This window comes from Schistocerca serialis, chromosome 3 (genome assembly GCF_023864345.2).
Source record: "Schistocerca serialis cubense isolate TAMUIC-IGC-003099 chromosome 3, iqSchSeri2.2, whole genome shotgun sequence".
NCBI lineage: Eukaryota > Metazoa > Arthropoda > Insecta > Orthoptera > Acrididae > Schistocerca > Schistocerca serialis.
In genome coordinates, this window is record NC_064640.1 from 339482526 (window position 1) to 339554614 (window position 72089).

Consider the following 72089-nt stretch of genomic DNA (forward strand, 5'->3'; position numbering starts at 1 on the left):
GATCAAGCAGATCAGATAAAAATAACGCTTGATCAGATAGAAAAAGAACAGTCAGATCAGATTAATGAAAACGACTGGAATACGTTCCGAAACTGGAGGGTTAAGGGACTCTTACAAAGGTATACCGGCAAAAATAGAACGATTATATGAAGAATCAGGCTCATTAAAGACGGCACAGTCAGTTTCGAAACTTCTGTGTAGCAACTTACCAAACAGCTTCAAAATATGGTCATGAAGTCAGAATCAAGGACCGTTTTGACGGGTAGTGTCAAGAACTCAAAACTGTAGTTCCGTCTTGGCTGTGGACACAGGAAGCCCACATTAATGAATCGCTTAGTAGCTGGACAGGCTGTGCGCCAAGAAGTGTTATGTGAATTCAGCGCATCGAAAGATGTTGTAAAGAGTTATCTAATACAAATTAAAGAAGAATTAAAACACGAAATACACAATGGCGCGAGAAGTAAATGCCCGGGCCAGTCACATGCGGCAATAATTAGCCATGACCAAAGGGACCGTGCATGAGTGATCACCGCTAAGAACATATGCCGGAGGCGTTTTCGGTAATTCGCATCTGTATGACAGACAATACAGAGAAACAGCGAAACTGGTCAGTCCATGTACGAACACTTCATTCAAACAAGTAGGCAGAGGACCGCCTTTTCCAGCTATCCTGTTAGAAGAAAGCCTTCTGAAAAACTGTGAGGCTTCTGCCGGAGGAGAAATCTCCACACCCAGTCGTTTTCATGAGAGGATTCAGATGTGTATTGCTTCAATCCTGGAACGACCAACAAAAATCAGTAACAACATACATGTTACGGCCAAAGCCCGAAGACCCACCAGATCGCTAACTGGCCGGGCATTTCGCACTTTGGCTGAGAGGGTTGGCCAAAGTCCTGTTACTTGAAAGAATCGGCGTATATTCGACTTTGGCCAGCCATTTCACGAATTGGCCTGACACTGCTGGCCAAAACGCGATGTGATTGCACTTACGTCGGGAAATCCCTGGCTAAATCGTACTGCGTACTGTGATGAGGCAACAATGTGCGGTAGGCAGCACTTCTCTTACTTTCAGTGTTAACTGTGCTGTGCACGTGGTAGCTGATACTTTTCCGAGAAGGTCCTGCCTCTGCGTCTTGTTTTTCTTCTTGGTAGATTGGATTAATTGTGAGTACTGCTACGTTTTCTGGAATTTTTATTTGTGGTATTTGTGCATTTTTCAGATATGGTTAGGAAACGTCGGTTAATTAAGTGAGCTGCATTTTTGTTTGTCTGTTTTTTTTATTTATTTGCTCCCACTTCTTCCATTTGTGAAGTTTCGTGAAATGTGATATACCGACCTCCGCTCCACCCCCCTTCCCTCGTGTTCTACCATGGCCCTTTTAAATAAACAACATATTTACTAAACGTACTTAAAGCTTGTCTTTCATGTATTACTTTTTTCTGTGAAAGTGGACCAGTAAATGATAACTACATTATTGTGAAGTTCATTTTAACGAGTTTAATTAAATTATTTGTTTTGACAGCTGCCAAATGGCTGTCTATGATCAAAGTCTTTTTTTAAAATAATTTCTTCAAATAAGTTAATACAAATTAGGTGGCGATACTACCTCCCCCAATTCCTCACTCACTCTATCTGCATTCGTGTGCTTCCTCTACGGTAATAGGTATAAAACACTCTAGTAAAAAAATTAGAATATACACGTAAAGTGAAAAGCTTTTTATTCGTTTAAAAACTGATTTAAAACTTTAATAAATAATGTTTTTATTGGCAGGCTGCATTAAACACTTTTTTAACACTAGAAAACACCTTGCTTTAAGCGCAACAACCCTAAGTAAGCCCTAGTATTCATGTTTGTAACCGTCGGACAGACCGACAAAAAGGTTCTTGGAAGTAGTAGGCCTAACCGTTTTAACAGATCGCTAAAATGTTGACCTTTTACTGATGTAGACTAACGTCACTGAACCTTACTATTCATATGAAAGACAAAATTGTTTCTATCGTCTTCCGAGCCTTATCGTTACGTACCTTCTCAATTTCTAATGTTATATGATCATTAAGAGAATTCTTGTCAGTGAACTTGAGCTTTCGCAAAAGATTACCCTCTCTCTGTGACATTTGTTTCGACTTGTCACCAGGCCAACTAACACACACATTATAAAAGTTTTGGTACAAATTCATTTTAAACACAATAACACACATTTGTGAGTCGTAGATTTTCGTGACTTACATGTGCGAAATCGGCCGCTCTGGGAAGGAACTTCCCAAATGAAATCTGCCACTTGTGCGGCACGCCTTTCAGATCGGGGAATCCTGGGCATACGCACGTATAATGCATTCAGTTCAAATTACAGTCTCCATAAAGGCTGGTCTGTACTTCAATATTGTCTGTGCTCGTGATTAATTTTATAAACAAAATGTTGTCTTTTATAATAATTGGGTTTTTCTGAATTAAAAAGTTAAGTGAGATTTTAATTGCCCTCCACCTTTAAATGAGATTTGGTGGGGTTTTGCTGGACTAATTTCCTCCATTTTGAGCTCACGTAATTAATGGACGTGCGCTAAATCAGTACTCGATCATACCGGTACTAATTATTTTGTAGTAGGACCTAGGCTCATCACATGTAATACATTCGATTTCAATTTTTCGTACCATTCTTCCGTAGGCTGACCTATGGCTGCTTCACATGGGAACGACATTCACGATGAAGGTGGGATACATGCAAATGCAGAAACGACATTTGGATGAAAACCAGGTTCCTGGACACGGTGCTGAAAGGAAAAAGCAAATAATAGCGGAATAATCACAAGAGATAGATACTGTTCTTTTATAGAGGATGTTAAACAAGCCAAAGCAAAGCAGAGAAAAGAGTGTGTTGACTTTCGTCGACTAGGAAAATATGAAGTTATCGAAGTTGACGGAAAATAACTTATTACACAACAGCCTTATTTTGTATTAAGTCCATACATAGGAGCTGTTCGAAATATTGCTCGGTATTCACTTGAAAATAGGAAATGGACGTCTCACACGAATGGAGAAGAAACTGCAGTTTAAGCACAAAAACGGCACCAAAGAGATCATTACTTTGTATCCTCGCTTATGCAAGACTTCTCAGATTTAATTGTCTAATCCAAAGAAAGGTTTAGTATCCAAACCTCTAATATTTAAATAATTTAATTCAAAATGCCAGATAGATCTGATAGACATGCAAAGTAGCCCTGACGGGGAGTAAAAGTATATACTCAGTTACCAAGATCACTTAACCAAGTTTATATTACTGCGACCCCTGAAAAGCAAAAAAGCAGAAGAAGTTTCTTACCATTTGTTTAACATCTTTATCCCTATAGGTACCCCAAGTGTGCTGCAGTCAGATAATGGTAGAGAGTTTTCAAACCAATCTACAAATGAGCTAAATAACATGTGGCCTGAACTGAAACTGGTACAAAGAAACCCCAGACAGAGTCAAAACCAAGGTCCATCGAACGGGCCAACCAGGATGTACAAAATATAATAATGACATGGATGCAGAAAAATAGCTCAGAACATTGGGCTGCGAGTCTTCGATTCATGCTATTCATGAAAAACCATTCTTTACATCAAGAAATTCAGCAGTCGCCATACGAGGCAATGTTTGGCTATAGAGCAAAAGTGGGGCTGAGCACTTCAAATCTGCCTAAAGAAATTATTGATAACGCAGTGACAGAGGAAGTCCTTGAGAAAGTCGAACAAGAAATGGAAGATGCTATAAATGTAGGGACTACTCCCAACGATGAAACTGCCGTCGTGGATGGTAATAATGGTAGAGAGTCGAGACTAGTTACGTGACAATAACGAAGTGAAAATATTCTGTATGGTTTGTGAACAAGACTGTAGTGGAGCTCGTTGTTGTATATCCTGCGGCAAAGATGTGGATGCAATTTGTGGAAGAACTAATAAAGCACAGGAAGGATACGGAGGGAAAATTATTTGCAAACTATTTTATAATAAACAAGAAAGCTGGAAGAAAAGGGAAGAAGATCACGATAATTTGCAAGGATAAGGTGCAAAGATGCTTAAAAATTCACATGCAAAATTTCCACCTGCAAAACTTGAAAACAATGTTCGCATCCGTATACCAGATGTTGACAGAGATAGCGGACATGCCAGAAGCGTTTTTGCAGCTGTAATGAACGTCAGAGGCACTTTCTACATGCTGGGAACAGAACGAGGTGATCTCAAGTAACTATATTCCAGAAACGAGTTCTCTATTCTGCACGAGAAACTGCTTACTCTGGAATCCGTGGACAAACCATGTCGTCTTTACAGTCACTGACCAGTGGCAAAAGGTACAATCGATGCAACTGGTCTACTAAATGCGCCACAAACCGATGCAAATGTAGAAATAAGAAAATATTGTCTAATTTCAATTGTCATACAAGCATAACTTCTTGTAATAAGTGAATATCGGTTGTGTTAAAACAAAGGTTTGTAAAGTGGAAGGATTGCATAAAGTTTATATTTTTATAAGTGAGATTGATAAAATAAATAGATTGTCTATAGCATGAAATTATACGTTTCTATTCACTCTTTATTTATCTTCCGATTCTGGCCGATCTGCCTGCGCCGCTTCGCAAACTGGCTAGCCAGAACTGAAGAAAATATTGGACATTGTGCGATCAATTTCAAGCGATGTTGGCCGTCCCCTGACTCATGCAATTTGAAATTGTTCAATCATATCCGCTTTGCTTCTTTCTGCGGTGTTTGGCCGATAGCTCCTAGCCACTTCACGAATTGACCGGACGAATCCCGAAACCAGGAAAAGGTCGGACATTGGCTGGCCAATTTAAAGCGACATTGGCCACTTTGCGATGTGGCCGGCCAGTTATTTCGGGCTTTGGCCGTAACACACACACACACACACACACACACACACACACACACATATATATATATATATATATATATATATATATATATATATATATATATATATACGAGGAGATGCCGCTCTATGGGCTATAGAAACAGCAGAAATACGTCAAACGTATGAAAAGTTCGAGAAAGTCTTGTTGGAAATGTTTATGGAAATATGTTGAACTCTATTTGAATAAGACGAGATATTGGATGAGCTCATGTCACACTATGTCGTAATAAAATTACTAAAATCGAAATTACCTGCACATTTCAAAGAGAAATTAATGCGTGCACAGAAGGCGGATCTGGAACGGTTTATGTTGATTCTCGATTAGCTAGACCTCATACATGGGGATTTAAAGAGCAGTTCTGGCAAGTGATATATGAGCAGCGACACATGCAACTAGAACGAAAGTATAGTGAAGGGGTGCCTTGCCTCGTGTGATCTCGAACAGTTAAGAGGTGAAGTGTGGAGGAAATCCAATGGCAGATTCTGTAGCGGATGAAATCTTCAAGTAAAGTAAAGTAAAGCACTTCCCAGATAGGAGCTAGGTTACAACGCAGCGCGGCGGCAAGTGCTATCATGTTTTCCTAAATATGAGACTGTACAACATTTACTAAGGTCTTGCCGTGGTGGGTCGAACACAGGGTAAAAACGGGGAAACCTGTTGTTTCTTTTGTTCATGCATTATGGAGTCCACCAAGGCAGGACAGTGCCAGTCAACTGTCTCTTTCAAAATGTAAGCTCGTGAACAGTGCAGTTATGAACTAACAGGAAACTGAGATGAAAACCTACCATACGATGACACTTTAAGAAAAGCTTGTGTTGGTGACACTAATGAATGAAAAAAATACGTAACGTCTAGCGATAAAAAAAACTGTTGATGTGTAAATAAATATGAAAGAAAACTAATCATACTGATGTGAACTGAGACCCCAGTAACGAATACGGACCGAATAAATAAAAACACACACTCTCAAAACAACCATTGTAAACTATTGTGCAAAAACGGCGATGTATTAACACTATTTTTTGTGTACGGGAAGACAAACTGCGTACCGTAGAGAGCTGATACTGCTGTACAACTGTTGAAAGTAACCAACCCCAATAAGAGGTCGTCCTGGTAGTTTAGATCAACCGAGCGATCCTGTCGACGGCAGGACGCGACTCGGAGGTGCTGGGAAATGCGACCGTCCTACAGCCGTCTCGCCCGAGGCATACGGCACAGCACGTGACGCTACAGATCTTACGACTGCAAGCAGCTATCTTCGGCGGAGAGCGAGTAATTATTTCAGACGAGTTTAGTAATTCTTGACTGAGTGCTTAAATTCATGCAGATTCTTGACAGCACACGGTAGTATTGTGATCTTTAGTGGATACCTTTTCAATAACGTATTGATTTCTCGTCAGCTCTCCACGGAGCCAAGCGTTCGCGAAGTGTGGCGGACAAGCCGACTAGCGTGTCGTCATAAGTTCGTTGCAGGGCCCGTATATCTCGTTGGCCCCGGTCTCGCCATGCTGATGTCACTGCAATCTTCAACCAATGGCGCTCATCACACAGCAAACAATTTGAACTTTACATCGCCAGATCACTATAATAAACAATGGTTCTACAAAACAATAACTATGTGAACTAAATCTGAAAACAAGATTCCATAGTATAGTCAGACTGAAACACAAACTTGTAATAGACTTCGATTGCGAAAATTTCAAAGAAAACAGTACGAGAACTATTGTATTTATTAAAAATTGCAGACATGAACGCTGAAGCATGACAATGTGTGAAAATATACTGAAAAAACCTATATAAAATGTTTTGTATGATATTTCATGAACTGAATGCTAAAATCTTTTCTTATTTTTAACAAGTTGATAAGTTATTGTTTATTATTTGTAATTTTTATGTAATTGTGTTAATTATTCAAAATCCTTGAAATCAGAAATTATTCAGAACGAGGGAATCGGAAGGTTCAGATCGGGGTTTTATGGTCCATTTTGCCTGTCACACACCCGAATAGGCGAACAAAACAAAATATTTGTTTGAATGACACCTAGAACAATTCCAGCCATCCTGAGCGAGCCAATAAACGCTCGTACTTACTACACCTTAAGTCATTTCTGTTAATATGTAAAACAAGGTGCAGCTGGAATAAAAAATTTGTAAGTGAATAAAAAAGCTATACCCCATCGCTATTAATTAACTTTAGCTGAATTCTGGAAGTAAGGTGCTTGTGAACCATAACCTTCAGAATTCTGGAGGGCAATGAAGTGTATCTTATAATAAGTGTGTTAATTTTATACTTTTCTGTTTGTAAATTCATAAGCTGAACCTATGAGAAGAAAAATATTACATAAAACATGAAACATATTAAAAGCCATTATGAAATGTAGCGCATAGGCATCGCAGGTGAGAAGCTAAAAAGACATCTGTGACTCTTTCATATTTTTGGGATAAAATGTTGTGTAGAAGAGGACTTCCTCTCTCGTCTGGCACTTCAGCTTTTACAAACGACATGAGGTGTGTTTCCAAGTCTGTCTGTACTATTTATTGAATAATTACTATTATTTATTGAGTAATAAATTCAATTTTATTCAAATGGTGTCTGCATGTCATTTGCAGACTCCTGTAGTTGATTACATTAATTTGTTGTGTGAGTTTCTCGATGTTTCAGATGTATGCGTCACGGCTGTGCACTTATTGTCTGAGAGCAGAACGGCCAAATGCTATATCACATCTTGCCGTTTAAATATTACTGTCATACAAAGTCGAACCTGCATATCTTTTATTTTTATGTCCAATCTAATCCTTGTTAAAAGATTTTCGTCCAATCTGATACTTGTCAAAACATTTTCTACGTGGAAGTCAATACAATATTTTCGCGGTCAAGGAATACTTTCGAACAAAGAAGATGTAAAATAAAAAAATAAGAATAAAACAATAAACAAACGCATCTGGTGCGCTACATCGTCAAAATCCCTAGCTGGTTGGAGGGCCCTCAAACGCTCTCAGCTGGCGAGGGATCCAGCTACATTTCTGGCCAGGGTAGGTTTTGGCAAACACGGAATCAAGCAGTAGAAACTCTTGCCGTGTACAGGCTGGCATTCTTTCTTTATTTCTCTCTTTCTTTATCGTCGCCTTGTCCCACGTCACGTAGGGTCGGCGTTGCTCTTCTGGATCCTTCTCATCCATAGTACTCTATCCATTGCCTCTTCCTTCTTCCATCCTTTCTCCCTTAGGTCCCCGGATGTCTTATCCTTCCACCTCATCTCCGGTCATCCTCTCCTTCTCGCTCCTTCAATCTTTATATCTTCAACTCTGTTTCCGATACACTCTTCCCCTTTTCTCGGTAAGCGTCCGTACCACCTTAGTCTGCTCTCTTGTATCTTTTTCCCCATGGGTCCCAATTTCACAGCTCGACTAACAAATTCATTTCTAATCCTGTCCTTCCTTGTTACCCCACACACCCACCTTAGCATCCTCATTTCCGCCACTTCTATCTTCCTTTCCTGGGCTACTGTGATTAGCCATGTCTCTGCCCCGTATATCATAGCAGGCTTTACCACCGACTTGTACAATTTCCCTTTCAACCCAGTGCTCACCTTCTTGTCACACAACACTCCACTCATCTTCCTCCAGTTGTTCCAACCGCCATTTATTCTGTGTTGTATCTCGCTTTCCAGTCGTCCGTCCCTCTGTATGTACGACCCCTGGTATTTAAATTTGTAGACCGATTTCAGCTCATCATCCTGGATCTTGCAATACCTCACCTGCACATCCTTCAGTGCTAAATATTCTGACTTTGTCCTGCTAATTTTCATCCCTCTTTCTTCTAGAGCCTTCCTCCAATCCTCCAGCTTTTCCTCAAGTCTGTCGATGCTCTGCTCACAAAGAACCACATCATCCGCCAACATCATATTCCACGGCGCTTCCTTCTTCACATCTTTCACCAGCACATCCCTAATCAGGTCAAAGAGGTAGGGACTAAGCGCAGACCCTTGATGTAACCCTATTTTTACTGGAAACTCCTTTGTCATGCCCACACTACTGCTCACCTGCGTCATTGCTCCTCTGTACATTTCCTTCACTACCCTCACATACGTCTCTGGCACGCACTGCTCTCTCATGCTTCTCCATATTTCGTCCCTTGGGACTCTGTCATATGCTTTCTCCAAATCAGTGAAAGCCATATGTAGATCGGCTTGTAGCTCCCCGTGTCTCTCCAGTATCCACCTCAAAGCATGTATTGCATCAGTCGTTCCTCTTCCAGGCATGAACCCAAACTGTTCTTCACACATCACGGTCTCCTTGCGTAATCTTGCTTCAATAACTCTTTCACGAATTTTCATTGTGTGTGCCATCAGTTTAATACCTCTATAGTAACTGCAGTCCTGCACATCGCCTTTCCCCCTAAATATTGTCTTGCTGAAATGTAAGCCCAGGACGGCTTGCTATGAAGGACCACAAAACGGGGCCTAGAATATCAAAAATGGCTCTGAGCACTATGCGACTTAACTTCTGAGGTCATCAGTCGCCTAAAACTTAGAACTAATTAAACCTAACTAACCTAAGGACATCACACACATCCATGCCCGAGGCAGGATTCGAACCTGCGACCGGAACGGTCACGCGGTTCCAGACTGAAGCGCCTTTAACCGCACGGCCGCACCGGCCGGCTCGTAGAATATCGTCGACGTACCTGTACACTGTAAGGGTGCCGCGGATGACAACCAAAGGGGTTCTGCTAAGAAAAGAGATTGCATCCCAGACCATCACACTTTGTTGTCGGGACGTATGGCGGACGACAGTCAGGGTAGCGTTCCACCGCTGTCGAGAGCATGGCCAGACACGTCTTTGCTGGTCATCGGGGTTCAGTTCAAACCAGGCCTCATCACTGAAGACAATTCTACTCCAGTTAACGAGATTCTAGGCCGAAGACGTCTCTAGAGTCGCCCCGGACAGCGGTGGGATACCAACCAGTCACCCGCCATACGGCCCGACAAGCGGGAGTGACGGTAAGCGGTGCCACTTCCTCTCCATAGCAGGACCTCTATGTTGTCGTCCACGGCGAGAGGTCCGTCAGCGATGTTATACGACCCATTTTATTGCCCTTCATATCAAGCCATCCTGTGGTTACAGTTCAGGAAAATGATGTCCACCCTCACACGGCGAGAGTTTCTACTGTTTGTCATCGTGCTTACCATATCCTGCCTTGGCCAGCAAGATCGCCGGATCTCACCACAATTAAGAACGTTTCGAACGTTATGGGCAGAGCCCTCCAACACCTCGTGATTTTGACGATCTGACGTGCCAGTTGGACACGTGTTTGCACGATGTACTTCAGAAGGACATCAGTAACCCTATCAGTCAATGCCAAGCCGAATAACTGCTTGCATAGGTGGACCAACGTGTTATTAACTTGCTCAATTTATGAAGCTCTTTCTTTTGAATAAATCATCCAGTTTTTCGGAAACTGTAATCATTTATCCGTTTGGATAATTCTTTCGTAGTGCGTAGTTTATTTGTTTTACAGTGTACATCAAAAGCAGAAGGCAAATGCGATCGTATCTGTATGGTAAAGATGGAACCTGACGAGGTTATTCACGATGATTCATTTTTACTTGATGTATGGTAGACTGGAAACTGCATCGTGCCATCGCACTTATGATGCACCTTTCCCGATGAAAAAAATTTGTAAATGCATTGCGTACGTTTTTGTACCACATAAACACTTTTTTTTCAAATTTTACTCTGCCGGCAAGGAATTGTTAGTTGCAATGTCTACGCTCCCGCCACTTGCCGTGGTTGAGCAGGCTGCTTTCTCCCCTGGTTAGCAGCAGAGCAGGCCCAAACCGCCGTGTCAGCATCTAAAACAATCACCCTGTAATATAATGATAATGTCTCTCCAATTTATTTAAATATTTGAAGGCATGTGTCTTTTCCATGTTGCTCTGTTTATGACCTGAAGTCATGCAGATGCTGGGAATGCTTACAATGCTAGGTCTGCAGTCGACTCTACAGTATACTCGTACATTAGCTCCGTGGACTGTGTGATTGACATCCCTCACCCTGCACCTGCCTGACGTGGGCTCATGTCTGTTATCGGAGACTTCTGAAAAAAACGAAAAAAAAGAAGCTTCTACAGTCTTCGAGCAGCCCATGACTTGTCCTACCCACCTACCTCCTCCAAAAATCATCTGTACCCTTACATCACGGATGATGTGAGCAGTACTCTTCTACATAATCATCCTGTAATATAATGATAATGACTCTCCAATTTATTTGAACATTTCAAGGCGTGTCTCTTTTCCATTATGCTTTGTTTATAATCTGAAGTCATGCAGATGTTTTTATGGTCTAGTAAATGAAATTATGTATGTTAGGTTTGTCGACTAAAACCATCGATTAATAAGAGAAAGGCTGACAGTTTTACCCAATATAATTCTACAAAAGTACTTTCTTCTACAGATAGCCTAGACTGTCTGAAACTGTTTTGACCAAGAATAATCATTCCTGAACTTTGCGCAACTTAGTAGAAATGATTAAATTTCATCAAATAACGAAATCTCAAAAATGTCACATAGGTGTTGAAACATGTATGAGTATTTTTAAAAAATTACAAGAATTAAAAACACAGAAAATGTCAACAGCAGCGTTCAGTATTAGCAAGAATATTTAAATATCTTGCGGTGAAGGATTAAAGATTACTGGGAAGCTGGTAAAATATTTAGGAAAAAGACTGCAAGCTATAATGAGTATATTCGTGGACTTTTACCTTTATCTGTTATAAATTTTTTCAAGAGGCTTTAATGAAATTTTTGATATAATAAATAGAAACTTTTTGGAAATAAGGTAGTTAGTGTAAGATCAGAAATGGAATGAATGTTACGAGAAACAATGAGTTGATGAATCAGCAGAGAAACTGAGGTTGATAGAGAAGATTTTTTTCTTTTTTAAGTTGATGAGTGCCAGTGGCACACAGTAGGGTGAGTGGTGGTGGTAAGGGTCTGGTGGGGTCTAGTGGATATACTGACGAGCGAGAAACAATATTTCATTTGCTTCAGATACACATTACATTTTTATCAATGTGCGAAAGACACGCACGACTCCAGTGACCCAGGCCGGCGAAGGCTTACAGGTGGCGGCTTCCGCCCAGGTGAGAAGGCCAACGTCAGCGCCCCACGATGCTGGCGTCAGGCACAACTTCTGCTAATGGCCTGACAGTAGGCCGTAACCTTGATGTCAGCGGCGTTCCATTTTGTGCTATGACGGCGGCCTGCAGTGGCGGACGCCCGCACATAACCGGCTCGGGCCCGGCTATGACTGCTGCCAAAACGTGTGGAGACTGCAGCGCACAGGACATGACCCGCTGCCCCTTGGCAAGAGTCCGACAGAAGTTGCCATAGACAGATGGTCAGCGGTGCTGCGGAGACAAGTTCTGCAAGGAGACTCAGCACAGGAGGGGTCTGGTTATCCAAACCAGATGAGTGATTCAACCCTCCACTGAACACAAAGAAACCGATCTAGCTATTCTACAGCCCGCCTCCTTACATGAGTGGTCAGCGTGGCATACCGCCATGCACCGACCTGGGTTCGATTCCCGGCCGGTTCGAAGATTACATCCGCTCGGTGACTGAATGTTGTGTTCCCCTCATCGTCATTTCATCCTCATCGACATGCAAGTCGACCAATGTGGCTTCAACTGAAAATATTTTGGATTCGGTGGGCGAACTTCCCCAGGTAGCGAGTTCTGGCCATCAGTGCCATACTGTCACTTCATTTAAACTATTCCATAGGTATGGAGGGCCTAATTTTACACTTATCACTTATGAGACATTGCGGGATGACCCGCATTAAGTACCTCCAGTGTTACTAGACTGAATGTGCGGCCGTTGCGGTGAGTAGCAGACTGCAAGCTCACTGGTATTTAGCTTTTCGTTAACGCCCGAAATAAGAAGACACAGTTTGATCTACCAAAATTGCTGCTCTGCACATACATACTTACACACATTCCAGAACTGCCAAGGACAGAGTCCTCAAGTAACTCAAACTACTAGGGACTGAAGTATTGCCGACGATTATAATTACATACAACAGTCTGCAGTTTATATCCCGATTGTTCCATTTGTTTTGTACTTGGAAACATGTAACGTAACTTGTATGTGTCATTCTAATCGCAGTAAAATAGTGAGGTAGTTGTTGAAGGTGTTGAAAAGACAGGTGGCTGACGCTCTAGCAGAGAGCACAACAGAGGCAGCATTACTGTTTCCAAGTACATACAGGACTGCAGCAGAAAATTATATAGGCTCAGTGGAAGTGTTCCATCAACATGAACTTTTGGTGATACCCCTCTATTGCAGCTGGCACAACACGTCACAGATGAGTCTTTTGTGATTTAGTGTGTCAAGGCTGCCCATCTCGACATGCACATTTAGTCCCGTCCTAGATTGGCTCTACTTGAAGGGAGATGGTTATGATTCTGTCACAGAAGAAGACTTCCCTAGGCGACATTAAATCAAAAGCTTGTCTGCCATCTCTCGTAGTCATCGCCACGCAACAGTGAATTAAAATCAAAATCTAAAATCTCGACAACGCTCAACTATGGACACCATCGATTCTGACGTTGGAACCGAGGTTTTCGTCAACAGCCCTAAAAACGACATGATTGCTATAATATGGTAACAGTTAGCGACACACGCGGCGGAGACATCGCCATCGTTACGGTCCCAGCCCAGGGAACTACACTAGTGGCCATTAAAATTGCTACAACACGAAGATGACATGCTACAGAGGCGAAATTTACCGACAGAATGAAGATGCTGTGATATGCAAATGATTAGCTTTTCAGAGCATTCACACAAGGTTGGCACCGGTGACGACACCTACAACGTGCTGACATGAGGAAAGTTTCCAACCGTTTTCTCATACACAAACAGCAGTTGACCGGCGTTGCCTGGTGAAACGTTGTTGTGATGCCTCGTGTAAGGCGGAGAAATGCGTACCATCACGTTTCCGACTTTGACAAAGGTCGGATTGTAGCCTACCGCGATTGCGGTTTATCATATCGCGACATTGCTGCTCGCGTTGGGCGAGATGCAATGACTGTTAGCAGAATATGGAATCGGTGGGTTCAGGAGGGAAATACGGAACGCCGTGCTGAATCCCAACGGCCTCGTATCACTAGCAGTCGAGATGACAGGCATCTTATCTGCATTACTGTAACGGATCGTGCACCCACGTCTCGATCCCTGAGTCAACAGCTGGGGACGTTTGCAAGACAACAACCATCTGCACCAACAGTTCGACGACGTTTGCTGCGGCATGGACTATCAGCTCGGAGACCATGGCTGCGGTTACCCTTGACGCTGCATTACAGACAGGAGCGCCTGCGATGGTGTACTCAACGACGAACCTGGGTGCACGAATGGCAAAACGTCATTTTTACGGATGAATCCAGGTTCTGTTTACAGCATCATGATGGTCTCATCCGTGTGTGGCGACGTCGCGGTGAACGCACATTGGAAGCGTGTATTCGTCATCGCCATACTGGCGTATCACCCGGCGTGATGGTATTGGGTGCCATTGGTTATACGTCTCGGTCACCAATTGTTCGCATTGACGGCACTTTGAACAGTTGCCGTTACATTTTTGATGTGTTACGACCCGTGGCACTACCCTTCATTCGATCCCTGCGAAATCCTACATTTCAGCAGGATAAAGCACGACCGTATATTACAGGTCCTGTACGGGCCTTTCTGGATACAAAAAATGTTCGGCTGCTGCACTGGCCAGCACATTCTCCAGGTCTCTCACCAATTGAAAACGTCTGGTCAATGGTGGCCGAGCAACTGGCTCGTCACAATACGTCCGTCATTACTCTTGATGAACTGTGGTCGCGTGTTGAAGCTGCATGGGCAGTTGTGCCTGCACACACCATCCAAGCTCTGTTTGACTCAATGCCCAGGCGTATCAAGGCCGTTATTACGGCCAGAGGTGGTTGTTCTGGGTACTGATTTTTCAGGATTGTGTGAAAATGTAATCACAAGTCAGTTCTAGTATAATATATTTATCCAAGGAATACCCGTTTATCATCTGCATTTCTTCTTGGTGTAGCAATTTTAATGGCCAGTAGTGTATAACAGAGGACAGCGAACAGCAACCAAGCCTCTGGCCGATAGCGTATGCTGTGTTCCTTCAAAGCAGAACCGGCATAAAGTCGGAATGACTTGTATCTATACGTTGACTACAGGAGAACGGGATCTAGTGTTTAAGAGGGACACTGGAGATTCAAATATCGCTTTGCAGTCCAAGGGGACACAAAGTCCTTGGGGGATTAGACTCACGGAAAATTGCTGCTGTTCTACAACGACGATACTAAATATGGATTCTGAATTTCGCATTGTGGTCTCTGTGTCACTTTTCTTGCTATTTTGTGCTTTTTATACTAGCCAGTGCAACCAACTTTTGCCCACTTTGCTGAACCTTACATTCACTAGCTGTTCGTTCAAATATTTGATTGTCTTACTATGTATCTCTATTATAAACTTCCCTAATATTGTGCTTGCAAATTACACTCAATATGGGACGTGGATTGAGAAAATTAGTTATCTACTTTGATTTAACAAGAGCCTGACGCTGTAATTTTGCGTATGGTAGAGCATTATGGCATCAGGGCTAAAGGCCATCAGTGGTTCTTTTAGTAAGTGAAAATCGGAATCAGTAGTTTATCCATCGGAGTGAACAAGCAAGAAAAATTTTATTCAGCCTTGCATGTTGTAAATTTGCATGTCACAGAGACACACAAATAACCACTATAGGTCGCTAAAAAGCCTTAACATTATGAAATGGCACAAATGTCGTTGTGAAAGACTAAGAATCTAATGTTATGGATCATGCAAAAGGTGTAATGTATAACACGAGTCTACAGCTTACAGAGGACAAATTACTATTTAACTGCAATTAAAAAATGACTGCATTTTCTTTGACAGAACTCTTGTATTTTCCTGTCGCTATACGATCTTGAAAGCAGGAGCAGAAATACCGAACATTTAAAATTTTTAGGACTGGGAACAGTGAAAACGTTGCGTCAGGCTACAGCTCTCAGCTGATATAGCAATATAACTACAGAGCCGCAAGTTAAGTATTTATCTTTTTCTCTGTTTTCCTCGTTGTATATTTATTAAATTTCGTGCGTGTTTTTCCGTTTGAGAGGTTTAATTTTGCTGTTTTCTAAGTGTAAATTCATTCAGTCTGTAGCGCAGTAGCTGCTCACTCAATAGGTAGCTCCAAAGCTCGTGAACGCATCAGAGCCCGGTGGTGACTCATCAGGAGGGTAGTTCGCTTCTTCAGTTAGTCTTGCTACGATGGCTAGGATGTGTGCATGCCATGTGCGGACGCAGGAGGAGCTGGCCGCAGTTCGTGAACAGCTGAATTAAAAAAAAGGTTCAGATGGCTCTGAGCATTATGGAACTTAACTGCTGTGGTCATCAGAACTTAGAACTACTTAAACCTAACTAACCTAAGGACTTCACGGATGTCCGTGCCTGAGGCAGGATTCGAACCTGCGACCGTAGCGGTCACGCGGTTCCAGACTGTAGCGTCTAGAACCGCGCGGCCACACCGGCCGGCCAGCTGAATTCGCTTTTGGCTAAGGTCAGTCACCTTCAGGCTGCTGTCACGGGGTGTAACGGTGGTGGAGAATCTGGCGCGTCGCATGGGACACCTAAGTTGTCTCTTGTTTTGCCCATGGGCTCTGCTTCTGAGGCATCTCCTAGTGCACCCGACGCGGTGGATCTTCCCTCACAGCAGGATGAGAGTCGGGTAGTAACGCGTTCGCGTCGCCTGAGGCGGAGGGCCGATATGGAGACTGGCCGCTTGGCCTCGCTCATTCACCCTGTGAGAGGACAGGTGGCCGTTCCTTCAGCAAGGTCCGAGTGGGCACAGTGGGGGTGGGGGGGGGGGCTTACAAGTTATTGGGAGCTTCAGTGTTAGGCTGGTTATGGAGCCCCCTAGGCAGATAGCTTTCAGCTGTGGAAAGAAAGCCAATGTGCACTGGGTATGTCTGCCGGGGGATCTCATCCTAGATGTGGAGGCGGCCTTGCCTGTGGCTATCAAGTGTGCAGGGTGCAGTCGTCATCGAGTTGTCGCTCATGTCGGCACCAACGACGCCTGTCGTAGGTTGTGAGGCCATCCTCAGTTCGAACACGCGGCTGGCGGAGGTGGTTCAGACCGCTGGCCTCGCACGCAGTGGGCGAGCAAAGATCGCAGTTTGCAGCGTTGTTCCCACATCGGGGTCTTTTGGTTTGGAGTGGAGGGTCTCAACCAAAGGCTTCGTCGACTCCATAACTGTCTTGGTTGCACATTTCTAGATTTACTTCATCGTGTGGGGATTTGTAGGACTCCCTTTAATAGGTCAGGGGTACACTACGCACGGGAAACAGCTACTCAAGTAACAGAGTGCTTGTGGGGCGCACATGTCAATTTCTTAAATTAGGCAGTCGTTTGAGGTGCTCTTATGAACACTCGCCAGTCGATATGAAGCAAAGGAAGCCCTCGACGTTTGGAATAAAGACTCTTCGACTGTCATAATTTTATCAATAAACGGTTGACGTATTCGCAATAAAGTTCCCAAATATACTGCTCTCCACGAAAGTTCTCGCGCGAAAGTTATTCTTGCGACCGAGAACTGGTCTTATGTAAAATCGCTAAGCGATTCGCCTTCCACACCACAGTTCTCACATGCTCGTTCCATCTCATACGGCTTTGCAACGTTACCGCCCCGATACTTAACATTCAACAGACTCCCGTATAGACGACATAGTAATAAATATCCATGGTGTAGAGAAACAAATGAAAGATTTGAAGGCAAATAAATCACTAGGTCCGGATGGAAACACAGTTCGATTTTACGGAGAGTACTCTACGGGATTGGTCCTTACCTAGCTTGCACTTATCTCGAATCTCTCACCGAGCACGAAGTCCCAAGCGACTGGAAAAAAGAGCTAGTGACTCCATTATATAAGAAGGGTAAAAGAACGGACGCGCAAAATTACAGATCAATACCCGTAACTTCTGTTTGCTGCAGAATTCTTTAATATATTCTCAGTTCCAATGTAATAAACTTTCTTGAAACTGAGAAGCTTATGTTCTCCAATCAGCATGGTTTTAGAAAGCATCGTTCGTGCGTTACTCGGCTTGCTTCTTTCTAACATGATATACTGCGAACTATGGATGAGGGGCAACAGGAGAATTTCTATTTCTAGATTTCCGGAAAGAATTTGACCCATTGCAGGCTGTTACCGAAGGTACGAGCATATGGAATAAGTTCACAGGTATATAAGCGGCTCGAAGGCTTCTTAAATAATAGAACGCAGTACGTTGTCCAGAACAGCGAGTGTTCATCAGAGAAAAGGGTGTCGTCAGGGATGCCCCAGGGAAGTCTGATAGGACGGCTGTTGTTCTCTATATACATAAATGATTTCACGGACAGGGTCGGCAGCAATCTGCGGTTGATTGCCGATGATGCCGTGAAGTACGGTAAGGTGTTGAAGTTTGAGGCTGTGAGAAGATCACTTAGACAAAATTTCCAGTTGGTGTAACGAATGGCAGCTAGCCCTAACTGTGGAAAAATGTGAGTTAATGGGGATGAGTAGATAGTTGGGTTGGGTTGTTTGGGGAAGGAGACGAGACAGCGAAGTCATCGGTCTCATCGGATTAGGGAAGGATGGGGAAGGAAGCCGGCCGTGCCCTTTCAAAGGAACCATCCCGGCATTTGCCTGGAGCGATTTAGGGAAATCACGGAAAACCTAAATCAGGACGGCCGGACGCGGGATGCCCTTTAAGTATCGGGGCGGTAACGTTGCAAAGCCATATGAGATGGAACGAGAATGTGAGAACTGTGGTGTGGAAGGCGAATGGTCGACTTGGGTTTATCGGGAGAATTTTAGGAAATAGTGGTTCACCAGTAAAGGAGATCATATACAAGACGCTGGTGTGACCTATTCTTGACTACTGCTCGAGTGTTTGGGATCAGTACCAGGTCGGATTAAAGGAAACAATTTAGAGGCAGGCTGCTAGAGTTATTACCGGTAGGTTCGAACAACACGTAAGTTTTACGGACATGCTTTGGGAACTTATCAGGGAATCCCTGGAGGAAAGGCGACGTTCTTTTCGAGAAACGCTCTTGCGAAAATTTGGAGAACCGGCAACTGGAGCTGACTACGGAACGATTCTACTGTCGCCAACATACACTGTGTGTAAGGACCACGAAGGTGAGATACGATAAATTAGCGCTCGTACGGAGGGATGTAGACAGTCGTTTTTCCCTCGCTGTATTCGGAAATGACTACTAGTGGTACAAGATTCCCTCCACCATGCACCGTACGGTGGCTTGCGGAATATCTGTGTAGATGTAGATGTAGATGTAGATGTAGAATTAGAAGGGTCAAATTCGGAGTCTTGCATAGAAGTTTAGCGCTGCTAACTTCACTATAACAAGCGAAAATTTGTTTGCTTTATTGATGTCCTCTATAATTTCTCGTGGTATCGTGTTTCGTAACATATCTGCGCATTCAAAAAAGATAATCATAGCTTACATGAGTGCCATCAGAATTAATTGTGTGAGTTTGCAATCCACATACAAGCAGTCTTTGAAGTGCGTTACAATTTTATCTCCCCTCTGGCTGCACTTCTCATTACTAACTCCACGTACAGTCCATGACGGGCCAATTAGTACCGACCACCCGCCGTGTCACATTTCTTCAATGACGTCGTTCGAATCTAGTATGGAGAGAACGGGGTCAGCAAGTCGCTGTCCATGCTATTGTTAGCTTTTCAGACTTTGGGCATCACGTGGCTAAGAGGACCCCATTGTAGTATACAATATTCTACTTCTAGAAGGGGAGCAATTTCTTTCGCATAATCTCTATAAAATGCAAAAATTTCATCCCCTCTAGACGTCTGAGCTCTGTTGAGCGATTTTATTTGGTTTTTTATCCCGCGATTACTTATCTCAGTATCTGCCAGATATGTTAGTTTAGTAGAAGATCTAAGATTTCGCTCTTACGAATCGGTTGTCTAACTCGCTTCAAGAAGCAGTTTTCAGAAAAGACGTTTAGAATTAGTTCACGCCAATCGATGTCCCAGATGACTGTTTTAATCTCGTCACTCTCTCGTTCCATAGCTGGAAGATTGGAATTTCTCCCCTATTGCGTTAGAATGACCAGAAAATTTACCTGCGATATTCTCGAGGGTTCACGGAAGCCTTCTGTCACTACCGTTTTTCAGGTAGATGGTCTACAAAAGCATTCCATTGGGTGTTTCACTTGTCTTTGACACTTAACTTCACCCATATGGAACTGAGTGACCAAAGGTCACGGTGAAAGAGACATATTTGAGAATGTGCCGTGTATGCCATTAGAGGCGGCTATGTCTCCAATATAGATACAAGATCTGACGAGTCTGTTACAGACAGTGACCGTGGAATGATATAACTGGTGCTAGACTCATACCTACATCTACATCTGCAACTACACATACATAAAAACTCGACACACCACCGTACTGTGCGTTGCAGAGGGTACACTGTACCACTATCGGTCATTTCCTTTCCTCTTACACTCCAAGGCAGGGCGAGGAAAAAGCGAGTATCTATATGCCTCCGTATGAGCCAAAATTTCTATTACCTTCGTGGTCCTTATGCGAAATGCACTTTTTTGGCAGCAGAATCGTTCTGCAGTCAGCTTAAAATCCCGGTTCTCCTAATTTTCTCAATAGTATTCCTCGAATAGAACGTTGCCTCTCTTCCACGGATTTCCAGCTGTGTTCCCGAAGCGTCTCCGTAACACTTGCGTGTTGTTCGCACCTACCAGTAGCAAATCTAGCAGCCAGCCTCTGAATTACTTCGATGTCTTCCTTCAACACGACCTGGTGCGGATACTAAAATCTCGAGTAGTACTCAAGAAGGGCTGACACTAGGGTTGTGTGTTATCCTTTACATATGAACCACACTTTCCTACGATTCTCCCAATAAACCGAAGTCGTTCATTCGCCTTCTCCACTACAATCCTTACATACTCGTTCCATTTCATTTCGCTTGCCAAGGTTACACCTCGATATTTTATCGGCGTTACGCTATCAAATAACACACTACCAATGTTGTATTGGAACATTATAGGTTTGTTTTTCCAACTCATCTGCGTTAAAGTATATGTTTCTTCATGTAGAACTAGCTGCCATTCATCACACTGTCCAGAAATTTTGCGTAAGTGATCTTGTATCCTCCTACAGTCACTCAACGACGACACCTTTCCGTGCACCACAGCATCATTAGCAAAAAACCGCAGATTTTTGCTTACCATGTCCGCCAGATCATTTATGTACACAGCAAAGAGCAGCGGTCCTATCGCACGTCCCTGAGGCACTCCTGACGATACCTTTTTCTCTGATGAACACTCGCTGTCGAGGACAACGTACTCGGTTCTGTTACTTAAAAAGTCTTCGAGCCACTCACATATCTAGGGAACTATTCCGTATGCTCGTACCTTCGATAACAGTCTGCAGTGAGGTGCGGTATCATATGCTTTTCGGTTATCTAGGAATATGGAATCTACCTGTTGCCCATCATCCATAGTTTGCAGTGTGTCATGTGACCAAAGGGCAAGCTGTAATTTACAGGTCCGTTCTTTTCCCTTTCTTAAAAACAGGAGTCACCTGCGCTATGTCGGAGATTACACAAGAATTTGACTTTCCGAATTTAGTTTTCAGTACTCAGAGACAATGTTTAAACATGCGTGAACAGCAACATAGGACGATCACAAGTGTTTGACCAAAGGATGTCATGCTGCCTTCGCAGAGCCTTAAGGGGCGATCGACGGTCTGCTGTGATTCAGATCGCTACTGATGTCAAGGCGGGTTGTCAGGAACTCATTGCCACCAGCACTTTATAGAAACAAATGCTTCTTATAAGCTTCAGCAGCCGAAGATCGATATAAAATTCAGTGCATCAACTGTTTCTCGTGAATTTTGATCAGTTATTTGGCGAAGCTGTCATTTGGACTCAGGTGATTCATATGAAAAGGTATCCGACGTGATTATGGTCGCATAACCGCAATTAACAGACTTTGAATTCAAAATGGTAGTTGGAGCAAGGTTCATGGGACTATCCATATCGGAAATCGTTAAAGGGTTCAATATTTCGAGGTCCACAGTATCAAGGGCGTACTGAAAATGCCAGATTTCAGCCATTACCTCTCACCAAGGACAACGCAGTAACCGACAGCCTCGCTTGCGTAGAGTTGTCAGTGATAATAGAAAAACAATAATGAGTGAAATTACCGCAGAAATCGATGTGGGACGTACGACTAAGGTAACCGTTAGGACAGTGTGGCGAAATTTGACGTCAATGGGCTATAGCAGCACGCCATCGACACGAGTGCGTTTGCTGACAGCACGACATCGCCTGCAGCGTTTCTTCTGGGCTCGTGCCATATCGGTTGGACCATAGGGGACTGGAAAACCGTGATTTGGTCAGATACGTCCCGATTGCAGTTAAGGGGAACTGATGGTGGGGTTCGAGTGTGACGCAGACCCCACGAAATGATGGACACAAGTTGTTAACAAGGCACTGTGCATGTTGGTGGTGACTCCGTAATGGTGTTAGATGTGTTTACGTGGATCATTGACTGGAAATGGTTACGTTCGGCTACCTGGAGACCATCTGCAGCCTTTCATGGACTTCATCTTCCCCATCAATGATGGAATTTTTATGGAAGACAATGCGCCAAGTCACTGGGTCACAGTTATTCGTGATTGGTTTGAAGAACATTCTAGACAATTCTAACTAACGATTTGTCCACCCAGATCACTCGACATGAACTCCATCGAACATTCATGGAACATAATTGAGAGGTCAGTTCGTGCACAAAACCCTGTACCGGCAACAGTTTTGCAGTTATGGACGGTTATACAGGCAGCATGGTTAAGTATTTGTGCAAATAACTTTCAACGACTTGTTGAGTCCATGCCACGTCGAGGTGCTGCACTACACCGGACAAAAGGAGATCCGACACAATGTTAGGAGATATCCCATGACTATTGTCACCTCAGTGTACAATAAATTAAATCTGTTTTCAATTTATTGTTAATTTTCCCGCACAGTATTTTACGGCGAGTGAAATACCATACAATCTTACAACTGTTTACATAACATGTAGAAATTTGAAGCCTACTTGTACTGTATTGTATTGTATGTTAACCGGGGACCTAGAAAATACGGAGAGGCTCCGTCCCCGCCGCAGCCACAGTGGTCCACAACTCAACGACGACTACCGCAGTCCACTTCACCCCTCCGCTGCCCCACACCGAACCCCGGGTTATTGTGCGGTTCGGCCCCCGGTGGACTCCCCAGGGAACGTCTCACACCGGACGAGTGTAACCCCTATGTTTGCGTGGTAGAGTAATGGTGGTGTACGCGTACGTGGATAACTTGTTTGCGCAGCAATCGCCGACATAGTGTAGTGAGGCGGAATAAGGGGAACCAGCCCGCATTCGCAGATGGAAAACTGCCTAAAAACCATCCACAGACTGGCCAGCTCACCGAACCTCGACACAAGTCTGCCGGGCGGATTCGTGCCAGGGACCAGGCTCTCCTTCTCACCCCGGAAAGCCGTGCGTGAGACCGCTCGGCTAACCGGGCGGGCCTAAGGCCTACTTCGTCGCTCTTACACCAGCTTTTAACTTGAAACAGAAAAAGCGCTTTTACAATAGAAAGTGTGATACTGGAAAATCAGCTGAATTTCTTTAATGTCTAAGTAATTTTACCTGTCTAGAAAATGAAAATCGATTTTAATTTCCAATAGCTGCTACTTAAAAAGTATTTAACTTTTAATTGATTTTTCATAATACCTCTAATTAATTTGTTTCAGTTACTGATTACCAGTATGTAGTAAAGTAAAATGTGTTAAATAAAGTACTGATAAGTTTTTCTTGGTAGCAACGCTTTTGAATCTCTGTCGAATATTCGTTCTGGGGTACACGACCGGTTTGTACCTTATATTGCCTTTCCACATTTGGAAACCTCATAATGTCCCGGAGAAACTTTTGTAATTTCAGAAACAAACTGTCGCACATAAAAAATGTTGTCATTTAAGAATGCAATAAGAAAATATATTAAACTTCTATTACAGAGTTAGAGGCGAGATTACGAAAAGTGTACCAAGAAGAAATACTCTCCCTTACGTCATGAACTACGCGTTTCAGACGTCATATATAAAAAAACTAAACTAAACTCCTACCGAACAGACCATGAAGGCCCAAAGGATACCGACCGGCCGCCATGTCATCCTCAGCACACAAGCGTCACTGGATACGGATATGGAGGGGCATGTGGTCAGCACACCGGTCTCCCGCCGTACGTCAACTTCCGTGACCGGAGCCGCTACTTCTCAAATAAGTAGCTCCTCAGTTTGCCTCACAAGGGCTGATTGCACCCCGCTTGCCAACGGCGCTCGGCAGACCGGATGGTCACGCATCCAAGTGGTAGCCCAGTCCGACAGATCTAAACTTCGGTGATCTGACGGGAAACAGGTGTTACCGCTGCCGCAAGGCCGTTGGCACATCATATCTAGAAAGGGGTAAGAAATATGAGTTTATAGTATATTTGGCTGTCACCTCAGATGGATCAGAAACTTCGGCATTTGCCACAGACAGCAATAACAAAAGGCTCAAAGAAATGGGTCTAAGCACTATGGGACTTAACATCTGAGGTCATCAGTCCTCTAGACTTTGAACTACTTAAACCTAATTAATCTAAGGACATCACACACAGCCTTGCCCGCGGCAGGATTCGAACCAGCGACCGTAGCAGCAGCGCGGTTCCGGACTGAATCGCCTAGAACCGCTCGGTCACAGCGGCCGGCGCACAAAGAAAGAAGGACAGATCTGTAAAGGAAACAGCGTACATAGGAACACATGATAATTGTTAGTGATCGATTTTAGAATCAAGTGAAGGAAAGCCCACTAGAGACTACCGTAAGCAGATTTCGGCATTTTCTACTGTTTTTCTTGTTGTGAGACATGAGGTTGTGTTATACGAGTTCTAACATTTAACAGCTGCATCTGTACTACTGTACAAAGACAAGTTGTAGTTTAACGTTGTTACCAAAAACCGAGAAAACTTCTTCACTAATTTACTTCAAATTTGCACAAGATACTCTATGGAAAAGAGAGCTCAACTCCAAGAAGGTGTTATGCAACACAAACGAAAATTGATATGCATGTTTCTGCATCTGAAAGATGATGTCTATTTAACTTTCACGCCAGTCGCATAAGAGTGGCGCTAGTAGCGCCACAATGAGGAAGCAAATCAGATTTGCTTTAAATACACGCTGTAATGGTCATGAGCGTTAGTTACCTTTGAGATTTGAGGTGGTAAGTTGATATGAGTCAAGAACGCCTTTAAGGCAACAAAGAAGGCATTATTGTCGCCTCACTGAGTCTGAACCAGATCGTGTGACAGGGCTACGAGAAGCTGGATATTCCTTTTGCAATACTGTAGAAAGACTTCGCAGGGAAGGTGCCACTGTACGTGACTGCTGGCAGCGGTGGTCACGAGAATATACGGCCACGTGGCATTACGGGAAGGGAAGACCATCGCGTTCGGTGAATGACTGTGGCGCATCGTACAGCATCTGTAGCAGCAATCGGAGCAGCAGTCGGCACCACAGTGACACAACGAACTGTTACAAATCGGTTACTTCAAGGACAGCTTTGAGGCAGACGCCCTGTAGCGTACATTCTACTAATTCCGAACCATCGCCATTTGGGACTTGAGTAGTGTCAAGCAAGAGCTCACTGGAGGGAAGGGTGGAGATCTATTGTGTTTTCTGATGAAAGCTAGTTCTGCCGCGGTGTGAGTGATGGTCGTGTGTTTGTCAAAAGGAGGCAGTTTGAGGGCCTGCAACCAACCTGGCTGTGTCCTGGACACACTTGATCTACACCTGGAGCTATGGTCTTGGGTATGACAGCAGGAGAACTCTCCTGGTTATTCCACGCACCTTGACTACAAATTTGTGCGTTAGTCTGGTGATTCGACCTGTCGTGCATCCATTCATGAACAGCATTCAAGAGGTGTTCTCCGAAAGGGTAACGCACATGCTGGCATTCATCATTCTGGCAGTTACACCGGTTGTTAATGTATCAACATTTCACATTTGCATTGGCTTATCTCGCGCTTACGCTAATCTGTGATCTTGCAGTGTTAATGACATGAATATGTTATCTAGACAGATTTATTTCCGAAATTTCATTACTCTACACTTCAGAGTTTTGTACGATATTCTAATACACGTTCAGACACATAGGTTACACATTTTTAAAATATATTTGGTATATAGGTATATATACACTCCTGGAAATTGAAATAAGAACACTGTGAATTCATTGTCCCAGGAAGGGGAATCTTTATTGACACATTCCTGGGGTCAGATACATCACATGATCACACTGACAGAACCACAGGCACATAGACACAGGCAACAGAGCATGCACAATGTCGGCACTAGTACAGTGTATATCCACCTTTCGCAGCAATGCAGGCTGCTATTCTCCCATGGAGACGATCGTAGAGATGCTGGATGTAGTCCTGTGGAACGGCTTGCCATGCCATTTCCACCTGGCGCCTCAGTTGGACCAGCGTTCGTGCTGGACGTGCAGACCGCGTGAGACGATGCTTCATCCAGTCCCAAACATGCTCAATGGGGGACAGATCCGGAGATCATGCTGGCCAGGGTAGTTGACTTACACCTTCTAGAGCACGTTGGGTGGCACGGGATACATGCGGACGTGCATTGTCCTGTTGGAACAGCAAGTTCCCTTGCCGGTCTAGGAATGGTAGAGCGATGGGTTCGATGACGGTTTGGATGTACCGTGCACTATTCAGTGTCCCCTCGACGATCACCAGTGGTGTACGGACAGTGTAGGAGATCGCTCCCCACACCATGATGCCGGGTGTTGGCCCTGTGTGCCTCGGTCGTATGCAGTCCTGATTGTGGCGCTCACCTGCACGGCGCCAAACACGCATACGACCATCATTGGCACCAAGGCAGAAGCGACTCTCATCGCTGAAGACGACACGTCTCCATTCGTCCCTCCATTCACGCCTGTCGCGACACCACTGGAGGCGGGCTGCACGATGTTGGGGCGTGAGCGGAAGACGGCCTAACGGTGTGCGGGACCGTAGCCCAGCTTCATGGAGACGGTTGCGAATGGTCCTCGCCGATACCCCAGGAGCAACAGTGTCCCTAATTTGCTGGGAAGTGGCGGTGCGGTCCCCTACGGCACTGCGTAGGATCCTACGGTCTTGGCGTGCATCCGTGCGTCGCTGCGGTCCGGTCCCAGGTCGACGGGCACGTGCACCTTCCGCCGACCACTGGCGACAACATCGATGTACTGTGGAGACCTCACGCCCCACGTGTTGAGCAATTCGGCGGTACGTCCACCCGGCCTCCCGCATGCCCACCATACGCCCTCGCTCAAAGTCCGTCAACTGCACATACGATTCACGTCCACGCTGTCGCGGCATGCTACCAGTGTTAAAGACTGCGATGGAGCTCCGTATGCCACGGCAAACTGGCTGACACTGACGGCGGCGGTGCACAAATGCTGCGCAGCTAGCGCCATTCGACGGCCAACACCGCGGTTCCTGGTGTGTCCGCTGTGCCGTGCGTGTGATCATTGCTTGTACAGCCCTCTCGCAGTGTCCGGAGCAAGTATGGTGGGTCTGACACACCGGAGTCAATGTGTTCTTTTTTCCATTTCCAGGAGTGTATATATATATACTAAATGAATGGGAAAGTTTAACAAAAATTTCTAAAACTTCTTAACAAAATTACTTCAGATTTTTTAACGATACTCTAATAAACGTTCGGACAGACATGTACTACATCAGTTACATAAAAATTCTACATCTTTTATACTATATAAAAGTAATTCGTTGTTTAACTTTGTTACCAATAAACTGGAATAGATACTGTCTGATTTATTTCAAATTTTTAAGACGATACCCTAATAAATGTTCAGATAAACATCGGTTACACAGTTTTTAATACATATGGCATATAAATCTTTATTACTATATAAAGAAAAGTTGTTGTTTTAAGTTATTACCATAAATGTCGATAAGTTCTTGATCGATTTACTTCAAATTTTTACACGATGCTCTAACAAGACATTCGGACGGACGTAGGCTACGTATTTTTATTATGTATAATATGTAAATGTATACACAATATATTCGCAGGAAACGTTGTTACAAAACATCTCGAATATATCGTCACTAATGTACTTCACATTTTCACAGACTGCTATAATAAACACTCTAACGGACACAGGCTATATATTTCTTAAATGCAGGTGACATATAAATCCTAGCTAAATCTAGCATGATGTATAACAAGACATTGATGAAAGTTGTTGCCAAAAATCTCGAAAAGTTTTTGACCGATTTACTTCAAATTTTTGCATGGTACTCTAATAAACGCTCGGATGGACATAGGATTCATATTTTTAAAATATATATACGGTACATAAACATGTATGTAATACATAAAGTAGAAAATTTGTTTGCAGAAATCGCGAAAAAATATTCTCAAATTTGTTTTCTATTTTCACACGATACTCCAATGAACATTCGGACGCACATAGGATACATTTTTTTAATTTTATATATATATATATATATATATATATATATATATATATATATGTCATGAAGGGGAAACTTTGTTAGTAAAAATCTCGGAGAGTACTTGACAAGTTTATTTCAAATTTCTACAAGATGTTCCAATATAGATTCGGACAGGCGTGCTGTATATTTTTTAAATATACGTTATATATAAATGTACATTTAATATATACGGTGGAAACGTTATTAACAAAAATCTCGAAAAGTTGTTCACCATTTTACTTCAAATTGTTACATGATACTTCGACGTAGGCTACATATTTTTTAAACAACTACGTACAGACTTTCTGTTGAAGCCAACTGTGAGGAAGGAAATACTGTGCTGTGAAAATATGCGGTTTCGCTTTCTTTCTCGCTGTCAGTTTTAACTTAGATATCATGGGATTTAAACTATTTGACAGATTGTTTCTTCCGCATGTTTTCTTTCTCTTTGTATATAATTTTAATCAAAAATTGTACACGCAACAGTGTGCTGTTTTGTTTCTTCGTAGCAGTCAGTTTTAAGAGGAAAGAGGAATGTTGAATTAATGGCTTATCGACTTATGTATAGATCACTAATATGGCATCTGAATCATCAGAAATTTTGCAATCCTACCAGCTCACAGATGAAAAGTATGAGAAATACTATCACTGAAGCTAATATCCTCACAGACATGCAGGTGATGAGGTCTCTCCTTTAACCGTTATATTAATGATTCCAACCAATTTAGCCACTCATTTTAAGTGACCTGATTTCCCAATTGAGGTATCGTTTACAGTAAACCTAAACAAGGCCCAAGGTCAGAGACAGAAGGGAAGAGGAGATGGACAGAGACGGGTAGGGGGAGAAAATGGACAGAGAGAGAGAGAGAGAAAGGAGGCGATGGACAGAAAGAGAGGTAAGGGGGCATAATGAGGTAGAAGGGGGGAGGAGATGGGCAGTGAGAGGAGAGGTGGGAGGCGAAGGAGATGGAAAAAGAGTGGAGGGTAGAGGAGGAGATGGACAGAGAGTGGGGGGAGAAGGAGATTATTACGCATATACCACTTCCATACATAATTTTCAGTTATGAAGCATTGCATAGTCCGTTAGAAATATCTAAATTGTACGTTAGGTGAGGTTAGGTTAGGTTGGAAGATATTGTTTATTTTCCGTTACAGTATTTTATGGTGAGTAAAATTCCACACGTTTTTAAAATCAGTCATACAACGTTCGGACCCTTAAGCCATATGTTGTCGGTCGTACATCATCTTCTACCTTGAAACAGAAGGTCTGCCTCCACTGAACATGTAATATTTGCAAATGACCTCAGTGTCTTTAATGTCTTAAGGGGGTAGGACGTCAAACGGGACGACTTGGAGCAGGAGAGACACCACAGGAAGTTTTAATTTCCACTGTCTATACTTTTAAAAATAAATTCATAAAACTTTGCCAGAATGACCAGAAAGGATTCAGGATTTACAATTATAGTGGTGGAAGTTCAAAAATATAAGAAAATAATTTATTTTTTTACATTTGTATTTCACCTTTTTTTCACTTACCATTGTCTGCATTTGTTGCTAGTACACTTTTCTTCGTAAGTTCAAATGGTTCAAATGGCTCTGAGCACTATGGGACTTAACATCTGAGGTCATCAGTCCCCTAGAACTTAGAACTACTTAAACTTAACTAACCTAAGGACATCACACACATCCACGCCCGAGGCAGGATTCGAACCTGCGACCGTAGCGGTCGCGCGGTTCCAGACTGAAGCGCCTAGAACCGCTCTGCCACTCCGGCCGGCCTCTTCATAAGTAAGGGAGATTCTTCGATGAATTTTGCACAGCATATAAACCATACGTACAGGTGTATGAAACTCTAGAATTTTCCAAATCTATTAAAAACTGTGGTAAAAATTGAGATAATTAACCATAAAATTTGAGTTTTTTCTAAACATAAAGTTTAAAATGTAACAGCACATTCATTTTTTCATAAATTAAATAATTTCTAGAGTTTCATAGACCTGTAAGTATGGTTTGTATGCTGTACAAAATTCATCGAAGAATCTCTCTTACTTATGAAGAAACGTGTACCTATGGCAACAAACGCAGCCAATAGAAGTGAAAAAATGATGAACTTTCACATGTAAAAAAACTTATTTTGTTATTTTTTTGAACTTCCACTGCTATGATTGTGAATCCTTAATCATTCCTGGCCATGCTGCAAAGTTATATGAATTTATTCGTAAAAGTATAGACAGTGGAAATTAAAATGTCCTGTGGTGTCTCTCCTGCTCCAAGACGGCCCGTTTGACGTCCTACCCCCTTAACAGTTTTAAATTTTGAAAATAGAAATTTGTATTAGCTTTTAATAGCTTCTATTTAAAAATGTATTTAACGTGTAACTGATTTTTGATAATACCTCCCCTTAACTTGTTGACCTTATTGTCTCTTGGAACGTTTTTTAACGTTTGGAAAAGCCTTTACGTTTTCGAGTAATTTTTGTAGTTTCAGAAAAATACTGCAACAAACAAAAAGTGAATACTGTTATTTAAAAATGGAGTAAGATAATATATTAAACTCATATTAAAGAATTGGCTAGGGAGGACAATCTGAAATGTGTACCGAAGTGCTTTTCCCTGCCATCTTACTCTGGTTCATTATGTATTCATAATAGTAGTAATTCTGAAAAAAACAGTTTTTTGTTTTATCTCAGTTTGGGAGATAAAGATAATACTCTTACTTCAACGAAGAATGTCGGTGAAAGAAAAATTAATTCTGTCTCGCGCAGTTTTCATTACTCGTAGTCGAATACGCAGTGGATGGTCCGGCAGGAGGAATGCGACCGCTTCGGTGGGCAGGGGCCGTCCTTAAAATGAGAAGTGTGTGGAGCGCCTGGGTGCGAGGTCGAGGAACTCGGCGCGCGCTGGACAGAGACGTTATTGGTAGGCGTCAGGCGGCAGACGGAGACGCGCGAGCTGTGACGTCAGGCCGTGCGGCCGGCGCGCCGTATCGACGCGAAGCGCCGCGCTGCGCTGCCAGCAGCGCACCTATCGATTGTACTTTTGCGCGAGTTGTGGCCAGCATCCGACCCGCTGCCTTCTTGCGAGGACGAGCGCTTCCGCTCGCGATAGGGCAAGTAGTTCGGTGTGACTGTTTACGTATCGACTTCATTTTAGCCGTTGCTATGTGATAAAAAGCCCCAAAAACGAAACACCGCTGCTCCCGGCCACAACTTCTTTATTTACCGTCATTTTAAAGCATTCCATCCTAGAAACTCTTGCCATGCTTCCCATAGGCTAATATCACCAGCCGTGGGAAACTTCTAGTACCCTGGTCTTCTCAACCCAATAAACTTACCATTGGCGCCTGTTCCTATTGCCCAGCACTCTCATAAGGTCATCGACACCATACTCTCCCAATGCATCCAGCCACACTTAAACTGACACCTATCTTTTCATATAAACCAAGTTGGCTCTTGTCTCAACTTTTTTCTGACTAGGACTATCTTACCCACATCTTATTCCATCAACTCCACAACTGTAAAAATGTTATAAAAGTGTCTGATCTTGTATGACATTCAGATCTTTTCAACCTAGAGACCTATGCAACGTCAATAAATAGCTTCCGTCAGTGCCACTATCATTATTGTTGTTATTGTCATTGTTATTATTATTACTGTTATTGTTAGTGACAGAAGCAGCAGTAGTACTGCAGAGGTATTGCCAATATTAACTTTTTAGTTCTTAGTTAGTATTATTCACTCACATGATCAGTGCAGGTAGTCATGTCATTTTAATACTATTTTCCATTTTAAAATGTTAAATCGGAAGTAACTACAATGTAATCAGATACTGTACGTGTGAAATCTTGGTACAATGTAAGAGAGAGCCTGATGAACCTAATCGGATCAGGTTAAATAAATAAAATAAATTTGTGCATGTTTGTTATCCACCTGCTCATCCTAGTCGGCCGCAATGACCGAGCGGCTCTAGGCGCTACAGTATGTAACCGAGCGACAGGTACGGTCGCAGGTTCGAATCCTGCCTTGGGCATGGATTTGTGTGATGTCCTTAGGTTAGTTAGGTTTAAGTAGTTCTAAGTTCTAGGGGACTGATGACCTCAGATGTTAAGTCCCATAGTGCTCAAAGGCATTTGAATTTTTTTTCTTTTTTTTGCTCATCATAGACAACCATACACAGCACCAGTTTCTCTATCTTCTACCCCACGCCCCTATTCCACAAAGGTGTATCCTCTCTCCAGACCTGTTCATCCCCTACCCTGATGATCTGCCTAAACTCTGTCTGCCACCTCGAGCACGCCAATGACAGTGTCTTGCTACCCGTAGCATCCTCCTTACCAATTCTTCTTTTCCAGGAACCCCAATAATATCTTCAAATCTATTTCACTCATATTACCTCCTGGTGCAACCAGTGGCCCAGCAAGATCCATCCTTTTAAGACCAGGCAATAATTAGAGACTATATCTCTCACACCCACTGCCCCATGACTTATGGCTCAACATTAACAACCACCACATCCAGTTAGCTAATATTCTAGAATACTACAGACTAAACCTTGATCGTAAACTAATTTGAAATCCCACCCAATAATACTGCAATAGAAGCCCACAATACACTAAAACTATAAAACAGTTAACTGGCCACAACAGGGGTTGCAGGTTTCCCATCTACAAACCTTGATGTGACGCTTCTATGCCAATAGAGCCTGAATTGCCGCTGCATCAAGTTTCTGTCGCTCCTTTAACTCAATTCATCGAAAGCAATGCATTTTGTCTCACTTTTTGCGTCCGCCTTTCCTCCTCCTCTCAGTTCCTGTATTAGCTTGTTAATTTCCCTTTCAGATTCCATACATTGAAAACCTTTGTACTACCTGAAACTCACCAAAATTTGAGAGCAGCCACGAAACTGTTTCATCCCTGATTATCAGCTTTCGTACCTTGCGATGCTAATACCACTACATTTCTCCAATCTTAAATCTACACGTTCTCCAAGTCTTATCCCAACGAAATATTTACCACATCCCACTATCTAACTACGAAATCTGCACAAATATCTAACTGTACCTCCAGATTTAACGGGATATTCCTTTTCGCCCCGTGCAAGGATACTTTTCTCCCTGTTCCTTTTCTTCCCTTCCCCACAGATTGAGGTTCCTGTTCCCCATCATTTCTATCCTACATCTTTTTCCAACTCATTCTTCTACAAAACACCTCATGACGTACTGCTCATTTCATTCTCACACTCAAAAAAGAGCACTACTCTTCCAGCACTTCAATCTGACAGTCGCAGATCGTACACCACGACTACCACTATGAATGTCAAAAACTAGGAGGGCGTACTGAAAAGGAATACCTGAGAACTACGAGATCAGGAGCTAAAGATTGGAAAAAATATTTAATTTTTTATTGTATAACTGACTTGTACCTTACAGCAACACCTTAAGCTCACGTAACGGTTCTAATTGACGACCGCCTGTCTCAGAGCACGCGTTACCACGGCGAATGCAATTTTGCCCCAGTCGGGCAAATATCCCTGTTGGTTGTTACACAATGAGACTGGCCTCTACCATTTAGTTCGTCTTGTTTCTACTGGGGCTTCATACAACAGCGTCTTCAGATAACCTTATAGAATTCAAACGGATAGGAGTGAGTCCATGCTCTGGTGGTGAAACGGAATGTCTCCTACTAAGCCATCGCTTACGGTTTGTATAGTTTAGTGTTCATGGACGTTAGTGTTGAAGTGGGCTGGTCATCGAGTTTAAAACACGTCAGCTCGTGAACAGTTGGTGGTATAGTCTCCAACAGTTGATGCAGTACATCATGAATAGACACCAGGTAGCTTGCACAATTCTACATAGGTGGGAGGTAACGAGGTCCTATTAGCTGATGTATAATTTCAGCCAATAGTTGGTACATAATCATGGTTTGAAGTCTGAGATGGACATGGCACTTGGTTTTATATCACTTGAGACATGGGATACAGCAGCAGTTCCAACTACATGTCGGTGATCATATACCAGCATCGGCGTCGCGCTGGTTTGCATACAAGCTGCAGAAACGCGCTTAACGGAAACTCAGGGAGCTCATCAATCATTTGGTGGATACAGATTTGGCGAACTCGATCTTTCTAAAGCTCAGGTAAGTGCCTGTAGTCCTCTGTGACCGTAAGCTTTTGGCATGCTTTAGCGACCAATTTGTGGCACAACAATGGGATTCTGTGTGTTACATGGAGCGATGATCATGACTTAACCACCTGGATCTAATGGATCGTAATAAACTATATAAAAATCGTCAATCTCAAGGTGCGCTTCGCACTGATGAGACGAAAGGCTGTTGAGGCAGGACATTCATTAGTCGGCAACGTCTGGAGAATCTGCCAGATCTGAGTTTTATAAGACTTACCCAGGCCAGAAGGTACTTTGTCAGGATACACGCTTATATCCCCAGCTGCTTGTGGGACCCCCATGAAGCCTGAATCTCTCCCTTCTACTCCCAGCAGTTGGGCTGGTCCGTTGGGCAGTATTAACACCCAAACCCCAAAGTGATCTCATGTGGCTAATCCACCTGAGACGTCTGTGAATGACACAGAAAGCAGTAATAGTAATGGGCCACATCCTGTGGTTAATAATGTATTTATAGTTGTTAAAGGCGCAGAAGATTCGTTTCTAGAATTTCTATATCAGTAATGTTCTAGGGGGACTTGCAGGGCACCTTACATTTATCAGGAGGCTGCCCAATGATACACTCCTCATTGAGACACGGAAAGTTATCCAAGTAAGCAAGTTGTGTAGTGTCAAACTACTTGGAGAATATGCTATGAAAAGTGACTTGCACATTGGGCTAAACTGTTGTGAAGGAGCTATGCCGACCTCGGATATTAACGATATAGATACCAAAGAACGCCAACAACAGTGGGAGAGCGAATGTGTCACTCAAGTTCAGAATTTCATTACAAGAATTGATGTGAGCTCTAGAAGTCAGTATCTTTTATCCTGTCAAACAACCTATTGAGCTACCCTAAGTATACTGCGGCCGGCTTTGTCCGCCTTAAAGTTAGGCTCTATCGTGAGATGTAGGTTGAACTGTTTAGCATATCACTTAAGATGCTAATCGATCCCTAGTGACCTACAGGGGACGGAAGCTCCCCATAAGATCACGCAAATTTAAGAGAAACAACATCGCACATATGGATGTCTTATTAAATGAAAGTTACTAGAGGAGAGCCAAATCAAGTATGAAAATGCAGGTACCGCAACTCACAGGACTAGATTAACGAAGCAACTCATCTAACAACGAAAGAGAGCAATTTGGTTTATTGCCATAAGACATCAAATAAAATACCTTGCGAGTTATGACTAATAACAAGCTAATTTAAAAAGTTCATACTCCTTCAGATTTTGTCACGAGTAACCAATAATGGTGTGGCATCGGAAGGAAGGCAGAGAATCTTACCCACTAGATGGCAAATTTCCGACCATGTCCTAAAAAAATGGTTCAAATGGCTCTGAGCACTATGGGACTTAACATCTCTGGTCATCAGTCCCCTAGAACTTAGAACTACTTAAACCTAACTAACCTAAGGACATCACACACATCCATGCCCGAGGCAGGATTCGAACCTGCGACCGTAGCAGTCGCGCGGTTCCGGACTGAGCGCCTTAACCGCGAGACCACCGCGACCGGCGACCATGTCCTGTCGAAACCCTTGCACATAGACGTGCTCGGGAAAATAAAAATGCACCTTATATCAAAATAATTACTATGAAACAATGACAGACTCTCTTAATCGGATTTAAATGAACGTTCTTGCGTGGGACAGCTGCGACCAGTGACGGGGTTGGTTGATTTGGGGGAGGGGACCAAACAGCTTGGTCGTCAGTTCCATCGGATTATAGAAGAATGGGGAAGAAAGTCAGTAGTGCCCTTTCAAAGGCAGCATCCTGGCATTTGCCTGAAGCGATTTAGGGAGATCAAGAAAAACCTAAATCACGATGGCCGGACGCGGGTTTGAACCATCGTCCTCATGAATGCGAGTCCAGTGTGCTAACCACTGCACCACCTCGATCGGTTCAGTGACGGGTCCCATTGTCTCAAGCTCTAAGTTCTTCATCTCGGGTTGCTTAAGACCTATTCCTGTGGACAAACTCCATTGCCTCGCTAGCATAGCTCCTCCTGAAATCAGACGTGAGGTAGCTGCGAGTTATGAGAAAACTAAGGCCACAACGAAGGACGCCCATCCACTATATGGTCTTCAGCCCGCACATCCTAGGCTGAAATCAAGAAAGATCTTCTTGACAACTGCTGAGGCTCTCAGCGAAGAATCAACATACGGCAAGGATCTCGCAATGACGGGAAAATGTCGGCATTTGGGGGAATGGATGGCTTCAAAGGAAGAACTTCCCCCTAGACATTCGGAGAAGTGCTCAGTATGGAGGTCTCTCAATAGATTACGATCAAACACAACGAGATGCAAGACCAATCTGCGAACTTGGGGTTTCTCTGTGGTGTTGAGCACACTAACAGTCATTTCCTTCGGTGTTCCTCATCACCAACCACCTGCACCATGCAGGACCTTGTGAGAGGTACATCAAATGCACTTGAAGAATCCAATTTTTGGTCTTATTTTGTGTAAAATTATGTACTTTTGACACGATAAATAAATGAGTTCTTCATCTGGCTTTCGGATTTTATCTCGCCAAAAAGTATTATTTCTAATGTCTCGCATAATGCAGTACAATGGAATGCAGGCTGCATGCACTAACTGTGCAAAAAATAGACACAGTGACTTCCCTGTTCCATATCTGCTCAGGTGTGGCTTTCAGCACCGAATAAGTTAACGGCACTCCAGGCTTCCTGAGTGAACTTCCCTGTCACAAACCATATTAAGAAAGCTCCCTAGAGTGCCGAAAATGAGAAGTCTTTCTCACTGTAATAAAAGGAGAGAAGAATAAGTAGAAGTTAGTAGGGCAATCATTCGTAGTAGTGAATACTGTCAGAAGTTTTTTCGCAGCGTTGAGGAATCGATTGTACTGACCACTGGGATGTGCATATTACATTATAAAAAGGTTTCTTCACAGTTTGGTTATAAGATGCCGAGTAAGACTATGAATCTAATCTGATGCACTGTTCTAAGCGTCAATGCTTTGATTCCACCGCCATGGTTTGCAATGGTCAGGCTACATGTGAAAGGTGCGGCTCCCCTGCTCATGGATCTAGTGTTAAACATACTTCCCCATGCATGTGCATCGATTGCTCCCAAGCCCACCCAGTTTGGAGTAAAGAATGTCCCGTCTTCACAGAAGAGGAGAAAATCCAGAAATTAAAAATTACTCGTCACATTTCATACTTTGACGGGAAGAAGACGTTTAAAGGCACACAGCCACGCACGTTTGTGAAGTCGTTTACCTCAGAATTGAAGCAATCCATATAGAAGACCAATGTTGACACCCAGACTTTGACAGCTGAGCAGGGTACATCAAACTGCATCTGTAATTGTAGCTGCAAACCTGCACCGATAGTCCAATAATGAAGCTTTCCTGCCACTGAAATAACGGTAGTTGCAGAAACTAACGTCGGGAGTAATAGCAGACACCCATGGCAGACAGCAGAAGGTGAATGTTTCTGTTTAAACGACTTTACCAGTGTCTCCGAAATCCAGGATGGGGATGAAAACAACATGGCAGAAAGATTGGATTCAAGCCCATCAGACCATGCGACCTAGGTTCTGTCTGATGAATCCGACGACGGCCATATCATCAATGGTATGGGCATCGACCGGCGAGTCCCTCAAGTAACGCCACTTAATGCTACAATCTCCCCACCATGCAGGAACGATAAGAGGAAAGACAAAGGTAAATCTCACAGTTAAGATGGCTTCCTTACTTCAGTGGAACTTCAATGGATTCAGAACACATGCGAAGAAACTACGTCTATTATCTCGGGATAGACCAATGTCTCTGTGGTTTCGGGAGGCTTATTGTAAATTACCTGACAACCTAGTCCTACGGGCTACATCCTCCATAAAACGGACGCCCTTAGTAGAGAGAACTACAGGAAGAGTGTCAATTTTTGTGAGCAACACCTACCACTCCTCGCTTCTTTCCATTAAAACCAGGCTACAAGCAGCTGTTGTATCAGTGCATGTGTCATATGTTCCCTGTGCCTGTCCCTACATGAGGTGCTAAATGAAGAGGCTCTCCGTGACTGCCTTATTCAGCTCCCCCGTCCCTTCCTCCTCTATGATGATTTTAATGCACAAAACGTGCTTTAGGATACTGCAGCCACCTGCCACAAGGGTAGAACAATTGGCAGCCTTCTCATGTCCTCGTGTGTGTATTTGTAGAAATGGAGCAGAGCAGACATCTCAGTATTACAACAGGCTCGCTCGCTGCTTTCCACCTGTCGGTATACTCTTGAGCGCTCGCACACACCGTTTAGTATGAAGCGGTCGATGACTTCCGCTCAGCTGATCGCTTACAGATATGGATTCTTATGCCAGACAGTGGTACCCGAAAGAAAGCAGCCACTATGGGTTCTCGGTAGGGCAAATTGGGTGCTTTAAAGCCAACCTGCGGTTTATGTATACCGTGACGGTATCCAGGAATGGGTGACAATATTAGCCAAATGACCTACCACGCCGCTGAAGCATTCATTCGGAAGTCTACAGGCCAGCTGAAAAGGTAGTCTGTCCCTTGGTGGAGCGACAAATGCCGCTGTGCCATCAGGACCAGGTGGTCGGTTCTGCGTAGGTTCAAATACCGGCCAACTGCAGAAAACCTCGAGAACTTTCTCGTAGTGCGAGTGAAATGTCGCCGAATTATTAGAGACAACAAAAAGAGATAGTTGCAACAGTTCCTGAACGTCACAAACTCTTGCACTAAAAGTACAGTCGTCTGGGAGACCGTCAGGAGGATGTCTGGGAGAGGAGGGAGATGTCCAGTGGCTGTTGTAATGAGGAAAGGACGTCTCTAGACCAACACGACATTGCGAGGACTATGGATAGCTTTTCTGCCTCAGTTACCGCCGCTACCAGTCAGTATCCGGATATCCGCCGCTACAGAGTGGCTGCAGATTTGGGACTGGATTCAAACTCAACACGTCGATCTTAATGGAACAAAATCGACAGATGTAAAGGTAATTTTCGGAGTATGTTAGGACCGTTACTGTTTACAATGCACGAAGGGTGTGCATTAAGTAATGCAACATATTTTTCTCGGCCAGTTTCGGTTGAAAAATGCGGAATTCGTTGTGGGACATCATGGAATATTTAGGCTCCAGCTCCTATAATTTCATGAAATTCTGATAGGTGGCGGAGCTATATTTAGTCCGCAAAATGGTATCTGCAACGGAGAAGCTTTCCAAGCACAGAACTGTCAATGAGTTTCTTTTGGCGGAAAAACAGAACATCGCAGATATTCACAGGCGCTTGCAGAATATCTACGGAGACTTGGCAGTGAACGAAAGCACGATGTCGTAAAATTTGTCCGATCTTTCGCGTACCGACCGTCCGCACACAGTTATGACTCTTGCAGTGTCGGAACTTGCGAACACTCTCATTCGAAGCGAGTGACGGATCACAAACACAGCGCCGCTTATCTGGACGTCTCTGCTCGTGCAGTCAATCGTCCACCAGTTGGGGTGTGTGGCCGCTGAGTTCCTCGCCGCCTAACAGAAGGCCATAAAGAGCAACGAAGTACCATCTGTACGGAATTGCTTGCTTGGGCGTTAAGAGACTCATCGTGGCAATATTATTTCGAACATCGTCACAGGCAATGAAATATACCTACACCACTTGGAACCGGAAACAAAATGGCAATCCATGGAGTGGCACCACACCACCTCTCCTCCGAAGAAAAGGTTCGAAGCTGCATCCTCAGCCAGTAAAATCATAACGGCGATCTTCTGGGACCCTGAATGGGCTGTTCTGTTTGGTGTCCTCCCTCATGTGGCAACGATCAACTCTGAAGTGTATTATGGTGCTACCCTCAGAAAATTGAAGAAACGAATTCAGCGTTTTAGTCGGCACAAAAATGCAAACGAACTTCCCCCTCTCGATGACAACGCATGGCCTCACACAAGTCTGCGCGTTCGAAAGGGGCTGGCAAAATTTCGTTTGGACTGAGATACGTAGGAAGAATCTTGAGGAAATATAACTCATCCATGAAGGAAATGATTTACAAGGCACTTGTTCGACAGAATCGTGAGTACTGTTCGTCAATCTGTGATCCATACTAGGTAGGACTGATAAAATACATACAGAATATCGAACAAAGAGCGGCGCATTTCGTCACGGGATCGTTTAGTCGGCCCGGAGGAGTCACAGAAGTGCTCAAAAAACTCCAGTGGCAGACGCTTCAAGAGAGACATTTTGCATAATGGAGCAATTTACTACCGAAATTTCGAAAGAGCACTTTTAGGGTAGAGTCGGACACCATATGACTTCTTCCCACACACATCTCCCGAAATGACCGCGACGAGAAAATTCAAGAAATTAGAGCTAATACAGAGACTTACCGACAATCATTTTCTTCCCTCCCCCCCCCCCCCTTACTATGCCATTCGCGAGTGGAACAGGGAAAGGATGATCAGTTAGTAGAACCAGAAGTGCCCTCCGCCATACAGCGTTAGGTGGCTTGCGGAGTAGGATGTAGATGTGAATGTGGATGGTGAGAGGGGGAGTTGGGACTTCAGTTACACGTCTGATGCAGCATACAACTGCTCCTTCTCCATACAGGAGCTGGATTCTACGTTATGTGCAGCTCGTGGTCGCCTGGTCACGACAGGATCCATTATAGTATCCTACGGCACCTCACAGGGCGAAGCTAAGGAATCCTCCTCGCTCTTTTTAACCTCATGTTGGCGTCAGCACAAATTCCAGACTCGTGGTGGGAGGTAATTTTAATTCCACATTTAAAACCTAGGAATTACCGCACATACCCGAGTAGCTGTCGTGTGTTGTCCCTACTAAGTGTGTGGTAAACACCTTGGACCGGGTAGTCGACTGTCGCTTCGTCTGGGTCCTAGAAACTAGGCGGCTCCTTAGTCATTTTCAGTGTGGGTTCATGAGATATCGCCCCATCTTTGATAACCAAGCCCTCCTGGAAGCGGCTGTACAGCTTCACCTAATGAGTATATTCTTTGACATGGATAAGGCCTACTATACTTGAAGGGATATTATCCTCGCGCAGCTCCATGAATGGACTTCTCGAGGATGTCGTCCAGTGTTTATTTGGTCCTCCCTCTCATCACATTATTTAGATATCGAGTCGGCGACGTAATCTCTAGTCGCTTTGAGCAGCAGAATAGTGTCCTTGAAGGTAATGTTTGAAGTGTGACTCTCTTTACCATAGCTATTAGTAGTAGTTTCACGTGGGTGTTAAATGTCCTGTCAAGTGTTCTTTGTTTGTTGACGACTTGTCTGTCATTTGTTCCTTCTCGATCCTTGCAACAACTTGGCAGTTGCAACTGACTATTCGGCTGTTGGAGGACTTGAAGAAGAAGAAGAGTTTTGATTTCTCCACCGAGAAATGTGAGTGCGTCTTTTTAATTTTTTTTTACCGTTCACGTTCTGTTTTAAAGTTCCCTACGTTACGTATGACATCCAGTGATGCCTGTAGGCTGAGGATGACACGGCGGTCGGTCGGTATTTTTGGGCCTTCATGACCTGTTCGGGTGGAGTTTAGTTTAGTTTTAGCGTTGCGTATGAGGGACACTGTTCTTAATGTTATATACGCGGTGAAGTCCCTGAGCCTTAGACTTGGCTCGAAATTTAAATAGGTGCCACGCCTTAGGGACCTAAAAGAAGATCCCTAAAAGCACTCTACATTTTAACATGTATTAGCTACAATTCACGGGAATCAGACCGAACTTGCTTGTTCCAGTTTTACAGGGCTTTCGTGTAGTCTCGGATTGCTTCTGGGTGCATGGTGTATGGGTCAGCACGACCCTCTTATTTAAAAATGTTGGACTCGTGCAACATGAAGGAATTCGGCTGGTAATTGGAACCTTTAGAACCAGCCCTATTCCAAGTCTTCGCACTGAGGTGATGGCTTCTCATGAGCGATAGACCAATAAAACACTCTCCATACCATACAAACCCGCATACCATACCGTTGTTTGGCCACCAACGGAAAGGATTTTTGATAAGCGACGAGTGACGAGTCGCTATGGGATTCGCACGAACGACTGACAGTTAGAGTTATACACCAATGCTGGGCAGATCTGCACCTTGGCTCCTACAGAGAACCAAAATTATTTTAGACTTGATACATTATAAGAAATGATGCGTTTCAAATTTTGCATTACAGTCTCTCCTCTTACTTACTTCTTAAATTGACATCACAGCTTTAAACTTTAAAGTTATGTACACTGATGGCGGAGATTGTACAGAGATTCAGGGAGAGCATAAGGGAGCAATTGACAGGAATGGGGGAAATAAATACAGTAGAAGAAGAATGGGTAGCTTTGAGGGATGAAGTAGTGAAGGCAGCAGAGGATCAAGTAGGTAAAAAGACGAGGGCTAATAGAAATCCTTGGGTAACAGAAGAAATATTGAATTTAATTGATGAAAGGAGAAAATATAAAAATGCAGTAAGTGAAACAGGCAAAAAGGAATACAAACGTCTCAAAAATGAGATCGACAGGAAGTGCAAAATGGCTAAGCAGGGATGGCTAGAGGACAAATGTAAGGATGTAGAGGCCTATCTCACTAGGGGTAAGATAGATACCGCCTACAGGAAAATTAAAGAGACCTTTGGAGATAAGAGAACGACTTGTATGAATATCAAGAGCTCAGATGGAAACCCAGTTCTAAGCAATGAAGGGAAAGCAGAAAGGTGGAAGGAGTATATAGAGGGTCTATACAAGGGCGATGTACTTGAGGACAATATTATGGAAATGGAATAGGATGTAGATGAAGATGAAATGGGAGATATGATACTGCGTGAAGAGTTTGACAGAGCACTGAAAGACCTGAGTCGAAACAAGGCCCCCGGAGTAGACAATATTCCATTGGAACTACTGACGGCCGTGGGAGAGCCAGTCCTGACAAAACTCTACCATCTGGTGAGCAAGATGTATGAAACAGGTGAAATACCCTCAGACTTCAAGAAGAATATAATAATTCCAATCCCAAAGAAAGCAGGTGTTGACAGATGTGAAAATTACCGAACTATCAGCTTAATAAGTCACAGCTGCAAAATACTAACACGAATTCTTTAGAGACGAATGGAAAAAATAGTAGAAGCCAACCTCGGGGAAGATCAGTTTGGATTCCGTAGAAACACTGGAACACGTGAGGCAATACTGACCTTACGACTTATCTTAGAAGAAAGATTAAGGAAAGGCAAACCTACGTTTCTAGCATTTGTAGACTTAGAGAAAGCTTTTGACAATGTTGACTGGAATACTCTCTTTCAAATGCTAAAGGTGGCAGGGGTAAAATACAGGGAGCGAAAGGCTATTTACAATTTGTACAGAAACCAGATGGCAGTTATAAGAGTCGAGGGACATGAAAGGGAAGCAGTGGTTGGGAAGGGAGTAAGACAGGGTTGTAGCCTCTCCCCGATGTTGTTCAATCTGTATATTGAGCAAGCAGTAAAGGAAACAAAAGAGAAATTCGGAGTAGGTATTAAAATTCATGGAGAAGAAATAAAAACTTTGAGGTTCGCCGATGACATTGTAATTCTGTCAGAGACAGCAAAGGACTTGGAAGAGCAGTTGAATGGAATGGACAGTGTCTTGAAAGGAGGATATAAGATGAACATCAACAAAAGCAAAACAAGGATAATGGAATGTAGTCTAATTAAGTCGGGTGATGCTGAGGGAATTAGATTAGGAAATGAGGCACTTAAAGTAGTAAAGGAGTTTTGCTATTTGGGGAGCAAAATAACTGATGATGGTCGAAGTAGAGAGGATATAAAATGTAGGCTGGCAATGGCAAGGAAAGCGTTTCTGAAGAAGAGAAATTTGTTAACATCCAGTATAGATTTAAGTGTCAGGAAGTCATTTCTGAAAGTATTTGTATGGAGTGTAGCCATGTATGGAAGTGAAACATGGACGATAAATAGTTTGGACAAGAAGAGAATAGAAGCTTTCGAAATGTGGTGCTACAGAAGAATGCTGAAGATTAGATGGGTAGATCACATAACTAATGAGGAAGTATTGAATAGGATTGGGGAGAAGAGAAGTTTGTGGCACAACTTGACCAGAAGAAGGGATCGGTTGGTAGGACATGTTCTGAGGCATCAAGGGATCACCAATTTAGTATTGGAGGGCAGCGTGGAGGGTAAAAATCGTAGAGGGAGACCAAGAGATGAATACACTAAGCAGATTCAGAAGGATGTAGGTTGCAGTAGGTACTGGGAGATGAAAAAGCTTGCACAGGATAGAGTAGCATGGAGAGCTGCATCAAACCAGTCTCAAGACTGAAGACCACAATAACAACAACAACACTGATGGCACGAAACGAGTGGACTCCCTTGGCTCTTCAGTAGTGTTCCCCAATCGTGTCTTGAGCATTCGCCTTCTACATGAATGCAGCATATTTTACGCAGAGCTCCGTGGGATCCTGAAGGCACTGAAGAAGATTAGGCGTCCTGAGGGCAAACAGTTTATCATCTGCTAGGATTCCCTTAGTGCTCTACAATCATTGCAGCATCGTTTACGTAGAGATCCTGCGATCCTGAAGGTACTGGAAAGAATGAGACATCCTCAGGGTAAACATTTTATCATCGGCTCCGATTCCCTTAGTGGCCTACAATCATTGCAGAACATGTACACAGCAGAGATGCTGGTCAAGCTAATACATGACCAGCTTTACTTCTTTCAACGGCAGGGTATGCAGGTACCACTGTGCTGGGTACTGGGGCACGTGGGCATTAGCCGAAATGAACAAGCTGACAAAACTGCCCACGTTCGCCTGCAGGGAACGTGACGTGACACAATGAGCCATTCTTCTGCAGGCTGTCATGTCATATGGCCAGAGATCCATGCACTTATGGGAGGGAGGAGTGGCTGACACTGAGGGACGATAAGCTAAAGTTGGTGAAGCCAACTATCTGGCTGTGGCGTGCCTCATACCAGTCACTCAGGCACGCGTGGCTTCCTGCTCTGGCTGGAGTGTCTCCTAGTCTTTGAAGCTTGGGTGTGCGGATCACTGTACGTCACATTTCGACTGAGTGAATTTTATATTGTGATGAGAAGGAGAAGCGAAGTAGGTGGCACTATCCTTTTATTTCAACTGATGACGTGACGAGTGTGGTGAAGGTTTAAAGGTTTTATGAACTGTCTGGGTCCAACCTAAACTTTTAGTTTTAGATTGTATTATACACTCCTGGAAATGGAAAAAAGAACACATTGACACCGGTGTGTCAGACCCACCATACTTGCTCCCGACACTGCGAGAGGGCTGTACAAGCAATGATCACACGCACGGCACAGCGGACACACCAGGAACCGCGGTGTTGGCCGTCGAATGGCGCTAGCTGCGCAGCATTTGTGCACCGCCGCCGTCAGTGTCAGCCAGTTTGCCGTGGCATACGGAGCTCCATCTTTAACACTGGTAGCATGCCGCGACAGCGTGGACGTGAACCGTATGTGCAGTTGACGGACTTTGAGCGAGGGCGTATAGTGGGCATGCGGGAGGCCGGGTGGACGTACCGCCGAATTGCTCAACACGTGGGGCGTGAGGTCTCCACAGTACATCGATGTTGTCGCCAGTGGTCGGCGGAAGGTGCACGTGCCCGTCGACCTGGGACCGGACCGCAGCGACGCACGGATGCACGCCAAGACCGTAGGATCCTACGCAGTGCCGTAGGGGACCGCACCGCCACTTCCCAGCAAATTAGGGACACTGTTGCTCCTGGGGTATCGGCGAGGACCATTCGCAACCGTCTCCATGAAGCTGGGCTACGGTCCCGCACACCGTTAGGCCGTCTTCCGCTCACGCCCCAACATCGTGCAGCCCGCCTCCAGTGGTGTCGCGACAGGCGTGAATGGAGGGACGAATGGAGACGTGTCGTCTTCAGCGATGAGAGTCGCTTCTGCCTTGGTGCCAATGATGGTCGTATGCGTGTTTGGCGCCGTGCAGGTGAGCGCCACAATCAGGACTGCATACGACCGAGGCACACAGGGCCAACACCCGGCATCATGGTGTGGGGAGCGATCTCCTACACTGGCCGTACACCACTGGTGATCGTCGAGGGGACACTGAATAGTGCACGGTACATCCAAACCGTCATCGAACCCATCGTTCTACCATTCCTAGACCGGCAAGGGAACTTGCTGTTCCAACAGGACAATGCACGTCCGCATGTATCCCGTGCCACCCAACGTGCTCTAGAAGGTGTAAGTAAGTCAACTACCCTGGCCTGCAAGATCTCCGGATCTGTCCCCCATTGAGCATGTTTGAGACTGGATGAAGCGTCGTCTCACGCGGTCTGCACGTCCAGCACGAACGCTGGTCCAACTGAGGCGCCAGGTGGAAATGGCATGGCAAGCCGTTCCACAGGACTACATCCAGCATCTCTACGATCGTCTCCATGGGAGAATAGCAGCCTGCATTGCTGCGAAAGGTGGATATACACTGTACTAGTGCCGACATTGTGCATGCTCTGTTGCCTGTGTCTATGTGCCTGTGGTTCTGTCAGTGTGATCATGTGATGTATCTGACCCCAGGAATGTGTCAATAAAGTTTCCCCTTCCTGGGACAATGAATTCACGGTGTTCTTATTTCAATTTCCAGGAGTGTATATGAAGTCTTCACGGGTTGTCAGCCGAGTAGCATCGTCGCCTCTTAACAACGTTTCGATGGAATGCGTCTCCATCATCTTCGCCTGAAGATGATGGAGACGCATTCCATCGAAACGTTGTTACGAGACGACGATGCTACTTGGCCGACAACCCGTGAAGACTTCATATATGAAATTCGCCGAGAAAGCCTGCACTCGCAGAGCGTAGTATGTTGCAGAGTGGGTAACTCGTCCCATATTTTTCATCAATTGGATATCCACCGCTATCTGCTGTATTCTTTTCCTTCTTTCCCTTGCGTCTTTCCTCTTTACTGTCATTTTCAATCGGACAACAGACGTAGTTTTTGTCGTTCTCTGTGTGCTGTTGTGAGCACGCGGTTAGGGAGTTGTTTCTGTTTATCATTATAGTTCATATTTTAAACGCTTCACGCCCTCGAACCACAGTCACCTCATAACATTTTAGTATGGGCACTAAGGACCTTGCTATCGTGTGCTTAGACCAAAATATCGTTAACACAAACTGCATAAAGTTTGTTACTCCAATACTACACGGGATAAAGCATTGACAGAAGAGAACTCTTATATCAAAATCATTTGGCTACATTGCTGCCCCACTACTATTTTCCATTCACTAACTTGTGAATTTTACAGGGAAACTGACGGGTGCTTATTGATGAATTTTCGAACACGAAGTCACCAACTTTTGCTCATCTAACAATATTTGTCTTCGTCGAGAGATATGACCAGTTATCTGTTGCCTGAACGACCCACTTTCTCGAAAATTGCTACCAAAATCGGTAAATTTCTTTCAGCTCCAGTAATGCCTTTTACAGATTTTTGGGCTCTATATCCTGTTGCACCATGCAAAATGCATCTCTGTAACGAATAATACTCAATTCATGAACCAGAAATGATAGGCAATCAGTGACTCCAATGTGGACACGTCACAAAGGAATGTGTACTGTTATTCAAGGTAGCGCTACAAACCTCCATACGGCGTTCAGTTGTCTGATACGAAACAAATACTTTACGAACACATACACTACACGCATGATCATTCAACACCTCGCACCACCTGAAATATTCTTTGCCGACCATTGGTTTCTTACCACAAAATTATCTGTAAAGGATGCTGTAGTACCTGTATAATTTTGGCACTTTGAGACGTTGCTGGCCGGTGTAGCCGTGCGGTTCTAGGCGCTTCAGTCTGGAACCGCGTGACCGCTAAGGTCGCAGGTTCGAATCCTGCCTCGGGCATGGATGTGTGTGATGTCCTTAGGTTAGTTAGGTTTAAGTAGTTCTAAGTTCTAGGGGACTGATGACCACAGATGTTAAGTCCCATAGTGCTCAGAGCCATTTGAACTTTGAGACGTTCTTTCTATGAAATACATGTCGGTAAGCCTTTGTCTGACTAACATAAGTGTGTCTCTGGACCAGCACCAACAGGACCAATAGATTTTCTCATAAAAATTCTGTGAACGAGTATCTAAAGAATCGTCTAGAAATATACCAGTAGTATTGCTCAGTATGCGTAGACAGTAATTTCGCAAAGCTCTGTACTCTAAGATCAGTAAAATTCGGTGACACACGAAGGCACACGGAAAGTAATTCTTCTCTCGCACCATCCTTCAATATGGCAGGAAAGGGGCAATCTTGCTTCTGTACTGAGCACTTTGCGGCATTTATGGCTCGATAGATTGAGTGCTTCAGATCTGGATTCAATTGGAGCACTGTTTTATCTTTTGCAGAACTGAGAGGTAATTTTTAGCTACAGACAAGGATAAGCACGTAAATGCTTGGCTCTGAGGATCAATCAGTTTATGTTTGTATGTAACAACTGACAATGTAGAGATCTGTAACAATGTAGTATGATACCACTCGGACACGAGAGGACAACAGGCTGCAACTATCAGAGAAATGTGTGGGCTGAAACTTGAATTAGAAAATAAGGTGAAAAGCTAATGCTCACACGAAGTCTCAAAAACATTTTCTCTCTCTTGGCATTTTCGCGACCGGAACAGGGAAGGAGGAAAGTGACAGTGGTACACAAAGTACCCTCTGTCACACACCATATGACAGCTTGAGGAGTATAAATGTAGATGTAACCGGAAACAAAAGACATGTTCGTTTAAGAATTTTGTCCCAGGTACGTTGCAGGGTCTATGTACTACATGTAGAAAATGTTTAACGACATCGACCTCAAATTTTAACGGATAACACCTTCCTAATTACCAGAGAGAAACAAATAAGAGTCGTTATAGCATTCCAGTAAGTAATTAAATCAGTTTATAATTAACCTTTGACTGCTATCACATTGGTGTGCAAAACTTAAAGACAAAAACAACTAAAGGCCGCGCGGCATTAGCCGAGCGGTCTGGGGCGCTGCAGTCATGGACTGTGCGGCTGGTCCAGGCGGAGGTTTGAGTCCTCCCTCGGGCATGGACGTGTGTGTTTGACCTTAGGATAATTTAGGTTAAGCAGTGTGTAAGATTAGGGACTGATGACGTTAGCAGTTAAGTCCCATAAGATTTCACACATAAGATTTCACACACACACAAAAGCAACTTTTTCGTACGATGTGTCACTGCCAATGGAAATAGTTCGATGAAACTTGTAACATACATTGCCATAACTGCTACACTATAGTACAGATGAGAACTGAAATAAATACGGAATGAGACGAACAGACATGACACTTTTGTTCAAAGACAATAATAACACTAAAGTCACCGCCATTTATGATGTTCCCCTGGATATTAAAGAAGGTGGGACGTGCTTCTTAATAGGATGTCTGATCACCACGGACGGCAAAGCAAGCTCGTCAGCGTGCTCCCAAGCTGGTCACCAGGTTAATAAGGAGTTCTTGTGGGGGGACCTACCATTCCACCACCAGCGAGGTTACCAACTGCTGGATGGTGTTGACGCATGCGGACTTGTTTCACTACGTCTCTCCACCGTATCCCAAACGAGCTGGAAGTGATTTAAGTTGGGAAACGAATATCCTCTCCGTCCATATACGCTGTTCGATGAGGTCGCACATTGTCATCCATAAAAATGAAGTCAGGGCCAAAAGCAACCCTGAAAAGACGCACATTTGGAATGTGGAAGGAGTAAAGTGTAATAATGCTGTTAATTTGCCACCGTGCCATGTTCAAAGATTTGGAGGTCAGCACGCTAATCCAACACTATGTCTTCCCACTCCATAGGACCTGGACTACCAAAACCACCATGTTCGACAATGATTCTGAGTGGATTACGTGTTCCCTCCAACGCTGTGCGAGTGTCTTCCGTAATAAATATTCAGACTGAATCAACTATCATTCGAGAAGCGCACGCGATTCCCACTCCTCGTTGATGCAGTATTTATGCTCTTGACACAATCGCAAACGGTGGTGTCGATTTATGGGTGTCAACGGAACACAAAGTACTGGTCGTTGGGCAAAGATACCAGCCCCATTCAGTCACAGGGCCACTGTGGAGCATGAGAATGCGTACCTTGCAGTCCTTTTAAATGTGCTTGCAATTGCACCCGCTGTTTGACGTGGGTCCCTGTTTGCCTGTTGCACAGTGTAGCGGGCATCTGCTGCTGTACTTGACCGTGGCCGACCACCTCCTCTCCGTCGGGCAGCATTGCCTGTGGTTCGGCACGCTCCCCATGCTCCTGAAACAATGCTGTGAGTAATACCAAACTCCTGGGCTACACTCATCACACTTTGCTTTCATCCAGTTCTCCGATTATTCTTCCCCATATGTAGTCATCCAGTTGTTGTCTATGGGCCAAGTTGTAATGAAGAACACCGCCACAGTGCACGATAACTGCTAGCCAATTGATACATAGTGTCTTTTCCCGTTCCTTCAACTGCCCCGTGTTGTGGAACCGGCCCCGTTTGGCACTATAGTCGCGGTGCCCTCATGCCATGTGACCAAAGGCTTTCTGAGAACGACTGGCAGACCTCTGGCAACGTGCTCCCCCACCGTCATTCATTTACACCAAGTTGTTAATATGTTATGTTATTTTATGAATCTCGTCTTTACGTTTTGCAGAACAGTGTGTAATTAAATAGTAGAAATGTCATTATATTGTTTTAGTTGACCTTGTGTTATGTTAAAATTAGTCAAAGTCGACATCACGCTACGGGAAATGGATGAGATCTCTAATCGTTACCACAGTTAAATGAAGTTACCTGCACAACCAAGTGCAATTGGATAGAGAGAGAAATTCCATACAATGAGGTGACAAAAGTCATGGGATACCTCCGAATATCGTGTCGGACTTCCTTTTTCCCTGTGTAGTAGGCCTACCCCAACTCAACAAGTCGTTGGAAGTCTCCTGCAGTAATATTGGGCATGCTGCGCCTATACCCATCCATAACAGCGGAAGTGTTCTCGGTTCAGGATGTTGTGCACAAACTGACCTCATGATTATGTCCCATGTGTGTTCGATGGGATTCATGTCCGGCGATCTGGTTGGCCAAACTATTCGTCCGAATTATTCAGAATGTACTGTTGTTTGGGAACATGAAGTCCATGAATGGCTACAAACGGTCCCCAGGTAGCCGAATATAACCATTTCCAGTCGTTGATCGGTTTAGTTGGACCAGAGAACGCAGTAAACACAGACCACATCATTATGGAGCCACCACCATCTTGCACAGTCCCTTGTTGATAATTTGGTGCCATGGCCTCCTGGAGTCTGTGCCACACTCGAACACTATCATCAGCTCTGACCAACAGAAATCGGGACTCATCCGACCAGGTCGCGGTTTTCAGTTCGGCTATGGTCCAACCAATATGGCCACGAGCCCAGGAGAGCCGCTGCAGGTGAGGTCGTGCTGTTACCAAAGGCACTCGCGTCGGTCGTTACTGCCATAGCTCATCAATGCCAAATTTTACCACGCTGTTCTATCGCGTCTGTTCCATGCGTCTAGCTCGAACTACCATTTCGCGTTCAAAGTCTGTTAATTCCCGTCGTGGAGCCATAATCTTTTGACATGAATCACCAGAGTGCAAGTGACAGCTCCGCCAAAGCACTGCCCTTTTATACCTTGGGTTTGGTTGTTTGGGGGAAGAGACTAAAAAGTGAGGTCATCGGTCTTATCGGATTCGGGAAGGACGGGGAAGGAAGTCGGCCGTGCCCTTTCAAAGGGACCATCCCGGCATTTGTCTGGAGCGACTTAGGGAACCCTTTTATACCTTGTATACATGATATTACCACCATATGTATATGTGCATATCGTTTCCCATGACTTTCGTTACGTCAGTGTATGTTGCCACAGTGAATATAACTGTTCGTCGTATGATATGAATGGGAGCAAGTACCCCACATGTCAAAAAAATTTCCATGAAGGATAAGCAAAAACTAGAAAAAAATTTAATTCTTTCGATGCTCTACAGAAACTCTCCCCACTTGAGTAAAATGCACAGAACGTCCATATTACTATGCGTAACTATAAAAAAAATGCTTCTTTACGATGTTCTTCAACTCGCTTGTCACGTTGGGTAGAATATCGGTTACGTCGTCAAAGTGCTGACCCTTCGCTTGAATTTCTACGCAATTTAGTTTTGAAGTAGGTTCATACTGATAATCTCAAATCTCGTCACCCGTGATGATTCTTTCCAGAAAAGAGTTGTCTGCGTTTAGCAATTCAGTGAAGTCGCAGCAGGAGACCACGCAACGCTGTTGATCTTCGTCAGTCAAGTCCTACAGGACAAACTTGGTACACACTTTTCTTTTCATCAAAACATTCTGGAGAACTTCTCGAACACTTGATTTAGAGATGTTGCTCCACTGATATTTGTGACTCAATAACGTTGACACACTGCACATACATGTTCACTACTTAACATTACCATCTTAAAATGACTCATCATATATATTGTTGTGTAAATAGTTTTGCGTAGTCAGCGCATACACAACTTTCCCAATAGAGCGCGCCCCACTAAGCACAACAGCGCAGGCGCAGCGCTCGTCCGTCTCCGCACTACGAGATGGCGCTGTCTTAGAGACGGACCAAATTCTGCTTCCACCGATCCGCGTATGAATATGTAACGCAGCCAATGAGATTTCTGCTAACGTAGAACCTTTTCTCCTTGCGGATCACACTCGCGCAGTGATACCTGAACGCTCGAGGTATTATAACGAGTGTACAGACCTTCGATTAGTCAGTCTGCCTTAGTCTGCATTTGTCTGTACCAGTCTATAGTCAAGTTTCAGTCTACACCTAATAAGATTATCATATTCCTGTACATAGCCATGAAGATAAATGTATAGACACTTTGTCAAGTATCAGAGATATGTGAGAATAAGATTAACGTACCAAGACCAAAGGAACTTCAGATTGTCAATTGTAAATAGCATCCAGAACCAAGTTAAATTATTTTTATGCTTGTTATTATTTTAATAAATGTGTGTGAAAATTAATCAAGTTCTGTTTAAAGTTGGTCACCGTCAATCTGCTGCTCTAAGCGTGCAAGTGGCATTTCTATCATCTGACCTAACGGCAGAAGATAAACACGCCACCATAAGACCACGAGCCATATTGCTGACACTCGCCTACTTCGTTAGAGCGACAAGTCAAATAATCTGATGGTGTGTGTACCGAAGGTCTTACAGTACGCATACCACACACACACACACTCAAACACACACACACACACACACACACACACACACACACACACACACATATATATATATATATATGTATATATATATATATAATTTACAGTTGGTTACCTTAATTACTGCGAAGACGTCAGTTAGATGTTAGGAACAAAATCAGTTACGGAACTTTTTGGAGGGACAGTGTAAGGAAAAAAGACAATTATTTACTAACTAGTCACCTAATATTCACAATGACATAAATACATCTACATATAAATGTTTCATCTTCACTGTATACTGTTATTTTAGCTATAGAGACTAGTTTACCTTAGCATATAAGAGTCTTTGGATGGATGTAAACAAATGATTGTGGAAGTGTTAAGTTGTAATGTACTTGTTACTGTGTGCCAAGCATCGAAATTATCAAAAAATGTAAGTAAATGCACTAACAAAATGCCTTATCATGCTTACCACATAATATACATACTATAACATATCCGTCTTCCTGAGAGAGTCTTTCTCGTTACAAAACATCCCTAGCAAACACAGCAAAGGAAGCTAACCTCACTTCATATTAATTATAATGCAAAAATAGCTGCAAATGCACTTTATCTTGGCAGCATGCTGCTGTAACGTGTTGTGCTAATAAAATATTAGTAACAAGTGACTGTTGCAGTATATACTACTTAACAAAAATCTTACAGTACAGTCGCAGCCCTCAGACAACATCGATATAACTTGGATAAATTTAAGTATGATCAATATTAAAGTCACATTTTACTCCACAGAGTATTATCATGATTAGTGCCATAACTGCTTTACGGCAGGTAGGAAGCGCGCCCTGGATGCCGATTTCGTGGGGTGTAGTTTTTGTGACAGGCGGATAAAATGAGGAGGGGTGAAACAAGATAGAGAGCGGAATAGAAACGGGGAGAAGAAGAACTAGAAGGAAAAGAAAGAAAAAGATTGGCAGTAAAATAAGATTGAGGGCAAATAAGTACGAATGGGAGCTGTGGCCTGACTGCTTTATTAAGCATCGTAACCATAGTTGCTATAATGACATCATGATCGCTAATACCCGTTTCTCTACAGATACTGTCGATAAGACCTAGTCGGTTTGTAGCTACAAGGTCTAAGACATTTCGATGGCGTGTGGGCTGCCGAACTAGCCGCTCAAGACAGATTTCAGAAAATGTGTTCAAACGTATTTTCTATGACTGACTGTCTGTACTCCACACAATGAATCCATAGGCATCCGAGTCTATACTTGCTACGTTAAAATCGCCTCCAACTAGTATTGCATGAACTGGCTATTTACGCGCTGTTGACTGTAGACTTTCTTCGAATGACTGTAGAACTGTCACAGTAGAATCGGGTGACCGGTTAAAACATTCAACAATTAACTTGGTTTTACCTACACCTGTTAATAATGACCAAATAACTTTGCTGTCGCACTCCTCGTTGACCTCAATAGAAAACTGGAAATTTGTGCTCAGTTCCTATGGGTCATCGGTCCCTAGGCTTACACACGTCTTAAACTGGCTTTAACTAACTTACGCTAACGGCACACCCATACCTGAGGGAGGACTCGAACATCCGACCACCGCGCGGCTACACCGCGCGGCAACCTCAATAGAGACAATATTTTTGTCAACTGCAATAAACACTCCTCGTCCTATCACCTCTAATCTGTCTTTCCGATATACGTTCCACGACTCGCTAAATATCTCAGAGCTTTCCAACTCGGGCTTCAGCCAGCCCTCGGCCTCAAGAATAATTTGAGTGCGACAGCTTTCCAGGAGGGCAGTAGATTCTCGAACCTTGTGACGAATACTTCTACAGTTTACTGATAAAATTTTTATATTCCAAATGTTTTTACTCTGAACGCGGTCTGGGTTCCCTTGCTACATATCGACTGGCGAGTGTTCGTCAGAGAACCTCAAACCATTATCTAGCCTAAAAAACCCTCTTGTCGACTCCAAAAGTATTCTGCTACCCGAGTAGCTGCTTCCTTTGTGTAGTGCACCCCTGACCTATCAAAGTGAGTCCTACAAATCACCACCCTATAATGCATGTCTAGAAATATGCAGCTAAGACCCTCACACAGTCGACGAAGTCTTTGGTCGAGACCCTGCACTCGGTTCCAAAACAAAGGACCCCGATCAAATCTGGCAACAAAGCTGCAAATTGTGAGCTCTGCTTCCACCCCGCGTGCGAGGCGAGCAGTTTTCACTACTTCCGCTAGCCGCCTGTATGAACTGAGGATGGCCGGCCGAAGTGGCCGTGCGGTTAAAGGCGCTGCAGTCTGGAACCGCAAGACCGCTACGGTCGCAGGTTCGAATCCGGCCTCGGGCATGGATGTTTGTGATGTCCTTAGGTTCGTTAGGTTTAACTAGTTCTAAGTTCTAGGGGACTAATGACCTCAGCAGTTGAGTCCCATAGTGCTTAGAGCCATTTGAACCATTTTTTTGAACTGAGGATGACCTCATAACCCATGCGACAGACGTCGTAGGTGTCGAGACGAGCCGCAACTTACAGACAACAGCACCCTACATGATCGATAGCGGCAAGCAGGGCCACCTCCACATCTCGGATGAGGCCCCACGGCAGAAAAACCGAGTGCACATTGGTTCTCTTTTCAGCCCTGAACGCTATCTGTCTAAGGCGATTCATAACACTCCTAACTTTGGAGCTCCCGATAGCTCTTGAGGAGATTTGGATGGGAATGTGTTGACATCAGTTCCATAATATCTATTATTCAGTGGCACAGATATGACTGCTCTTCATTTCGGCAGCTGGAAGGAGCCACTTACGTTTGCTATGTGAACCATCATAACGATCGTGTGAAGAGTATATTTTGTGTTTCTTTGCTCTACTTTTTACAGTTTTGCATCGATCGGCAGTGTAACAATAGAAAATTAATAACGTTATTGTTGCAAGCAACGTGATTTTTCAATGTTTGTTGTTCCATATTTGAAACTGTATCACACAAAAATGAAGTTACTGATATGTGGAACGTTTACTTCAGTCTCAAGTCATGTTGGTCTCAGTAAAGAACTAAACACGCTAAGCAGTGGAGAGGAGTAAACAAAGAATGAGGCGTAGTTGATTGGAGGAGGGGGAGAGGAAGTAGCGTTATGTCTTTGGTGTCAGTTTCCATAGTTCCGCTAATGGCCACGATGCAATGCTTTCTTTCAAGCACATTTATGGGTACAGAAATCAGTCTTTGATAGCGTTTTGTGAGAAAGACATTGTCTTTTCTCCAAGGATTCTCATTTAAGTTCCATGAGCTTTTCTGTTACATTTTTGCGAACGAGGTACATCACAGCTTCCAGCATTATCCACTGGATCATTTGTTTGGTACGGCTGCTTTGCGGGTGAGAAGGCCATCCCGCAGGAGGACATCCAACAACTCTTTCTGTCAATGCCAAGCTGAATAAATGCTTGAATGAGGGCCACAGATGAACCAACGCGTCACTGAACTGCTCAGATTATGAAGCTTTTTCTCTTGAATAAATCATGCATTATTTTTTTGTGAAATTGTAATCATTTGTTTGCATATACATGTGCTCACATCTAGCGATTTCCGCCCCATTAAGATAATTACTTCGTGGTGTGCCTTTTTTTGTGCCGTAGAGTCTATACCGATGAAAAGAAATTATGCTACTCTGTGCTAACATCGACAAATTTTTTATGTGCTAGAAATGACATTCGTCTGTATTATCAACCTGCAACGTTAATCTTGTTACATGTCTCTCTTGATGGTATTTTCTGTTATATAGCGGTACATTTTGGTCTTCTTTATCTTCTCTCTTGTCGTCAACAGTCATCCGTTCATAATTTGACTATTGGATGATGTAGACGTTTACAGAGAGGTCTTCATTCTGTTTTTCTAATGTCTGCATATACTTCATCTCTTTGGGGAAAGGTATGTTGACAAAATTTAATTTATTTGCGTGTAGAATATACACTGCTGGAAAAAAAATTAGTTCACCCTTGCAGAGGCTTCCAGTTCACTCAAGATTTATTATTGCAGCAGTGCATATGGGATACATGAAATTTTTACATTTACATATCTAGCACAAGCAGTTCAGAGGTACCCTTGCTGAAATATCCATTTTAGTGCGTGGTGTAGCCATCACGGGCGCCAATGCAGACGCTCACTCTGGCATCCAGTCGATCGTACAGCTGGCGAATACTGTTCAGGGACACGTTATGCCACGCCTGCCTGACCTCTTCCGGTAGTTCTGTAAGAGTTGTTGGGTGACGAGTTGCACGAATGACTTCTCACACCATTACATCCCACTCGTACCCAATTGGAAAAAATCGGAGATGTGCTGGCAAGTAAGTTGCTGCACGTTTTGCAATGCACGTTAGATTTTCATGGGCTAGACGTGTGCGTGCCCATAGTCCCACTGCTAATAACCGGCACACAACAGTTCGTGTTGACACGCCTGGCCTCACAAACCATCTTCTCTGTGTTGCGGTAGCTGTTCAAATGGCTCTGAGCACTATGGGACATCTGAGGTCATCAGTCACCTAGAACTTAGAACTACTTAAACCTAACTAACCTAATGACATCACACACATCCAAGCCCCAGGCAGGATTCGAACCTGCGACCGTAGCGGTCGCGCGGTTCCAGACTGAAGTGCCTAGAACCGCTTGGCCACACCGGCCGGCGGTAGCTGTTCAATCTACCACTGCTGCCCTTACAATACGACGCTTCTGGCGGGTGTCTGCGCTGCGTCGACGTCCAGTACCTCGTCTACGGGTGTGAGAAAATTCGTGTGACCACTTATACCAGCATTGTTGCGCAACTGACGCAGCACGTCGAACTTGTGTAGCACTTCTCCAAAAGGACCATCCGGCCACTCAGAAGGCCATAATTTTACCCCTTCCAAACTCGCTCAGTTGCCTGTAGGAAGCAGGAGAGCGTCTCCGTGGCACTGTTGCTTGCTTGCTACACACGCTTGCACCACACTGAGCCCTCTGACTTTATTTTGTTTATGTTTTTGTCGTTTGTATGTGTGTGTGTGTGTGTGTGTGTGTGTGTGTGTGTGTGTGTGTGGTGCTTGAGGTCTTATCACCTGTGATGGTTTGTGCTTCTGTAGTGTACGGCACAGGTAAAAGGTTTGCACATTTCATTTATTGCTCCAGTCAGCCAGATTTTGGGCACTCACTTGGTTCCATGAACCAGCTGTTGTTTTATTTTGTCTTTTCGCGTGGAGGGATTTATAGGATTGATAATGTCACTGCGTCTTAATGCCCTGGTTTATGGAGGGTCGAACACTATTGATTTCTGTATGGTGTGGCAGGTGGCAGTTGACGCTAAATAACGCAAAATGTGTGAGGTGATCCACATGAGTTCCAAAAGAAATCCGTTGGAATTCGATTACTCGATAAATAGTACAATTCTCAAGGCTGTCAATTCAACTAAGTGCCTGGGTTTTAATTACAAACAACTTCAGTTGGAAAGACCACATAGATAATAATGTGGGGAAGGCGAGCCAAAGATTGCGTTTCATTGGTAGGACACTTAGGAGATGCAACAACTCCACTAAAGAGACAGCTTACACTACACTCGTTCGTCCTGTGTCAGAATATTGCTGCGCGGTGTGGGATCCTTACCTGGTGGGATTGACGGAGGACATCGAAAGGGTGCAAAAAAGGGCAGCTCGTTTTGTATTATCACGTAATAGGGGAGAGAGTGTGGCAGATATGATACGTGAGTTGGGATGGAAGTCATTAAAGCAAAGACGTTTTTCGTCGCGGCAAGATCTATTTACGAAATTTCAGTCACCAACTTTCTCTTCCGAATGCGAAAATATTTTGTTGAGCCCAACCTACATACGTAGGAATGATCATCAAAATAAAATAAGAGAAATCAGAGCTCGAACAGAAAGGTTTAGGTGTTCGTTTTTCCCGCGCGCTGTTCGGGAGTGGAATAGTAGAGAGATAGTATGATTGTGGTTCGATGAACCCTCTGCCAAGCACTTAAATGTGAATTGCAGAGTAATCATGTAGATGTAGATGGGAACTTTGTACATGTGTCTTGGTGCGGATTCAACTGCCTCCACTGTACCTTTCACATTGTTTTTAAGGTGTTTCTCGCCGACTTAGCGTTGGGGATCTCGGTTTCTCACCAACCATCTGTGACCCAACGTAAACACCACTTTTGGAGGACATGTAGATTGTTGTAGTTTGTTTCGCAAGTTGTTCCCCGCGATGTTGATCCGTACAATAAAATTGGTTCCACCGTGGAATGGTAAAGTTGCAGTTTTATGACTGGATTCCTGTTATCTGCTGGAATGGGACTGTTGCGCCCATCATACTCAGTCTGGTTGTGTTCTTCTCTCAAATGTGTATTGTGTTCTGCAGCTTCTTGTCGAAGTGGACTCTTAGGTGTGTGTAGGTATGTGACCGTGTTACAACATGGAACTGGCTGATCGGAGTACCGGAGTCTGTCATTAATTATACGTCTCCTCTTTGTAAAGATGACAGCCTTCGTCTTGTCCTGGTTCACTTGTATTTTGTTGTCGTGTTCCCTCTGCTCTGTGACATCTAGTTGGCATTGCATTCGTGCTAAAAGTGGGTAGGGCTTCTTTCCTGTAACTAAGAAAGCCGTGTCGTCTGTAAGTAAGCTGACTGATACCCGTGGTACAGTGGGGATGTAATTAATATGAATGTTAAAAACTATTGGCGACATAACTGAGCCTTGGGGAACTCCGGTGGCAACAGATCGATTTTTTGAGCTTTGGTGCCGGCCGAAGTGGCCGTGCGGTTAAAGGCGCTGCAGTCTGGAACCGCAAGACCGCTCCTGTCGCAGGTTAGAATCCTGCTTCGGGCATGGATGTTTGTGATGTCCTTAGGTTAGTTAGGTTTAACTAGTTCTAAGTTCTAGGGGACTAATGACCTCAGCAGTTGAGTCCCTTAGTGCTCAGAGCCATTTGAACCATTTTTGAGCTTTGGTTCTCGATATCTTCGTTAAATTTATCGATTATCTTCACGTAGCAGTCCAGAAGTTGCGTGATGTGTCGTTACTTGATTATCAGATTGTGACGCCAAAGTTTATCATGGGTTTCCTCTAAGTCCAGGAAAACTTAGATAGACGAGGTCTTCTTATTGAAAGTGTTCTGTAAAATTTCGGTTATTCGCAATAACTACAATTTTGTTGCCAACTTTTTCTGAAACCCAAACTGTTCTGGAGCCACGGGCGGTAGCCGCGCGGTCTAGGGCGTCTTGTCACGGTCCGTGCGGCTCCCCGCGTCGGAGGTTTGAGTCCTCCCTCGGGCATGTGTGTGTGTGTGTTGTCCATAGCGTAAGTTAGTTTAAGTTAGATTACGTAGTGTGTAGGCTTAGAGAACGATTACCTCAGCAGTTTGGTCCCAAAAGACTTTACCATGAATTTCCAAATTTCCAAAACGTATAACGTCGTCACTGATAAGGACATCATGTATCCGCCTTAAGATCACTGTCTCGAGTATCTATCCCAGTGTCGGATGTAAGCTTATCGGTCGGTAGTTCTCGGGCTGGGAGAGATGTTTTCCTGGTTTGGGTGTGAGTGCCACACTGGCCACCTTGCACTACTCAGGAAAGTAATTCAACATCAAGCAACTTTTGATAATCCTTGTAAGTAGTATTATCGATTCCACTGTAATTTCTTTATACCTAGGCTGCTGATGCAGTCTTTGCTGAGTGAGCCGTACTTCATAGATTTGATAATTTACTTGATTTCCGCCAGTGTAGTCAGCAGAGGGTGGTCTTGAGATGGAGTCTTTTGGATTATATCCCATTCGTTTATGATTTCGGCTTCAGTGCGGCGTGAGGGGTTGGCGTCGGACAGGGTTTGAAGCGTTGACATCTGCTCCTGCTAAGAGTCAGTGTAGAGCTCTGTTTGGGCGAGCGAATCGAAAATGAGCTCGTCTGGTTCTCGAATCGCCGTTTTAGGAAGTCGCTTCTGTCCGTTGGTGTTTGCTATTTGCCATTCATCTTTCGTTCGTAGCAGAAATTCTATCATCCTGTCCTCCCAAGATTGCTGCTGCCACTGCTTGACTCTCTTCCGGCTTACGAAACCGAACCCATCGTTTTCGACTTCTGTTTCGTTGTATCTTCAATTCCTGAAGTAGCGGTGGGAATTCATAGAAGTTAGTGCCTGGGAAGAAGTTCTGCTTGGCTGCTCATCGTTTTGCCTTTTTAGTTTTCTTTGTCACAGTTTGGATTGTGATATCAAGAACTTCTTTGGCGGAAGTGTCCTGTATCGGACGGATGGTTAAAGTAGGCCTGGTATGGCAGCCAGTCTACGACATTTGTGCTATGTAGGGTTAGTTGTACAGGGTGAAAAGTATATAAACCGACAAACTCTGGGAGGTAGTAGAGGCCATCAAAACAAATATTTTCCCCTAATGTAAATTTTTCCTATGAGGAGTATTTAAACCGGTGGAGGAAGATTTCTCTAGCGGCAAATTAACTAAACCAACAAACCCATTTCCATTTTTATGACCAAGGGACAACACATTAATACAACTCAATTTCAATTACAGTAGATTTTCAAAATTGCCTCCATTGACACGTAAACAAAGGTTACACCGTCGGATCATGTTCTGTCTGACTCGGGCAAAAACCCCAGGAGTATCCTGAATTGTTCCTGCTGCTGCTACTATCCGGGCAACCAGACCCTCTTCTGATGCAACAGGAGTTGCGTAAACAAGGTTGCGCATCTCTCCCCACACAAAAAAAGTCCAGAGGAGGCATATCTGAGGATCTAGCAGGCCACGGCACAGGACCACCTCTGCCAATCCACGTTTCTGGGAACCGTCGGTCCAGGAATCGACGCACACTACGACTGAAATGTGCCGGCGCCCCGTCATGTTGGAACTACATGCGTTGTCTTGTAGGGAGCGGGACGTCTTCCATCAATTCTGGCAATGCTCTGGCGAGAAAACTGTGATAGTGCCTGCCACTTAATGGCCTAGGTAGCAGATACCGCCCAATTATACAGTCCCCAACAACACCGACCCACACATTAACGAAGAATCGCACTTGATGAGTGCTAGTAACTGTGGCATGTGGGTTATCCTCACTGCAAACATGCGAATTGTCCATATTGAAGACTCCATCACGCCCGAACGATGCTTCATCGGTAAACAATGGAAATGTAGGATGCATTTCACACTATTCCAGGTACCACTGCGAATACTGTGCTCTGTGTTCCAGGTTGTGGACACGCTGTAAGTGAAATGGACATAACAATTCCTCTCGAAGGACTGTTCTTACATTCGTCTGATTCGTCCCCATGTTACGTGTAGTTGCAAGAGTGCTGATTGAAGGATCCCGCTCCACATGCTGCAAGACAGCTTCCTCAAATTGCAGCGTTCTTACCGTGCGACGGCATCCCTGTCCAGGTAATCTGCTAAATGATCCGGTCTCACGCAGACGTTGGTACACAGCAGCAAAGGTCGTATGATGCGGGATATGGCGATTAGGATATTGTTGTTGATAAACCAGCTGTGCAGCTCGTCTGTTGTGGTGCACTACGTAGAACGCACCAACCATATCAGTGTACTCACTCCAGGTGTATCGCTCCAATAGTAAACAGAGAGAATGCACTACTACACTGGTGGACAGCAGTTGCCTACACCTGAAGAGCGTAATATGCCCTCTAACAACTGAAGCTCGTAATACGGCTTCTAACAACTGAAGAACGGGTGTGGACACAAGCCCATGAATCCATGCACCCTGCATGTGATTTAAATAATCCTCATAGGAAAAAATGACATTAGGGAAAAATATTTGTTTTGATGTCCCCTACAACCTCCCAGAGTTTGTCGGTTTAAATAATTTTCACCCTGTATAGTCACCGTTTCTAGAAGTATAAGAACTGGCTTGTGATCAGAGGATAAGCCGACGACTAGCGTTAGTTGCACGTTACAATTTATGTTTTTAATTACCCCAATATCCAGTACATCGGGGTGTGAAGCACGGCGTCCTCGTTGGTTCTCTGGGTCCTTGAACTGTTACGTTGAGGTTCGCTTCGAGGCGAAATACGCTGAAGCGCTAAAGAAATTGGCACAGGCATGCGTATTCAAATACAGGGATATATAAACAGGCAGAATACTGCGCTGCGGTCGGCAACGCCTATTTTAAGTGAGTTCGAAACAAGCAATGGGACACTTCATCTCCGAGGTAGCGATGAAGTGGGCATTTTCCTCTACGACCATTTGACCATTTCAGGAGTGTACCGTAAATATTAGGAATCTGGCAAACCATCAAATGTCCGACATCGCTGCTGTGGGAAAGAGATCTTGCAACAACGGGTCCAACGACGACTGAAGAGAATCGTGCAGCGTGACCGAAGTGCAACCCTTCCGGAAATTACTGCAGATTTCAGTGCTGGGCCATCAGCAAGTGTCAGCGTTCGAACCATTCAGGGAAACATCACCGATATGTGCTTTCGGAGACGAAGGTCTACTCGTGTATCCTTGATGACAGCACGACATAAAGCTTTACGTCTCGCCTGGGCCCGCCAGTACCGACATTGGACTGTTGATGACTGGAAACATGTTGCCTGGTCGGACGAGTCTCGTTTCAAATGTTATCGAGCGGATGGACGTGAACGGGTGTGGACACAAGCCCATGAATCCATGCACCCTGCATGTGAGTAGGGGACTGTTCAAGCTGGTGGAGGCTCTGCACTGGTGTGGGAAATGTGCAGTTGGAGTGATGTGGGACCCCTGATACATCTAGATACGTCTCTGACAGGAGACGTGTACCTAAGCATCCTTTCTGATCACCTGCATCCATTCACGTCCATAGTCCATCCCGACGGACTTGGAAAATTCCAGCAGGACAATACGACACCCTACACGTCCAGAATCGCTACAGAGTGGCTCCAGGAACACTTTTCTGAGTTTAAACACTTCCCATGGACATCAAAGTCCCCAGGAATGAAAATTATTGAACATACTGCTACGTGCTGTTCAGAGGAGATCTCCACCTCTTCGTACTCTACGGATTTATGGACAGCCCTGCAGGATTCATGGTGGCAGTTCCCTCCAGCACTACTTCAGACATTAGTCGAGCCCATGCCACGTCGTGTTGCGGCACTTCTGCTTGCTCGCGGGGACCCTACGCGATATTAGGCAGGTGTAACAGTTTCTTTCGCTCTTCAGTTTAGCATCTGTCCTTTTGGGTTGGTTTTTCGCTTGTTCTATGCAATGGTTTTGCTATTTAAGTTCCCTCTTAGGAGTACTATGTCATAACTGTTGAAGACTATACGCATGCCATCTGGGATGTGGTTCTTTTTTGGACTCAGACACGCAGCAATGCAGGTAGCGTTTCCTGTTGCTGTTTAGACTGTGACTTCCGTGGATTTAAGTGTTTGCAGAGGTGGGGGCTGTTCGTGATGGTGGCGCATGTCTGTCTTGACTAGGACGGCGGTCCCCTCACATCGTTGTCCTTGTGGGTTTGTCCTGTAAACATGCATGTTTCTTATACGCAGCTCGGTTGTTTCTCGGAGATGAGTTTCCGAAATGAGGGTGACGTTTATCCGGTAGCCCTCAGAACAGTCTCAACTAGATAGAGGCTACTTGTCGGTTTCTGCTGCAGCGTGGTAAGTAGTTTCGCCATGTCCGCCAATGCTGGCATGCTACACTGTGGCAGAAATGTCGGCGTCCCATAGGTAGATGGGACTGGTTGTCTTGGGTAGACGGCGTTGGCATATGATTATGGTTGTCTTGGCTGTGTGGGTTGTCGTAGTGTCCTGAGTAGCGCTGTTTGCGCTGTTGTGATCTCTTGTACTGCTGGTGTGGGTTGTTGTTTGGTGGCTTGGACTACTGGCACTGTTGAATTTTAAATAATAATAAATAACGGTGTGTGGGTCGTTTGGTTGTTGTCCTCTGCTTGTATTTTCGAAGTAATTCCTGGAACTTTTGGCATCCTCTGAATGTTGCTGAGTTCTCAGCAGTTTGCACATTTTGGTTTTTCTATATTGGGGTGAGTCCATTCCGCTGACCTATGATTCCTCCCATGACGGACGCATCTCGCTGGCATACTGCGATAGTTGGCAGTGTGTTCGAACTGCTGGCAATGTCGGCGTTGGACTGGACCGTCCTTAGTATTGAGTATCTCGTGTGTTTTTGGTAGATGGCCTTAAAGCTGCCGTCTAGTTGCTCTTTGAGTACTTCATTGACTCCTGCGTAATGTTTGGTGCAGTAAATGGTGACCGGTGCGACCTTCCAGATCATGCTACGGTCACAGTCTTGTTCGTCTTCTTGATTCGACTGTTTGTTTCTCTTCGACCTCGTTGTTTGAAGGTGTTTTCTCTTGCGGCACTACTGACATGTAGCAGTTTGTCGTCTACAGTTCCTTCCGGCCGCTTTTCCGCGGGTTTTCAGGTTCACCAGGGGTGTTGTCGCTGTGTCTTCGTTTGTAGTTCACAGTCGTGAAACCTTCCTCATCATGATTCGAGCAATCTTGTTTCATGTTGGCTTAGTTGTCGGTGTTGTGGCGTTGTCGTTCCTCTTCTGACTCTTCTGCTTGTAGGTTGTTGGAAGCTACTGCTGGATTACCGGTGTCTTATCTTGCTTGTTGGATGACGTTTTATATTCCCTCGCAGATTTTTTTCTGTTTCTCTTGGTGGGTGGTGAAGCTGATGTCATCGCACTACTTAGATAGATGTGTGACAATATTCTGGTTTCGTATGGCGCTTGCTGATGTCCTATACCTGGAGTCTAACGTTTCCCTGTTCGTCTGTTCTTGCCTCACATAAACCATGTCTGAAGCCTCGGTCGTCAACGTTGCTGGTCCTAATGTCTTTGCAAGCGCACTACAGTTTGTACACCGAGGTATCGCGCTCTCCACTGTTGCTTCTGCCTTCTGACTGTGAGCATTCCCTCTTAAAAGGTAGATACAGATGGCGCTCTGGTTGCCATGCCACTGCGCTATCTGTTAGCGGACGACGCTGAAACCATTATCAGTATATGATGTACTATTCCCCAGGTGGCATCTGCCGTCGTGGGATCCAAATCGACGCAGTTTTTCCAGGTGTTCTAAATTTTTTTCTGACTGTGTATTTAGACATACATCCTGCTTCCTGATTTAAAGAACACAATCTGACTGGAATTTACCACTTAAAACAGGATTTATCCTCTGACTTACGATTTGTTACTGCATGTTTGTCTGCTATTACCTTAGGCTGTTTCGTTTATATTCCTGCATAACATCACTTACTTTCATTAATTTTAACTGGCAGTGGAATTATTTCTTTCAATACTGAGTTGGAATCGCGCACTTTTAAAATTTTAAATTCAGTGTATTAATGCGATATTAGTAAATGAGTGTTTGTAAAATGATTCTTTCACATAGTGTTCATTAAAAAAAATGACGGTCATTCCACTTGGGACCACAGGCCGACCGGAGTGGCCGTGCGGTTCTAGGCGCTACAGTCTGGAGCCGAGCGACCGCTCCGGTCGCAGGTTCGAATCCTGCCTCGGGCATGGATGTGTGTGATGTCCTTAGGTTAGTTTGGTTTAATTAGTTCTAAGTTCTAGGCGACTGATGACCTCAGAAGTTAAGTCGCATAGTGCTCAGAACCATTTGAACACACTTGGGACCTGTGGAAGGTACATTAGCTTATTTGTTTCAGTTGTAAATATTTGTCATGTATTATTGTTTTTCTGACATGTTCTACATCCTGAAGGACCTCCTCACTACGGATCAACTGGAATGAAAGTAAATCTAATCTAATAGAAGGACGCTCTTTGTATTGAGGTAATCTATTTTTCTTCGCTTGATTTCGATAGGAAAGGTAGCAGTTATCGAATAACTGACTTGAAGATGTTGGTTAGTGTGACGAACTTTTTTCTGGAAAACGAAAACAGGCATGCAAGAAACAACTCGGCCCTTTAAATCCAAGCCTATTTTCTATTACACCTGTACGTATTCGACTTCCAAATGCAAACTCAACAGCAACTCATTCGAAATCATCTAATTTAATGCGTTTTGCTGCCAATTCACTCACTGAAATAATGTTAACAGGTTAGTCGACAAAGTTCAACCTACCAAGGTGGTCCTCTACTATAGATTCTCCGCCCTTACTGCTGCTGCTGCTGCTGCTTCTTGTAGATTTCCAAGCTGCTCAATGGAGGATGCGCATACCAGATTGCAGATTCTTTGCCACTATTCGCAGATTCTCCACTTCTACTTCTTTCTGTAACATTGTAACAGTGAGTGAGAAGAGAACGTGTATGATTTGCATTCACAGATATGGGACGTGAATAACAAAAGATAAACTTCATAAGCAGAAGCATTTCAGGAAGAACAAGAAGACACAGTTTTTTTATAAACGTGTCGAATTTGTGACTCTCCTCTCTCAGGCCAGCTGCTCGTAATGTTGACTGTTGGGTCGAGACTTCTCAAGTCAAGACTTGGGGAAAATTGTATTCCCAATGTAATATATTATAATAATGAGACACGTGTAGGAATATTGCATGTAACTGTATTTATAAGATCAAACCAGTTTTAAACCTTCAATATTTATTTCTATTGTCACACGAAATCCAACATCCACAACGTATTCTATAGGTCGAAGCTTACTCAGAGACCGTATTGTAAAAAGAAAAATCGTCTAGACCGAGAATCCTCTCGGTAGGTGAGGGTGAACGAACTGCATTCGAATTCACGTTAACTTGTGATCTGCAGAAATTTCAAATCGCTAGCAGTACAGAAAGCACTCAGAAGAGCTCAACTGTACATTCTACTAATTATGTTAGTCATCGTTCAGAACAAGATCAGTGTTCAAAGACAGGTAGTAAACGTTGTATTAAACTGCCAAACATCCACGTCAGTCTCAAGACGAGTAATGTATAATTTATTTTAATAAATTGGTGTAAATTATAGCTTTGTTGTGTTGGCGTCAGTGTTGCTGTAGTTTGCCTAAACTTATTTGGCCGTGTGATGAGGATGTGCAATCGTTGTGTGCAAGCAAGTCGCCTCAATGACGGCAACTGTTGTCGGTGGTAGGAAGTACTGTTCTTGCTACGTTTATATGTTGACCATAAGAGTATTTGGTGAAAGAACAAATAAAGTATTGTAAAATTCATAGTGTTTTCAAACACTGATATACAAAGCAGTTACATCAATACCTCCCACGGGTTCGGTCAGCAACTGTGATGGACAATGCCAGGATTCACTCTCTAAACGTCAACAAAGCATACAAAGAAATTCGATTATCACTTGCTTATCGAACAACTTGTCAAAACGAGAATGAAGCTGCTGCTGCTTATCAATGCCGATATTCTGTAAAGTGTTCCTATGAAATAGACGATATCGCCAACCAACATGGACGCCATAGTGCAGCCGTGGATTGTCATTAGAATTTCATCGAGCTGGTATGGGCGCAAGTAAAGTCATACATTGCAGAGAAATGCAGTATGTGTGAAATATTTATTACGAAATTTTGTGTTTTATTTATGTAGAGACAACCAGTGTTCCTGAAGAGCGCTCATGTGAGTGCTGTTTAAAATAATTTTATGTTTCATAACACCGATCATTTGTAATGTCATTAACTGAGCAAGTAATAGTCTATATTCTCCCAACTGGATATCAAGGTTTATTTTATTAAGCACAAGTAGATCGTCAACAAATAGCTTTAGTTTAACTGTTTAAAGTTCACTGCCATGAGAGCAGGTTGAACAATTTATTGTTTAACTTTGACACACACTATAGTGTTATTGCACACTATCAGTGGATCTTTTATTAGTTAGTTCTACACTTGTTGTGTACGTAAGTGTCTGCCTCGCTTATTACAAGAGTACTTTACTGGAATTCGTGTTCAGCAATTCTTGTTCAGCAAGGCTCCTATTAAAGGCTTATCTGACTGCAATAGTTTTTGGTCGTCTATTAATGTCTTAGTTTTCACAATCTAAAATCATTTCTGTGTGTTCTTCTTGTTGCTATGTACTATGATTCTGTCGTGGGGCAGGCAACTGCACTATGTACAAAATCAATAGTATATTGTTCAATAGGTGTCAGTATTTCCATTGGAAAGAAAAAAACTCTTAGCAATAACAGTATCACTACACGCGAGTGCGTATGCTTTCCAAGCAGCAGTCCGTCTAATGCTGAAATGACACCATACAGAGAGTGAAATAGCGGCACTGCAAAGTATTCTCTTTCCCTAACTCACTCCCCCCCCCCCCCCTCCATCTCTCTCTCTCTCTCTCTCTCTGTCTCTGTCAGCATAGAACGCTTCGCTCAGCCGCCTTTCTACTTGCACAATAGGGCTGCAAAAGAAACAAATAAATGTAGCCGCAGTCACAGACCAGAGAGGATGCATATAGCTGTACTGGTTTGTCTGATAAACAGTAATTTAGTTTAGCTTCTCACGTATTTCAGCGAGGAAGTGAATTTTGTATTTTCCTGTGTAGACTTGCGTTTACTAATTTACTCTGTTTTTTTTTTTTGTAAATTTTAGTTCATATCTGTGTGAGGGACTGCCGACAGAAGAGCCACAGTAAGTGGCTCCGTTCAAATCTCGTGTTAGTACACGTGTATAGTTTAGATCAGGGCTGTAGAGTTAGCGTATTTATTTCCTGCAGTAGCTTTTGTGTAGGCAGTGTTTCCAGTAAATACATTTTCAGAAGGGAGATTTATTTCTGGTTTAAGAGCTAGCGGATATTTCGATCTTAGGCTGTAGTGAGAACTTGGTAGAGCAGATTTTACTGTTTGTTTATTCTCCTCGTTTATATTTTGCGTTCATTCCAACCTCAGTGCGCCGCAGTTGGGTAATTTTCTCTTTTGCAGGGGTCTGTTTGTACACTACTTGCCATTAAAATTGCTACACCACGAAGATGACGTACTACAGACGCGAAATTTAACCGACAGGAAGAAGATGCTGTGATATGCAAATGATTAGCTTTTCAGAGCATTCACACAAGGTTGGCGCTGGTGGCGACACCTACAACGTGCTGATATGAAGAAAGTTTCCAACCGATTTCTCATACACAAACAGCAGTTGACCGGCGTTGCCTGGTGAAACGTTCTTGTGATGCCTCGTTTCCGACTTTGATAAAGGTCGGATTGTAGCCTATCGCGATTGCAGTTTATCGTATCGCGACACTGCTGCTCGCGTTGGTCGAGATCCAATGACTGTTAGCAGAATATGGAGTCGCTGGATTAAGGAGGGTAATACGGAACGCCGTGCTGGATCCCAACGGCCTCGTATCACTAGCAGTCGAGATGAGAGGCATCTTATCCGCATGGCTGTAACGGATCGTGCATCCACGTCTCGATCCCTGAGTCCACAAATGGGGACGTTTGCAAGACAACAACCATCTGCACGAACAGTTCGACGACGTTTGCAGCAGCATGGACTATCAGCTCGGAGGCCATGGCTGCGGTTACCCTTGACGCTGCATCGCAGACAGGAGCGCCTGTGATGGTGTACTCAACGCCGAACCTGGGTGCACGAATGGCAAAACGTCATTTTTTCGGATGAATCCAGGTTCTGTTTATGTTTACAGCATCATGATGGTCGCATCCGTGTTTGGCGACATCGCGGTGAACTTACATTGGAAGCGTGTATTCGTCATCGCCATACTGGCGTATCACCCGGCGTGGTGGTATGGGGTGCCACTGGTTACATGTCTCGGTCACCTCTTGTTCGCATTGACGTCACTTTGAACAGTTGCCGTTACATTTCAGATGTGTTACGACCCGTGGCTCTACCCTTCATTCGATCCCTGAGAAACCCTACATTTCAGCAGGATAATGCACGACCGCATGTTGCAGGTCCTGTACGGGCCTTTCTGGATACAGAAAATGTTCGACTGCTGCCCTAGCCAGCGCATTCTCCAGATCTATCAGCAATTGAAAACGTCTGGTCAATGGTGGCCGAGCAACTGGCTCGTCACAATACGCCAGTCACTACTCTTGATGAAGCGTGGTATCGTGTTGAAGCTGCATGGGCAGCTGTACCTGTACACGCCATCCGAGCTCTGTTTGACTCAATGCCCAGGCGTATCAAGGCCGTTACTAAGGCGAGAGGTGGTTGTTGTGGGTAATGATTTCTCAGGATCTATGCACTTAAATTGCGTGAAAATGTAATCACATGTCAGTTATAGTATAATATA